Genomic DNA, 72,089 nt, shown 5'->3' on the forward strand with positions numbered 1-72,089 from the left:
CTACCACAACTAAACATCTTTACCGTAGGACATAGTGGAAGGGTAGAATAAGGTGTTCGTTTTCTCTGTGTGAAACAAGACAAAAAGATAAGACAACTCTATTCCACTCTATACCAGTAAGTGTAAGAACATGATTTGTAGATCTCACTTTGTTTTGTTCTGGAGAACACTGGAAGAACATCCAACTCTTCTGTAAGTCTGGATACGTGTTTGTGAGCCTCTAACATGTATCTTGTACCAGGTTATCTGACATACAATATTCACAATTAGTATCCACTATATAAATCCTCAAATGTATGGTAAATGAAGGCAGCACACAGCGCTGTTACCGTGATTCTGGGGATAGGAACTACGAATTCACACCACGCTCTGGTCCACGCAAGAGCCCCAATTGCCAAATATATAACGTAAATGGGGAAGAAGAAGTAGGGAAGTGCACAATGGGAATCAGCTTCTGTAAGATATCCAAAAGCGGAATGTATAAGCAGTGCCCAGCCGGATGGCGGGGAATAGACCTGGCCGCCGGGCGAAGCACCAGGAGATAGAAAGAATGGGCTCGATGCTCACGAATGACCTTAGCGGTGCCCAGCCGGATGGCGGGGAATAGACCCGGCCGCCGGGTGGAGCACAAGGGAAAGGGAAATAGGATCTAAACAAACACGGACTACACTGTGCTTCTGAAGCCAGAGAAGTAGACGCCAAAGGACGGAGTAACAGGATGAACGGCAACGAGGAAGATGCCGAACAAAAACACCCTCACGCTGGAATCAGGAACAAACAGGAAGACGAAACAGACAAACGGCAAACCGGAAGTCAGGCAACACAAGTTGGGACGGAACCCACTGCAGAAAGGGCTAAAAGCAAGAACGCAAAGCGGCGTTCCGATGTTGTGAGCGTCTTAAATAGCCCTGCTGTTAAAGTTACAGCATGAGCGGGACGTCGGGGCATGACACCGGTAACAAGTTCTGATGCTATTCTATTACAAACACATCACACTCGACTGCTGACATGGTGGTTGTCTGAGCTTGCGCAAATGTGATAATAGAGGCATAGACCGCTCACTTTTGGTTTCATGCACTGCGGTCTCTCTCGTAGACTAACGTTGGGTAACTGTGATCTTGGTCGACAAATGGCTATGTGCGTCTACGCTCACGTACGTGTATGTGCCGTACAAGTACACCGCAATTTGAAAAAACACTCACTTGCCTGCAAACACTGCTGCCATTAACCACTTCTTACAATCAGCTGCTGTGTGTTACCTCTGGGAGCAACCATGTCAGGCCAAACCATTGCGAGGACTCCTGCCTTCACAAATGAAGAGCTGGAGACCCTTGTTGGAGAAGTACTACCAAAGTATGGCCAGCTCTATGGCTCCTTCACACTTAGAACAAATGTTCCAGAGGTTTTTGCTTTCCCTAGTCCTCCACATTTCATGCATATTTTCACAAAAAGAAGGGGAAGCATCTATGTGATACTTATTGTATTATATTCATCGAAGACTAAGAGTGAGAAACCCTAGGGGTTTGTTAGTACTGCTCTCATCCACTAAATAGTGGCATGCTTCGTCATAGAGCCGCTTTAACATCCTGCTGCAGACCAACATACAGGGTGGAGCGCCTACATATATATTTAAATTACGCTAGGGATCCACTTTGCAGAGGCAATAATAAGTTGCAACTATCTAGGAGGGCAGCCTCTCAACTTTTTATTCTCATGCCCTTCCTGACAGGATTTGAAAAATCTTTGTTCGGGGTGTACTTGGGGAAGTAACGTCCCTGTCACCATCTCTGCTTTGACCGACATGTTTCAACCAATTCTACCTGCCCCCTAGGGGTCATTGGCATTCTTCAGGATATAGATCCCATTGACTAGCCTACCAAAATATTATATGAATGGAGGTTTTTAAGTCACTATACTTGCCCGTTGTAGTAACAATGCAGGGAATTGCTGAAACACAATGATTGCATTGTTAGTCAAAGTGATTCCATTTGCATATTCACCAAATTTACGGAGTGGCGGTTTTACTGTGGAGGATCTGTAGCAGTAGCTGAGGCCTCAGGGACTGCATTTCCCCACACCACCTGCAGTGCGCACGCCGCTTGATGCCAAGGACAGCGCCGGGAGCCCTTTAAACAGCTGCCAGAGCTCCTGTAGCGCTGGGCTGGGCCCCCCTCTTTGTTTTGCGGCCAGGTCACGACTTGGCAAAACACAAGGATTCATCCCACCAAAGAAAGCTGTGTCATCTCCTGTGTTATAAGCTGCAGTGAGGAGGTAGGATTGTTCCCTGTCTGGCCCTGGTTTTCATTTTGTCCTCTGCCCTGCCCAGATTACTTTCTTTGATATTATCGCTTAAAGCTGATCTTTTATTGAAGAGGGATAGGAGGGCCTGTCGTGCTTTGCTCTCTTCCTGCCACCACTATTTCGATGGTACAGTTTAGTTTATCTTGTGGATAATTCTGTTGACTCTGTTGAATCCTTAAAGTTTTCGATTCCTATCTCCCGATTACTCAGACATGATTCGGCGCAAAGTTACATCGGCTGCTGCCTCGGTGAAGGGAAAAACTGCCCCCACTGCGACAGTTATTACCATGGACTCGTTTTTGCAGCGGGCAGCAGCAGTGCTAGATAAGGAGATCGAGTTGGTTAATAGGCGATTCTCGAGGCCTCCAATTGGCATCTCCCATCATTCTCTTACAGATATTCCTGTACCCCGGTTAGCGGGCGATGATGAACTCTGAAGCCTATCCAGTAATTCTGGGATTATTGACGTCTTGCAGACCGGTGTGAGGGGCAGTTGGTGTCTCACCAGTTTCCATAATGCAAATGCCTACGCCTCTCCTGCCTGTTATTACAGTATGCAATACAGTGGGGATTGACCCTATGTTCCCCCAGAGAAATGGTGGAAAGTAGACCAGTAAACTGACGAATTCAGACCCAGCGTCAAGCCGGGCGGCTATAGGGAATCTGCGGCCCGGCGTTGATTCAAAACGTAAATCTCAATCTCATTCTATCAGGGGTAAAGCAAAGAAACCAAAAACCAACCTGGTCCCTAAACCCCCGATGCCTGACTCAGTTCCCTCTTCTTCCATCTCTATTTTGGATTTTCCAGGGGCACTGGAAGCCTTTCAAGCAGTGATGACTAGCTTACTGGATCTAAAACTGGGCCCCATTGTGGAGAGGTTGACTCGGATTGAGAACACCTTAGTATCCCGGAACACTATTGACTCACCTTCTTTGCAAGAAGGGTTAAAGACTAACCTGAGTCATAGTATTGGAAGGGCCCCCGGTGCACGGACAAATACCATGAATACCAATGTGGACCAGGGACAAACTCATCTTCAGATGCAGTCTGTAGCACAGTCTGTAACACAAGTGAGAGAAGGGATATTCCTGCACTGGCAAAGGTCACACGTGAAAGTCAGTGTCCAAAGCCCCAGTTGTTGGGTAGTAGAGAGGCTCAGCCACCGAGATTTCCAGTTATCGATCTGCCACCCGAATCCACCTTGTATGTTGTAGTGTTGGGGAATGTTCCTACTCTGCCTAATGGGATTAATGAGGATTATGGCCAGTTAAAAATCAAGTTCTGCACTGGCTATCTGACAACACCATCCTGGGTGCACGGGTGGCTAACAACATTGTCATGGTGCATAGGGTCAGCTGGATTGGAAGCTTGTGTAAATTGGGTTCGGGCGATTGTGTTATGATTCATTTTGACAGTCCACATCTTGCTGGTATGATTTTGTCTAGCGATACATACCCTGCTTTATCAAACGTTGGATCGGTTATCAGGGCCTTACCACTGTTTTTTTTTTTAATAAACCTGAATCCCTCTGGGATACTTCTAGGAAAGTTCATCAAGATGGGAGGTTCCAAAGATTTCGGCCAGCATTTGTGCAACTGCCGAAACCTTTAGCTAATGTCACATCGTTACCAGGCTGCCAATATATCGCCCCTCCCTATGTGGAGCTCAGTAATAGATTTGCCTCATTGGCATGGATGGAGGAGTGCAATTGATTTAGGAGCCTCATTCCCTTTAGTAATGAGCTTATTTTCAATGAACAGCACTCCCTAGTGGTAGCCAATGGGTGCCCATGCGTATCTGTTAATGAGTTTGATCCTAACAAAGTGCAATTCCTAGTGGTAGCTGTGTAACAGGCTTCTCTTTTTATATTATATAAGGCACTTTTTAACGAAATCTTGTTTTAATGAAATGTGGATGTTATGTAACTTTTATGGTTTACTTTTGTGAAATCGGATAAAGTTTATTTGATTTGATTTGATTAAAAACCAATCTTTTTAGTCATATACATTTTTCTCCCCAATGCTCCATTCTCAACATCTGTTAAAATCTCCCCATCAACTTTATGAACTCTGTGTGTACTCACTCATTACCCACATGTCATCAACCCTTGGGCAGGAATAGTGATACAGCTCTGTCTTTTATTATGTATGTAGAATAGAAAAACCCATAAATATGAACAAATAGTCTCTTACCCGCGTTTCATATTTTCTGCTCTTAACTTGGAATGAGAGTGGACGTCGACCTATAGTTGCACACTGTGTGAAATTGAACATATTTATTTACATTGTTAATTTTTTATTTATGTTTCTTAATTTCATTATGCCATAATAATTCCCTTTCTATTTTTTAAGGAAATGTCTATTATTTAAGTGCTTAATCATGATGTATCTCTCACTATTATGTTCTTATAACATTTCCTTTTGGTACTATACACTTTTGATCTCCTTTTGATCTTCCACCAATATACTGACAATCACCAGTATCTTTTTTGCTGAATTATTGACATACAATTTATAACTCTATAACAGCTCCAAGGCTCAGCAGTGGAGCAGGTAAGTTCTGCTTATTGTTTTGAGGATTCAGATGTCACTATCCCTAAATTGTAAAATCCAACATTACAACTAGGATGATTACAATCGAAGCACTTGCATACGTCCCTTAAAGCTTCCATCACTATGTTTGACTGATTTGTGTTGGCAAATAATGCCACACACATTGCCTGCAATGACCAACAAATATTAAAACAATTGTACACCAGTACATTTGAGTCCTAAGCCAGGGATAATCAACTGGATGTATGTTGGAATGCGGAATATATTGGCCTAAACATGTGATATCTATTCAATCCTTCTGAAAATGGGCATGTTGCTGTACATCACAAGTGGGTGAAATAGGTTGGGGCTGCATCAGCAAAAAGCTGCTATGTATTTGGACATTCACATGTCTCAAAACATGTCACTCAGCATGAACTACCATGCTAGTATGACAGCATCATCAAAATGTAACCCTGTGAGCAAGAAAACTTGAAATAGGTTGGGGCTGCATCCGCGGAAAGCTGGTATGTATATGGACATTCACATGTCTCAAAACATGTCACTCAGCATGAACTACCATGCTAGTATGACAGCATCATCAAAATGTAACACTGTGAGCAAGAAAACTTTGTTGTACTGTTTTGCAGAGACATTGGATGTTCTTTAATTCATGAAATTTGCAATGAATGCAATGAGTGTTGCGCCTAACTTTCAAAACAGGCAATCCTGCCTATAAAATACTATGCCTGGGTTCACATAGCAGATGCAACTTGTCACTTACCTCCAATAAAAATGTGTCGCACATCATTGTTAACTAACCAACCACAACTACTTTTGTATGATGACAGTAACAGACTTCATGATCACATTTGTCAGATTCTCCACACTCGTGTCTATTTCTGAGCATCAATTACATGATCATAAGCTTCACATGTGTGTGACCTGGTCATAATACCCCAAATTATGAATGGTTTGTCAATGTGATTAAGTCACAGTGCTTTAGTTCCCTAAATGGTGAACCTTAGTAATTAAGACATTGCACATCAAACTATGTTTCGGACCTGTATCACTCTCAAAGTTACACAGATGCAAACCATGTTGGACTATGTGAGTCACTACACATACAAGAATTTCAATATTGTACAAACACATTGGAACATGTCACAGTAGTTACTAACAAACGTTGTGGGCTACATGTACAGACTCAACGTTCTGGTTTGTCATAATCAATTTAAAGTCTGGCAGATTCACCGCACCTGAACTGTACTGGCAAAGGTGATAGAGTGACCTATTGATTAATTCCACAGACCTTGTGTATGTTGATCCTGCCCTTTGTTTCGCAGTCAAGTCTGCCCAACCTTGCAGCAAGAGAAAAGTTTCAAAGCATTTTTTGCAGATATGTGTGATGCAACCTAATGTCAGTGTACATGGCCCTCGATGTTTCAGATAACCTCTGGCCTATAGTTATGTACATCTTGCACATGTCAGATGTCCAAAAAGCATTTATAAGTGTCACTAAAGTCATATGTTTTGAATGTGCAGTTAAATCAAATCAATCAAGCTTTATTCGATTTTTGTATCATAAGAACCATAAAAGAATACATGATTTAACAAGTGCATACATGACATTTCAACTCAGTGTTCAAAATGTGTACATTGAACAATCACCGTTACAGTAGAAACTAAAATCAGTTGGTACTACGTCATCATTTTACAATATATGGTTGAAATTCTAAAACGTTTTTCTACACCTAATAGTACCTTTTAAAAATAAAGCTATATCTCTTATAAAATATTCATTATCTAAAATCTGCAGTGCAATAAAAGCTGGACGGCATTGCTTCAGACCCTATAATTTTAAAATAGGTATAACCCATCTCCTCCTTTTTGCAATGTAGAACTTACAAAATAGTACTACATACATTGTAGTTTGCTGGAACACGTCATCGCACGGACATTTTCAGTGTTTTAAATCAATCGTTTGTTGTTGGAAAGCTAACTAAACGGTGGAAAGTACTCAGTCTAAAGCAAGTCAAAACTAGTCTGTTGTATCCACTTGGTATATTAGTTAAGTATGGCTGAATACCAGGAGTACTTAGCAGCATTTGATTTGAAAGTACTGTTGGGTGTGAAGCCTCCCTGGCAAATCTAATTGCCGCCAGATGAGCCATACAAGACTTTTTAAAGGCTTTTCTGGAGATGGAGCCCATAGAAGGGGAGTTGCCGTAATAGCCCGGTTGCCCTATATCATTTGTGAAGTCAATGAATTTCTAGTACATAATCTTATTTAATGCTGTCTCTTATGATTTCCCGATTGAATGCTGTAATAGCTGTGGACCAAATCCGATGCCAGAGAAGGACCAGTTGTGCTTTTATTATGTCAGCTATGTACAGGACTCCCAATTCTGCATGACCGATGTAAGATGAGGTGCTGCGTGGAACCGCCAACAAAAATCTTAAAAAGGCATTCTCTGGATCTTGAATAGGATTTACGTCACAGTAACGCCATATCCCAGCACCATATATGGATGTACTGACGCATTTCGCTCTATAAATATGGAGCAACTCAACAGTTTTTTTCCCACAGTTTCTTAGAAAAATTACCCAGGGCTGACGTTGCTCGCGTAAAGTGCAGATTTCTGGTTTTAATGGCCTGACACCAAGATTCCTTAGAGTCAAATAAAATTCCTAAGTAAGGACCACTTCCTTCCTCTCTGGCAGAACCCAGAGAGTCCGCCTCCCACCCTACCGAGCCGAAGCAACCGACCTCATCTGCGGCGTACCCCAGGGCTCATCCCTCACCCCGACGCTGTTCAACATCTACATGGCCCCCCTCGCACAAGTGGCCCGCCAACACGACCTAAACATCATCTCCTATGCCGACGACACCTAGCTCATCTTCTCCCTTACCAAGGACCCGCACACCGCCAAAACCAACCTCCATGAGGGTATGAAGGCCGTCGCTGAGTGGATGAGGAACAGCCACCTGAAGCTGAACTCTAACAAGATGGATGTCCTCATCCTTGGCCCTACGCCATCTGCCTGGGACGACTCCTGGTGGCCGACAACACTAGGAACAGCACCGACACCCACGGACCACACTTGCAACTAGGGATTCATCCTCGACTCCTCCCTCTCCATGTCCAAGCAGGTCAACGCCATCTCCTCCTCCTGCTTCAACACCCTCTAAATGCTTCGCAGGATCTACAAGTGGATTCCGATCGAAACCAGAAGAATGGTGACCCAAGCGCTCGACTATGGCAACGCACTCCACGCTGGAATCCCGACCAAACACTTACAGTGACTACAACGCATCCAGAATGCCTCGGCCCGCCTGATCCTCAACCTCCCCATCGCAGCCACATCACCACCCACCTAAGAGACCTGCACTGGCTCCCCGTCGACAAGAGGATCACCTTCAAGCTCCTCACACACGCACACAAAGCACTCCACAACTCCGGACCAGCGTACCTGAACAGCAGACTCAACTTCTACACCCCCGCCCGCCAGCTCCGTTCCGCAATCTCGCCCTCGCCGCCGTCCCTCGAATCCAACGGACCACTTCCGGAGGCAGATCCTTCTCCTTCCTCGCTGCCAAGACCTGGAACACCCTCCCCACCCACCTACGGCAGACCCAGGACCTGCTCACCTTCAGGAGGCTCCTCAAGACCTGGCTCTTTGAGCAGGAGCAGCTGCACACCCCCCCAGCGCCTTGAGACCCTCACAGGTGAGTAGTGAGCTTTATAAATACAGTGATTGATTGATTGATTTGTAGTAGTAGTTTCTTATTTTTTGTTGTCAATATGGATGGCTCTACTCTTCGCATTTCCTTTCCCACAGCTCATTATGTAAGGTTTTAGTGGTATTCACTCTCAGGCCCAGGTTTTTCATATTCTCATTATAGATATAGAGGGCCCTTTGTAGGCCCAGTGGTGTGATGGCCATTATTACGGCGTCATCCGTGTAGAGAAGGGTGGGTAGGGGGCGGCTGGCTATTTGTGGGAAACGGCGGCACTTCTCAACCATTGTCTGCTCAAATCCATTTGTGTATAATGTAAACAGAAAAAGAGCCAAAACACAGCCCTGCCTAACCCCTCTCTCCACTTTGAAGGGCACCGTACTCTCGCTTTTGGACCCGAACCGGACCTGGCAGACGCGTTACTATACAACTGCCTCAAAAATTGAATTAATGATTCCTCCACTCCCATGCTGGCTAAAATGTTCCATAGCTTCTCATGGATGACACAATCAAAAGCAGCTGTGAGGTCTACAAAAGGCAGATATAATTTGCCCTTTTTTGACCTTGTGTATTTGCCCATTAGAATATTTAGGTTAAGGCCTTTTTCCAATGTGCCCAGTCCCTCCCTAAATCCAAACTGCAGGTCAGATAGAAGGTCATTATCCTACGCCCATTCTTGCAACGATTAAGTACTGTATGCCCTGCCACCTTAGCAAAAGAATCAAGCTATGAAATAGGGCAGTAGCAGGCTGGATTCTACCTATCGCCTTTTTTTGCAAACAGGTACCACAATAGATTCTGATTGAGTTTTTATGAGGCCAGTTGCACAGCAAGCTGCTGACACTTGCGTTAGAATTGGGCCCCATAAATCGGTATTAAACTTGAAAAGATCTATGGGTACCCCATCTGGGCCTGAGCCTTGCCTCCCTTACTGACATTTATTGCATGGAGTACCTCCTCCCGAGTGAATGATAGGGCTATGGGAAAGTTTATCAATGGCATTGGAGTGATAAGACAGGACTAAGATCCATACCCTCCTCATCCTCTCCCCGTCTGTACATGCTTGAAAAATACTCCACCCAAAGTCCCTCCTCAACGGCAATTTCTATGGTTGGATTATTGTTGGTTTCAAGAAAGGGGTTTTCACCACCAGCCAGAAGGCTGTGCTATCCTTGTTTTTGCTAGCCTCCTGTAAATCAGCCCAGGTTTTGTCTTTTAATTCACTTTTGTGTAGTGTCAGAGCGTATTTGTATTCCCTCCTAAACTCCCGAATGTGCAGTCATTAGTCATCTCTTTTATCCATCCAGGTCACCACCCAACGCAAGCAAAGGATTTGAAAAGCCATCACCAGGAAAGTGCGGACCCAGAGCGTTTTTGCCAGTGCAGCTTACATTGCCAGAAGAAGTGGGAAGACCTCAGACATTGGAGCAGAAAGATTGCCCAAGTTCAGCTGGGTAAGTCCTCCCCTCTTCGGAGGGGCGAGTGCCGGACCCGGACCAACACCACCAGCCACCAGCACAAACACTACACCTCCACCCACATCACCTTTATAAACAGAAGACACCTTAATTTTAGCCCTGTGGATAACTCCCTCCATCAGCCCAGACCTGCTTTTTCCATCCCTATCCCCTATCCTTTATCATCACGGCCTACCCATCCTAAATTCACACCCAGAAAGAGAAAGAGAGGCAAGAGCCTCTCGTGGGCCATATTCTGGTGGTGGCCAGCCCTGAGCTTGATGGGGAGTTGAGGGCCCAACAGCAGCTAAGAGGGGGTGAGTAAAGACCTGGACTAATTAGACAACAGCTATGCACATTTGTAATTTCATAGGCACCCTAAACGAATTTACCTGTATTGTGACCAATGCTAATTCACATTACATAGTACAAGCCAGCGTAGTGTTGTCAGGCTTTACTTACATATCTGTGTCGTACCACCGTTAATTAACACTGTAGTAATCAACTAAATGTATGACTCTTCATGGCATGGAATCTGTGCTATTCATAAATGGAGTAGGCGGCAAAGGTGTCAGGACGTATGTGTGAGATTCAAACACTGCATCAGATGTTTCAATACAAACAGGGATTTGTGGACATGGGTGGTTTGTCACACATACTCAGTAACATGAGTGTATTGAGAATATCTAAATCTGATATAGTGGCTCAGATAAACTTGGTCTGACGACTGACAATTCTGTCTCACAAAGGGAAGTAAATGTAAATGTAAATGTAAATGTACATGTATTTATATAGCGCAAATCGCCCACATCGCAGGCATCTATGCGCTTGCTTAGGGAACCCGTCCTGGTATTCCCCTGTGAGATAACCCCGGCAGGGTATCCACAAGGTGAAAGCCAGGCATCCCGCCGCGAGGGGCCGTTGTGCAGATTAAGCAAGCTATTGCCCAGAGTCGCAGAGTGTGAACCCGTGAGTCGAGTAGGCACCGGAGCGAGAATTATCGAGTCTGTGGAATTATTGAGCCCAACTCCCGTCGGGGCCATGCAGCTGTGTTGACATTAGATATGAATGGCACTAACAAATGGATTTCATTTGCAAATATGATATTGCCTGCATATGAGTAGCATGTAATGGTAACAACACAAGTTGTATACATATTTGTATGCATGTTAAGAGCAAGACTTTACAAAATATATAAGAGAGAGATGCTTGTGGTGCTATGATGTCTCTTCCCAATGGTCTACAGGTGTAACGTGCTCCACAAGGCCTAAGGGTTAGCTTGAAAACAGCACACTTACCATCTGCAGTCTCAACAAAAAGTCCTTTATGTAAATGGTTGTGAGTTATTCCCAAATTTAAAGTGAAGATGTACAAATGAGTATGTGGTGTCAGGGCATATGTATGTATGCGTATGCATGTCAATTGAACAAGTTAGTCACTTCATTAACAATTCATTCCGTTTGTCAGTCAAATCAGGTATGTACGGGAACTACTCTATAATCAAAATGTTAATATGTATACACAATGAACATATAAGGAATTTCACCACTAATTACAAAAAGTTCTAACTGGATTTTGTGTTTGCTAAAAAACATTATGTAGCAGATATATATATATATATATATATATATATATATATATATATATATATATATATATTACCTACTGGCGATAGCCAGTAGGTATATATAGTTAGGATTTTTTCTCTATGGAACTTTTGAAAATTCTATGCCTAATAACTTTGGCGTTTGTGGACGGAATTGGCTGAAATTTTCAGGAAAATGGCACATTTTGTTTCTGAGCAGCTCCTGGAAATTTGGGGGGGGTTCGTCAAGTGGGGGCCGAGAAAAAAGGGGGGTCCCAAAACGCGTTTTTCCCATGTTAATTTCCATAGGGCGGTTGGCCTCACTTTTAGCCTGAACGGCTGAATGGATTTCCACGAAACTTGGCAAAATTGTAGGGACTGTTAGCCCGATGTGCCTTTGCTAGGTCTCAATATATGTGCTTCAGTGAATTTTGAGAAATTAACATTTAAAACAAGATATATATCTGTAACAGCGCTCCGGGCAGCGCTCCGGTTCGCGAACTTTTCGCGTATCGGAACTTTGCGAAGCGAAGCTGATTGGCTCTCCGGTGTCTGTCAACATTCTAAACAGTCCGGAGCGGCCGCCATCTTGTCTCTCGGTAGGATCGAGAGACAAGAGGAGGCCAAAACAAAGGGGGAAATGAAGGAAAGGGGGCAAGGTAGACCCCTTCTGACCCCCTAGGATTGATGAGGGGGATATTATAGAGCCACGCCGGGCCCAAAAATAAAAAAATAAAAAAAAATTCTGATTTTTTCGCCGTAGAGACGCGTCTTGGTACGCGAACCGGGCAGCTAACCGGGAAGCTAACCGGCAGTGTAACGGGAGTCTGAGGAGTAGCTGATTGGCTGTCAACATTGTAAACAGTCCGGAGCGGCCGCCATCTTGTCTCTCGGTAGGATCGAGAGACAAGAGGAGGCCAAAACAAAGGGGGAAATGAAGGAAAGAGGGCAAGGTAGACCCCTTCTGACCCCCTAGGATTGATGAGGGGGATATTATAAAGCCACGCGGGGCCAAAAAAAAAAAAAAAAAATCCGATTTTTTCGCCGTTGAGACGCGTCTTGGTACGCGAACCGGGCAGCTAACCGGGAAGCTAACCGGCAGTGTAACGGGAGTCTGAGGAGAAGCTGATTGGCTGTTATCATTGTAAACAGTCTGGAGCGGCCGCCATCTTGTCTCTCTGTGGGATCGAGAGACAAGAGGTTGAAAAAAAAAAGGTGTAAATGAATGAAAGGGGTAAGGCAGACCCCTCCTGAACCCCTAGGATTGATGAGGGGGCTACTAAAGTTCCCTGGGGGGTGAAAAAAAAATTGCGATTTTTCGCGGTAAAGGTGCTTCCTGGTACGTTAACCGGGCAGCTAACCGGCAGCGTAACGGGAGTCCGACATATTGTGTTTTTTGAACGTTTGTGATATGTGCACGTGTGGATTTTGTCTAATTAAGGTTAAAAAAATATATATATATCTTTAAGCGTGTTCTGGCGCGCTTACGTTTTGGGTTTGGTTTGCGCTTGCAGAGACGATACGTCACGGTTATGCGATGCATCATGAGGCGTCTCACGGGCTACGTGATACGTCACTTAATAAAGAATATATTTTACAGCTATAGATATTAGCTTTTAAAAAACCAATGAAATTCACAGAAAAAAACATAGGTTATAGACCATATATAGTTAGGAATTTGCATTTACAAAACCTTGAAAATTCACTGAAAAAACCATAGGTTATAGACCATATATAGTTAGGGATTAGCATTTAAAAAACCTTATTTTATTTGCACAAAACCATTGAAATTCCATATATAGTTAGTTGCACTAACTATATATCGCGGACCCGCAATCCACTGCTAATGATGTCACATATTACATCATTCATGACATGGTCAGTGACATCACTGATGACATCACTGATGACAACACCCAGTGACTGTATGTTTCTGTAAAGTTAAAATATGTCTTACATATTGAAGAATGAGTGGATGTATAAGTGTCTGGATGAAGGATTTAGTAGGTGCATGACTGACTGTATGAGAGAATGATTAAATGGTCTATAACCTATGGTTTTTTCTGTGAATATATATATATATATATATATATATATATATATATATATATATATATATATATATATTCAAACCTTGCTACATAAATAAATAAAGAGTTGCCAAAACTTGACTCATTCAATTGTTTGATACCATGTTCAATGCCACCATGTATGGAGAAATGGCTAGCTCATGTTGCAGACATGAATTCGTTCTTTCTAAATCTGTATCACTACTGGCATACCTATTAGGTGGTTTTAAAGTCAACATTGAAAGTTGCTCGATGTGCTATTCTTTATCTCACGTGAGTCTACAATGTTTACTTTAACATAGCTATTGTTTCATTACATCATCTACACAGCCAAGTGGAGTAGACATGGGCCAGGATGTTGGGGAAAGAGCTGGTCAAAGTGGTTCCAATCAGGACACTGTCACTGATGGACCCAGTAGCCAAGAGGGCGAGGGGAGTGCCATTAAAGATCCAGACCTGACTAATACATCAAGAGATTCAGACTCCAGGGGCTCTCCCTTGGTGGTGGCAGCCACGACCAAACCGTATGCAGTGTCATCAGTGTCCACCACCCCCACCATCACCTCCCTGCTGCTCCCCAACTAGTTGCACAAGCCCTCTACCTTCATTGGAGAGCCATCTCCTCTGCTGTAGGCACATCTACCCCTGCCCATGTGTCCCCAGCTGCCCTTGGTGAGGAGGCTATTGACCTCCTGAAAAAGATCTCTGTTGGGAAGACTGCGCTATTGAATGCCCTCTACGGTCTGGGGAGCTAACGTACACAGATGGCTGCCTACATGGTTGGCTTTCACAGTGGCATGTGTGCCCTACAGGTATCAGTTCAGGCTCTGGCAGCTATACACCGACCCCAGCCTTCCATCCAACAACCTTCACCAACCCCAAAGCCATTCCCATCCCCATTCCAAGAACCTAAACCTCTGGCAGCCCCAAATACACACATACCTGTGCATATACCCATCCAAACACACACCTACAGCACACAACCATCAACATTCCCAGCAATTACTACACACACTACACCTGCAGACATGCAGACATCCACATCACCACCACCATCACAAACACTCCACATGAAGATATACAGCTATCAACACTAGCAGCCATCAGCAATCATCATAAATACTATACCTCCATCCACATCACCTTTACAAACAGCAGACACATCAATTTCCTCTACCTCCCAACCTGACCCCATCTCGGATTTACCCACAGCCTCCACCAGTGACCATTTCTTCTTCTCCTTTGGACTTTGCCCTGTGGGACAACTCCCTCCCCTCCATTAGCACAGGCTCACTTTTTCCATCCCTATTGTCATCACGGCCTACCCATCCTAAATCCATCCCAGAAAGAGGATGAAAGGCAGGACCCGATTTACTCCTAAAAAACGCCGTCCCAGGGTAAAGTCCACCCTTCCCAAACCAAAACCCACACCTACTAATCTCAAGACCACCCATTACCAAACCTAGCCCACATGTCACTGATCTATCCCTGAAGTGACCCACCTGATGCACCTCCAGGGGAGTGTGTTCAGACAGTGTTTGTTTGGCAAGTGAGGTGGCATATATTATGTACACCTGCCACCAGGCTCTTTGGCATGCGATAATGTAAGGTCTGACGTGTTCTCGTGTTGAGCTGATGTTTAATAAATAAATAATTAATTTTGTTAGAAACACAAGTGTTATGTCATGGTTTGTAAACAAAATGTAGGACAGTCAGGATCTATGTGGTGTGTTTCGGTTTTTTTAGGGTTCTACATGTGTGTTTCTGGTTATGTGACTGATTGAGTAACTGACACCATTGAAAGCAAACAGTTTGGCAGGGCCAAGTGTCCCATGGCTTGACATCTTGGCATACATGGACTGAGGTTGGCTTGAATTATGGTGGGTATGTGTAATCGTTTTCATGACAATAAAGACCTGTTTGGACTTGCTACTCTGGGTATGGGTAGATCTCGTAAAACATCATAGTTAAATGTTTGAGATACATTGTTATGCCACATATTGATGGAGTACAGCAGTGCATGTGTGCTCACAGGTGTACACTATTTTCATGTGGCTGATCCGCCTGTGTCACCCACTTAATCTCTGCATGCTTTGCTGAGTCATGACTAATGTACACATTCCCATTCTTGCGTGTCAGTTGGAAAAGTGTTGAGCTTTTACCATGTCAATGGTGAGCACAAAGCTACCATACACATTCGTTGTTATAAGGATAAGCAACTGTGTCTGTATACACAGACAGGTACCCACATGGTGGTCTGATTGACAACATGGTTGTTTCAATTAATCAACGACTACCATTTATATTGTCAATCTTTTCTTGTGTCACATATTCCCCTGTACTGTGAAAGTTCCAGACAGTACTAGACAACTTCTACATACTGTGTAATCTTCTCACAAGTGTCAATTACAATTGTCTTGACCTAGAACCCAGTGACTGGTGTGACAGAAACAAGGCAAAATCCTATACTTGTAAGACACCATTTCAGTACTAAAAGTACCAGATTAACACATACATTTAGGTATTGGGACACATTTAACATTGTTTTCATATATCACAATCACATGGCCTTTACATCTGTGCCTTTGTATGTTGATCATCGCATGCAAACTCAAAATGGAACAACCACATCGATGAGTCACATGCTAACCCCTTTTAACGCAATAACTGCTATATTAACTGTGGTTCAACACACAGCTGGTTTGTATAATAAAACATGCAGAAGTTTGTTAGTGGCAGTTTCAGCATTGCACATCCCATTAACAAGCTGTACCACCACTGCATCCATGTTGTGACACGCTTGTACTCGTGCCTTAATTTGGCCAGGGTCCTCCTGGTACTCAGCCCAGCAAGTACTGACATGCTGGTGGTGAGATCGGTCCCTATCGGAATCTGTTTATGGACTCACAAAAGTGCATATGTGACATTGTCAGAAGACTCTTAGGGGCATATTAGCAAGGGCCATATCGCCACTTTAGCTGCACTTTTTGCCACTAAAGCGGCGTTATTTTTATTGCCCTATCAGCAAACTGTCGCTAACAGCAGGTAGCAACAGCTTTTAGGCGATAACGACTGGTTTGGGGCCCGCTTTGCATGTCCGCGATATTTATGGCTGATGACATGCAATGTGGGCGTACACAAACTGTTAGCAACTGAAAGCAGTCGCTAACACAGCTATCGTCTATTAGCAAGGCAGGCTTAGCGATAAAAAAAATCGCGCTAAGAGCGATTATTGCTATAATCTAACGCCTGCTAAAAACATGACTTACCTGTTTATCCATTAGGAGGTGGATTGTCAGGTTAAGTCAAGAAAGATAACACCATGTGAAAAAAATGTATATTTTCTCTTCTTACTTCCTAAATTAAACTTCAGTTATTTTTTTTACTGTGCTTATTTTTGTTTGTGCCTTGACTTATACTTTATCTCCTGGTAACGTCTCCAGAATTCTCTAAACACTCGTATTCCTGAGAGACTGTGAGAAGCGCAAGTGCTCAGACTCAAAACATGAAACACTACTAGTAGCTGATACGCATGCTCCGAGTAGAGACACTTCGCTGAAGACCGACTCACTACCGCAGAAACAAAATGAAGTGAGGACACAACATCTCTACCCTAACTAGCTTCCGCGATGGAGGCACTTGAAGGGCTGCTTCTTCCAGAATTCACTCAGGTAAAGTGCACATTCTTTAGCTAGCACACGCTTCACCTTCCAATCGTAGTTTAGAGGGGAAATAACTAGTGCGTTACAGGAAAAGCTGAGTTGGCAGACATCTTAAGTTTCTTTTTCTTTTGCCTTTTTTCCAGTTCTGCTGGTAACAATACTGGCCAAAATTGAGTTTTTAACATGAATTCCCCTGAAGGTCCTGACAGTAGTCCCTCTCAAGGAGGGTTCCATCAATTGGGTTTTGGTTGGAAACGTTTTGTGAACGGCTTTTACCAAAGGAGGAGCGTGAACATCACTGTGTTTTCCTAAGTTCTCTCAACCAGTCCATATCATTTCCAGTCTATCAAATAATAAAGTTCACCTTTGAATTGTTTGCAAACAAGAATTCTTTATATCTCATGTTCTACTCCTCCTTCCACCATTAATTGTTCAGGGAGAGCAGTGATTCTCAAATCTGGCTGAACCTTTTTTAATAAGGACACATGACAGACTGGGTGATTTTTAGTGTTCTCTGGAAGTGTCAAGCGATATGTTACAGGATTGATGATTTTCTCAATTGGATACAGTCCAAGAAAACATGTTTGGAACTCGCAATTACCCTTTAGTTTTACAATTTTTGTACTGAGCCAAACTTTATCTCCAACTTGGAAAGAGGCATCCTTTTTTCTTCTTAAGTCAGAGAATAACATATAATGTTTTTTTGCTTGTGTTAGATTTTGTAATGCAGATTGATGAACTTCAGCCAAATGTTGAACTATATCCGTCACTGCAGGCATCTCTATATTTCCGAATTGTACCAAAGAGTTAGGGTTTCAACCAAAATTCATATAGAAGGGTGAGTAGCCTATGGAATTTTGTTTTGTATTGTTGTGAGCAAATTCCGCTGTCCACAAATATTCCTGGCAGTCTCGTTCCTGATCTATCAAAATTAGCCTGAGGTTTTGTTCTAACTCTTAGTTAGTTCTCTGTGTTTGCCCATCTGTCCCGGGATGGAAAATAGTTGAGTATTGAGTTTCTATGTGTAGTGAAGGCTCTCTAGAATTTGGATATGAACTGGGTACCTCTGTCAGTGATAATAATTTTGGGTATGCCATGAGTTTGAATTATATGTTTATTGAAATGTTGCATTAATTGCCTTGCCGTTTGAATACTTTTTAGAGCGATAAAACTTGTCATTTTAGTGAAGGTGTCGACACAAACAAGAATAGTTTTATAACCTTGACTGAAAGTTAGATCTATGATGAGATCTAAGGACACTATGTGCCAATGGTATGGGGGAAAAGGTAAGGGTTGCAATAACCCCTTGGTGGCTTGTTTTTCCGACTTTTCCTGAACACAGGTCTCACAGCTAGTTACATACTAGTGAATGTCCTTGTTCATTTGCGGCCACCAAAATCTTTGTTTTACTAGATCTTCAGTTTTTAGGATTCTTTTTTTTTATTTGAGTTTTATATAGCGCTGGCTAGACCCGGAGGTATCAGAGCGCTTTACATGAGATTCCGCATTGTTACAAAGTTACATCAGTTACAAGTTACATCTGTTGCTAGAAACATTTAAGGAGAATAGAAGATGAGATAATGTCCTGCCAAAGGACTGTCATGGCATTCATGCAAGGCTCTAAGCTGCAGTTACTTAGTGGACACATATAAGGCTCCATCATTATAAGGCACTTGGTTTTGAGTTTATCTTCTTGGATCTTGACCTGCCCATGCCTTCATTTCCACTGAATTAATTGACTGTGTGATTGGCTCCTCAAGTCTTTCTTTGGAAACTGCTCCTATAATTTTTTCTTCTGGAATTATCTTTTGATCGTCAATTGAATTTCTTTTTTTTTCTATCTAATCTTGTTAAGGCGTCGGCCTTTCCAGTCTTACTCCTAGGTCTGTAAGTGGTGGTAATATCTTAATCAGCAAAATACAATGGCCATCTGAGTTGCCGTGGTGTCAGAGTTCTGGCAGACTTCAAGAAATTTAAGTTAGTATGATTGGTGAATACCGTCACAGTGTGCTTCGCTCCCATTGAATAATGCCTCCATTCTTTAAAAGCATCTTTAATTGCTAGTCATTCCTTTTCAGTTATTGTACAATTCACCTCCGCTGGATTTAGTTTTCGGGAACGATAAGCCACTGGATAAAAAGTGCCATGTCGTTTTGTATCTTTGAGAAAGGATTCCTCTAATGGCTAAATCAGATACATCAGTCTCAAGATAGAATGGTTCAGAGGGATCAGCATGAAGTAGAAAAGGTGCTGAGGTGAAACTCTTCTTTAGGGAGTTGAAGGCTTCTTTTGCCTCTTCCGACCATTTGAAAGGCACTCCTTTTCTTAACAACCACATGAGAGGAATGATCTTTTGAAAGAATTCATGGATAAATCTTCCGTAGAAATTGGCAAAGCACAACAAAAATTCAGGGGGATATTCACAAGAACGTGTGATAATTATTGCAAAATAAGCTGAACACAACTCTTCACATCGCAGTCTATCACTGGAAAATAACGCAGTGTTAATGTTGTATTCTCAACACGGCACAAAAATTTAGCACAACGCCGCAAAAATGCGAAACACAAACGCAAAAAAAGTTGCGATGAGGGCAATCACGATACAAAACTTCGCGAAAACCAGTGACAGGCCTGCAATTCCCACGCGTCATGCGGGAAAATGCACTAAAAAAGCAACAAAAAAAACACCAAAACTAAATCAAACTGCATTGCACCATGGATGCACCCGGACCAAGTGCAGAGGTCAATGCGAACCCCACAAGCCCCACAGCCCACAAGCAAGGAACCTTGGAGTCGGGGAAGGGCAAGGAGAAGAGGTAGATGGGGTGCAGTCCGCAGGAAAACCAGATCAGCATCACGGAGGTGACAGAACACTACCATCAACTGACCGCCAATTTGACAAACGTGAATGCAGCCAGAGTGTCGAGAAGGTCACTGGAGGAGACCAAGAGGCACTGGCATGATGTGGAAAGCCAAACCAAGCACAAACCCGCTGCCAACAGGAATGCAGCAACGGCGACAGGAGGTGGGAGTCCTGCACCACAGGAGGAGCTCGAGGAAATGGAGGCCAGAGTCATCAGTGTGGAGATGGTGCAAGGAGTTGGGAGTACGGACAGCTCAATAGGACCTGACACAACATCAACAGGTTGAGTAACAACCAGGAACTGGGGGGACGGGGGGAGATGGGCACAATGGAACACATGCAAAACGATGTATAGCACACTGCACACCAACAATGACCCAGGATCATGTTCCTGATCCCCGTGGCATACTGCAGCACACACATATAGCAATCACAGCACATCTGACGACAGCGTGGTACAAAGTGCAACACTGACACTGCAGAACATAGGACACAACTGGGTCCGCTCATGCGTAGAAACAGGCCAATCATATCTAACATAGCAGGAAACTGTGAGATTGCAATGTACGTGTACAACCTCAAATCGGTAATGTAGTCCAAATGTCCACTGTCCCGCATCAAATATTCAGCACATCCCAAACAATCAATCAATCAATCAATCAAAGACATTTATAGAGCGCACTACCTACCCGTAGGGTCTCAAGGCGCTTAGGGGGAGGGGGGTGCCGCTACTGCTCGAACAGCCAGGTCTTGAGCTTCTTCCTGAAGGAGAGGTGGTCTTGGGTCAGGCGCAGGTCGGCCGGGAGGGAGTTCCAGGTCTTGGCGGCCAGGTAGGAGAAGGACCTTCCTCCTGTTGTGGCTCTACGGATGCGTGGAACGGCGGCGAGGGCGTGGCTGGCAGATCGGAGGTGGCGTTTGGGAGCGTAGAAGTTGATTCGGTTGTTGAGGTAGCTCGGGCCTTGATCGTGTAGGGCTTTGTGTGCGTGGGTGAGGAGCCGGAAGGTGATTCTTTTGTTGACGGGGAGCCAGTGCAGGTCTCTCAGGTGTCCGGAGATGTGGCTGTTCCGTGGGATGTCGAGGATGAGTCTGGCTGGGGCGTTCTGGATCCGCTGGAGTCTCTTCTGGAGCTTGGCGGTGGTTCCGGCGTAGAGTGCGTTGCCGTAGTCCAGTCGGCTGGTGACGAGGGCCTGGGTGACGGTCTTCCTGGTCTCCGTGGGGATCCACCAGAATATCTTCCGAAGCATGCGCAGGATGTTGAAGCACGATGAGGAGACGGCGTTGACTTGCCTGGTCATGGAGAGGGAGGAGTCCAGGATGAAGCCCAGGTTGCGTGCGTGGTTCGTCGGTTTGGGTGCGGTGCCCAGGGCGGGGGGCCACCAGGAGTCGTCCCAGGCAGAGGGCGAGGAGCCGAGGATGAGGACCTCCGTCTTGTCTGAGTTCAGTTTCAGGCGGCTCGTCGTCATCCACTCGGCTACCTCTTTCATCCCTTTGTGCAGGTTGGCTGTGGCGGCGGCGGGGTCGTTGGTCAGGGAGAGGATCAGCTGGGTGTCGTCGGCGTAGGAGAATATGTTGAGGTTGTGTTGGCGTGCGATGGCCGCGAGGGGGCTCATGTAGACGTTGAAGAGGGTAGGGCTCAGCGAGGATCCTTGAGGGACGCCGCAGATGACTTCGGTGGCCTCTGACTTGTACGGTGGTAGGCGGACTCTCTGTGTTCTTCCGTCGAGGAAGGAGACAATCAATTCCAGTGCCTTCTCCTGGATTCCGACGTTGCTGAGGCGCTGCACTAGGGTGCGGTGGCAGACCGTGTCGAAAGCCGCGGAGAGGTCTAGGAGGATGAGGGCCGCTGTTTCTCCGTTGTCCACAATGTCCGTTGTCATACAGTCTGCATGTAAACAAGAACAATGCGCCAACATACATGTCAACATAATGTCAACATGCATCTACCCTTCACATTGCAGAGGGACAAACAACACCTCCAGCAGAGCAGACCAGACTACTCATCAGTGATGCTGGAGAGGACCACCACACCTTCGACATCGCTGCCCTACAAGAGCTCATGGACATCTCAGCCAACCCACCCCCAGAAGCAGGGCAGCCAAGCTACATAGAGGATACCCCAGCCCCTGCACAGACCACACAGCAGGAAGCACCCACCACCACAGCTGGCTCCCAACACTTCACCGAGGCACACATCGCATTCCATTGGCAGGTGTTAGAATGCCAAAAGGAGGTGGTCGAACAGGTGCGGGTGGGGTCAGAGCTCATGGAAGCCGAACTAGATCACATACGTGGGTGTCTAAGTCCCATCAGGGACCACCTACACCCACAAAGGAGACCCACACTGCGACAGAGACACATGCATTTGCACATTTCCTGTAATGAACCAGACCCAGAGCCCCGGAATTATCATTCACACACCCACGCTGGACCTCCGTACGATGGCCCAGTCCACTCTTCTTATGTATTGAGTGGGTGACAACAAAGCTACATGTCCAAGGTCTTAACCGTTGCCAGTGGTGACATGGTTGCCTCCACTGTACACAGCACAATGTAATGTTGTAGGTCCCGGGCCCTCATGCATACATTATCACCACACGGACACACACAGATAATTTGTGGAACTGGCTATGGGCACGTGCGCCCAGCCCCTTTATTGGCAGGGTCACTGTCAAGACTACAAGCACTCTTACCTGTGAGTTGCTTGTAGATGGATTTCGCAGAGACGTTATGGACCAACTTCCCCGAATTTCTAGGCAACACCTAGTGATTGATTAGAACACCTAGGTAATCAAATAGAAAATAGGGAGGAAGGCCGGATAATGGACGCTACCGGTTCCTGGGTTGTCGACCTGCGAGGCAACAAAGAAACTCTTGTAACTTTTATCCCTTATTTCCAACACACTTTAACTACAAGTACTTTTACAGATTCCAGTCCTCCCTTTATGCTCTTTAAAGGCCTACCTGCGACAGTAAGTATCTAAGCGTCGCGTCCGTGTTGTCGTCGAGGAGGGTTGAAGCGATGTAGGCTGTTGAGGTGGATGAGTTGAATTCAAGAAGGAGAAAACAAGTTCTCTCTCCTAAGAAAGACAAGTATTTATGAATAAGTTACTTCCTTTTACTGTTTGTTCTTAACCCTAACATTCCACTTCTCTTGTACATATCACTTACTTAGTACACTCTGTCGTGTCTTTCCTCGCCTTCACCACCTAGATAAAAATGACACGAACAAAAAACAGATTGCAAAACTAAAACATCAAGATTATTGTCCAAAATTGCTTAACACTTTGATATTTTCTCAAAGCCTTTTCTTTCTTTCAGTCTGCAAGCTGAGCCTTCAATCAAATGCACCAGAATGTCTTTGAAGAGTTTGCCAGGTAAGTTCTAGTCACTTAAATCTCTTGTTGCTTGCTTGCGTAGGGCGCCTTGCATTAAATTGTAAAAAGTTTTCACTTAGCTTTTGTCTTTTTCTTTTGCAGAGATGCGCGCTGAACAACGTGAAGAAGTTCGAAGTCCTTTGAAGATCTCTGGGCATCGGCTGGCGTTCAGAGTTCCAGGGCGCTCCCAGGTGAGTTGCTCTCGAGGGCGCAGCAGAAGACGAAGCATCGGGAAGCTTTGGGTGTGGCTTTTTATAGCCGGGCCACACCCCAGGAGGAGATGACGCACCGCGCACCATTTGGTAGCGTGCGTGTGCGTCAGGAAGCTTCTACAGTCGGCAGTTCTATCTTGATACTTACAACAAATAGCAGCATCAATCGGCAATGTAACTAGAATCAGGCTGAAACTTACAATAAATGGCAGAATCACTTGGCAATATAATCAGGATATCGGAATGCACAAGTTTACCATTATTGGCAGAATTACACGGCAATTGTAACAAGAAGATTCAAAACGTTCTAAAGTACATTAGTCAAACGTAATCACTACTAAAGCATATTACAACATCTTACACATACACTTGGCGTGCTGGGTGCACGGGACAGGGGTGGGTTTCTTGATGGGATAAAACTGCTCACTGTAGAGCAGGAGGTGTTAGAACTAGCGATTCATGACAGTCACATGTACACTGGTGCCTGTGCTGGATGTGTGTGGGGTGAGTGTAAGCCAGCCCGCAAAGAGTAGTTGGTGCTGGCAACAACTTGAACAGAAAACACTATTAAAACGGAAACAGAAAACACCAGCATTACAGAGACAACTGCTGAGCATCATGGTGGTAGCAGGAGCAAGTACAGAGGTCACCCAATATGCAAATGTCTGTGAGTTGCAGTGCACTGAGGTTGGGGCATTAGAGCTGAGCATGCTCACGTGAATTAAATGTCTAGGATTGTGTCCCTTCTGTATATTCCTGATGCAGCTGCAGTGGGGAGTGTTACACCTGCATCATCTTCCTCATCATCGTCCCAGGTCTCCCACACTGCCTGAGGTGACATTGCTGCATGAGCTCTCCACATTATCAGGATCCCAAGGAAGATCTTTCCATGTCTTTCTCCCTCTTCTCGAAAGCAGACATCTGTTGCCTTGATTTTGTCCAGGATGGATTATTGTAACGCTCTCTTCCTGGACATCTAAAAGGGATCCTGACACAAACTGCAACTTTTACAGAATGCAACAGCAAGACTTGTGATGGATCTTCCTAAATTCCACCCAGTCTCTGCAGCAATCCGTAAATTACATTGGCTTCCTCTAGAAAAGAGAATTCTGTTTAAGGCCCAATGCCTTGTCCATAGGGCTCTTCATATTCTGGTCCTGAAGGTATTAAAAGACTCTTCCAACGGTACGTCCCCACCAAACAGCTGCGGTCTGGCAATAAAAACTGTCTGGTAGTCCCTAGGTTGAGGAGGACCATATGGGGGGGAAGAGCCTTTGCCGTTGACGCTTCTAGGCTCTGGAACACTATCCCTCTAACGATCTCTTGTCAAGAGTCGCATCTACCTTTTGGCAAATCTTTAAAAACATGGGGGCATATTACCAACAACTAGCGATAATTTTTGTCTCTAACTTGTTTAGAGACAAAAATTATCGCCGCACATCGGCGATTTTTATCGCAGATAAACCTTGCTATTAACAAGGTTTATCGCAAATGCGATAAAAAACGGCCGAAACGCATGAATATCGCTGAAAAGTCAGCGATATTCATGCATTATCCAGCAAATGCTCTTAGCCATGTTATCCACCTCCTATTGGATAACATGGCTAAGAACTGCTCAGGGCAGGTGTTAGCTTTTGGAGATATTCCCGCTTAGCGCGAATATCTCCAAAGGTTGGTAATAGGAGATAGCGATGTTAGCGACTGTTTTCAGTCTCTAACATCTTGGCACGCCCACTTTGCATCTCATTAGTGATAAATATCACTGACATGCAAAGTGGGGCCCAAGATGGTCGCTATCTCCTACTAGCTGTCGCTAACTGGTGTTAGCGACAGCTTGGTAATAGGGAGATAATTTTATCTCCGCTTTCTTGGCTTTTAAAGCCAAAAAAGCGGAGATAAACCCCCTTGATAATATGCCCCATGGCTCTTTGCACTTTACCAGCTAAAACCCATCCCTCTGACTTATGACCTCTGGTTCTATCCCTAGCACCTTGACGCCTTTGGGCAAAGTTTACGCTCTACAAGACTATCATTCATTCATTCAGAAGAGTAGGATGGCCTGCAGAATCCGCTGTCTAGGTATTTTTTAATGTTGTACTTCAAATGCTGGTTCTCTTTTTTGGTCAGCGAATAGATCCTATAGCACGTTAAACTCAAACCAGGTTCAAATTAAATTTTGCAGTCATAAGACCTATGCGAGAGGAGTTTCTCTGCTTTCACTTTGTTAAACACATCTGCGTAATCTCTGTTCGCATCTGGTATTTTGTTTGTTTGTATCACAGAAAGTCTCATTGTTGTGGGGTTTGGCCATGTAAGTCATAGCAGAGTACAACACTAAAGGACCTGCCTTACATGTTTTTGACAGGCTGTGTTTGTCAGTGCGTTACACAACAAGGGTCTTGTGTAGTGCAACTTGAATTTACTGATTGTGTCTACAGTTGGAGATGGAGTTTAGATTCTGTGGAGTACCAATGTTGTGTAGTGAGATGTCACATACATGTACTTATAGTTTTATCCATTTTTAAGTTGGCAAGATTGATCTTTGTATTTGTTGTTACAATCTCTTGCTTCATGTCTTGTGTGTGTACAGGTCAATGTCCCTTAGAGGAAGGCTTTGTGAAAAGCCATCGCCCGAAAAATGCTGTCCCTGGGGATCTATCGCCAGTGCAGCGCCCACTGTAAGAAAAGGTGGGACGACCTAAGACGCTGGACACGTACCACCACCCAAGTTCAGGTGGGGAAGTCCTCCCCAGGTCATAGTGGTGGGTGTCGAAAACTGACTCCCATCATGGGCCGTATCCTGGCGGTGCCCTACCCAGAGCTTGATGGGTTGTTGAAGGCCCAATAGCAGCTACAAAGGTGTAAATATTGTGCAGAGTTTGACAGTGTGCTTTATCTTTTTCCTCCTTTCACAAGCAGCACTTTCCTGGCAGATGTAGAGGAGTATAATTGTGAGGATGAATTTAATTCTAGCATGTATGGGTAGTGACGCTGTATCCATGCTGTTTAGATCAAACTTATGGCCCTGATCCAAATATGAGCATAGTCACATGACTAGTTTTGGATTTGTAGGGAGACCTGAATGAGTGACGTACCATATCAAGTACACGTTTGATGTGTGTATGAGCTGTCCCACACCATGTGTCTTGTCAGTTTTGGGAGTGTTGCTCACACAATACTGTGCATGTTGTATATGAAATTTCTTACATTTGAGCTAGCAAGCAGTGCACAAAGGAGTCAAGGAAAGAGACAAGATTAAGATTAGACTGAATAACTCGTGTATATGAGACATTGTGAAATCTAGGCTCAACACAGGTTTCATTGGTAAATCTGCATGCAAGTATACATGTGTATATTGTCAAAAAAACGTACAGCACACTGAGTTGCTATTACACATATGTTATGGCTAATCAAGGTGGAGGATCTTAGTTCTACACATAAGGATTTGTTGTCCTTTGTGTATAGGCACTTTATATTCATGATGGATGACACATGTTGATTTCCACACACAGACAGGCGTGTGTGTGTGAACATAGGTGTGTTATTCTTATGTACATAGTCATAAAGATCTCCGTTAATGGTCACATCATAATGCCATGACTATTTATTTTATGTTTATGTAGTAACCTTTATGTCTCAGACTCTAAACCTATATGTCCTTGGTTTAAATGAGTGAAATATCTGTGGAGTTCATTTGTGTACTGTTGGCTGCACCCTCACTGACTGATGACATTTATCAGTGTTTTCAATGCAGTATTTTGTGGGCTCAGATGTTGACGTATGAACAATGGTCCAGCATCGTACTGTGTGTGCAAATCAGCTTGTGCTGTGTACTATGCACCCTCTCATAATCTTCTTCATCCCAGAGTCTAGACGGTTGTTTCTATTCTAGTGCTTTCTATTTCTTGTTGCAAGGATTTATTTTCCTCCCTGACTGTAACTAACTCCTTTTGAACACAATCCAATATTTCTCCCAAATTGTTTAGGTCTATACCTTGTGCCATTTTGCTCGGGTGCAAGTTAACCACTTGGGCACTTCATTCTGTTAGAAGAGTCTGAATTCTGAGCCTTACTTGACTTACACAGGAGCAAAATGATGGTGGATATACCGTTTCCTCTCACAGAACGATGCAAATATGTTTCAGAATGCCCCAAAGATTTAGGTTTAAATCTCTTATATTTGTTTCAAAGAAATATAAGAATACAAAAATAGACCTCACCTACATCCATTGGCTCTGAAGATGTGTAGACTATTTAAAACAGCACAGTATTGACCCTGACAAAAAAGTGTCCAGGATTATTTTTTGGTTACCGCTAATAAGAGAAATGAAGAAATAAGCATTGGCAAAGTGAACATGTATTCCTTTTCAAAGTGTATGTAGAAATGTCTAAGATATGTGGTCCAACTTATTACATATGGTAGATTTTATCATTGTGATTCCTATAAAATACGTTGATATGCTTGTGCAGACCTGAAGATGGGAGAACTGTAGGATGCATGTATCAACATGCTGAATTACAAAATGTTAAAAAAAAACCATGCATTCCACAATAGGGGGAAATAAAACTTGTAAAATACATGAAGTAGAAGTAACTGAAAGTACGGAGCAACCATGAGATACAAAGTCTTACCAATCTCACATGTTTATTGTTGTATAGAACTGTAGTAGGTCATGTGGAATGATAGAATGATAGGTATGCCACGTGTTGGCGTATGTAATAACGTTTGAAGGGGCTGAGGTAAAGTAGAATGTTGGGGCAGAAACTGGAGTGTGCTGATGGAGGAAGGATTCACTTTCATCTCTTCAGCAGTGGGCCTTTATATTGACACTTTTAATAAACATACATTGTTGTACCACCACCTGCCTCACCTCATCATTTCAATGGTGATGAGTGTTGGTCTCAGTGTCGGCCCACTGTGAGGAAAGTTTAGAGAAGGACAGTCAATGAAGTGATCTTTGTGGGGCATTCTTAATGAAGTTTGTATGGGTGTAGACTGTACACATTTTTGAAGGAAGAACGCAAGAGGAAGATTCCGATCTCAGTGCGACGGTGCCAAGGTACTGTATTATTTTCATCTACCTGGTGTGCTTCCACCGTGAGACGACAATAACCATTGATTCGCCATCCTCTTCACATGGTTACGGAACAGCTGAGTATTTAGGGGCCTATTAGCATATTGGGCGGATCGCCACCATCTGCCCGCCAAATGTCCCTGGTTCCCCCCCGCCATAATAGTATGGCAGGGGCACCACTGCGTTCCGTCCGCCGGTCTGATTGCCGACTGGGAGGAAAAGGGACACAATATGGTGGCGGTGCCTTGGGGGCACCGCCATTCATATTACAATGGCTGCAGTTGGATGCCTTTCCATGGCAGGGACTCCGCCATGGAAAGGCATGCGGAAATTCACTGTTGGGGCCCATTATAGACCCCCGGGGGGATGAGTGGCTGTACTTCGTGGGTACCTACGGTACCCCCCTTCATTGGCATGCACAAGGTGGCAGGCACCACGCGGTGCTTGTCACGTTGTGCAGGCCAATGTACAGCATGCTTATTTGGCATTGTGGTGGGTGCTGCACAAAGCACCACCCACCACAATGTTAAATATGCAGGATGTGACCGCCAGGGTGGCTGTCGCATCCTAATGGGCACAGCGGGACTGCTGCACCTCTGGTGGGCGGTCCCGTTTACCGTTACGGTGGTGGGCGGACTTTGTCGGCCGGCTATCGTAATGGGCCCCTTAGTATTTTGTTGCATACTGTGATGCTCGCACATATTTGAAAGCAGATCATTTTGTCTGTGTTCGCACACTTTTGGAAGTGGTAACGATGTGCAGTAGCATGTCTGGAGAGTATCTTTCGGTGATACGCACACCTTCTTGGGAAAACATTTTAAGTCCATAATATTTATAATGTTTGTATTTACTTGCTGTTTGCTTTAATATGGCTAGCACACACATTTTCAATCAGCCTTCTATTTTTTGGCAAGTGCCTCGGAAACCTGCACTCATTTGGAAAAAATGGTTTAAGACCTATGAAAATTCTATTGCTGCTATTGATGTAGTGGGGTTTAAACCAGAAAGGAAAAGAGTTTAACTATTCAGTTTTTTGGGAACGGCGGCAATTGAAATATTCGAACATTTACAACCAATATCGCCACTAGGTGGTGAAGGAGATAGTTGGGATGTATTTAAGGAGGCAGTGGCATGACTTGAAAAACAATTCATAGGTGAACCAAATCTAATTATTGAGCGGCATAGTTTTTTCAAGAGGAAGCAATTTGGGGACGAGTCAGTTGAGGAATAGGTTGCTCCTTAAGGGTACTTGCTGCTGTGTGAGTTTTGGGCTGATGTAGACATTTCCATCAGGGACCAATTTGTTTTTAACTGTGAATCAAAAGAAATTCAGGAGAGGTAATTGACGTGCTAGAATCCCTCTCTTGACGAGATTCTATACATAGCCAATGGGATTCAAAGATCCATTATATCTTCTAAAGCTTTATCGACTCAGATGGTGAATACTAATAACACTCCTGTTTGTGTTGTTCAACCTGGAGAAAAAAAACGTTAAATCGAGTGAAGTCAAGGGAACTAAACCTAGTTGCTATAGATGTAGATCCACGTTTCACATTGGCAATAGTGCTGAATGTCCCGCAACATGGAGAAGATGTAACAAGTGCTACAAATTTGGATATTTCCAGACTGTGTGTAGGAACATGAAGTCTGAGCCTAGTGTAAGTGTAAGCACAATAGTGATGTTAGTGACAATTTGAGAAATATGGGTCTCAAGTTATATGATCTGTATACATCTTTCGATGTAAACATCATTGTTGTAGGTTTTAAAGCACCATTGAGAGAAGTATACATTTGGGCGGTTGTGCTAGAGATGATGGCAGATCCAGACTCGCCGATCACAATTGTATCTAAAATTACATTAAAAAAAGAGTGTAGAGGTATGGAGTTAAAAAAACAGATGCCAATCTTAAAGCTTTTGGTAATTTTGATATTACCACGTTGGGCTATTTTGAAGACACATTGGAGTTCAAAGGGCGTAGCATTTATACAAGCATTTATGTTGCAGTTGATGGGAAAAAAATTATTGGGTGGTTTGATTTAGGGAAACTGGGTATAATGTTGTGTCCAGGTACTGATTCGCCCATTGTTCTGAGAGACTTAACAGTGAATCAGGTTGTTATCCAGGAGTATAATGTGAAAATGATTTTAGCTAAACATCAAGCTGTGTTTTTGGACAAAGTTGGGCAAGTGAAATGTTTCACTCATCACATTTAAACTAAAAATGTGTACCATACCTGTTCAGCACAAAGTAAGAATGGTACTTTTGGGTGTTCGCCAGCAACTTAAATAGCATCTTGATGCTTTGTGTGCAGTCACTGTTATTGGTTTTTGCGATAGTTATCACTTTTTTTAAAAAATGGCAATTATGCCTGTGTGTTGATTTGAGGTCTCTTAGCTAAAATATTGTCGTTGACAGTCATCTGTTTCTCAGAATTCAAGATTTGCTGCCAGCGGTCACTGGAGCCAAATATTTTGGATTAATTGATCTCAAGTCAGCATATCATCAGATAAAGCTGTATGATACTTCCAAGGATTTAACAGCTTTTATAACTCCATTTGGAGTGTAAAGTTTTTTAAGGATGTTGTTCAGGTTGGCTTCAGTGGCTAGTGTGTTTGAAAAGTTAATTGATGTAATGTTTCAAGGGAAAAAAAGGTGTGCAGGCATTCCAGAACAACATACTCTTTTTAGCCAAAACCGTGGGGGAGCATGATGAGTTAATGGAAAAAGTTCTTAATACACTGGAGCTTAGAGGCATGACTGTTAGCAAGAAAACATGCACGTTTTTTGTGAGGAAGATTCACTACTTGGGTCACAGAATCTCAAGTGAAGGGATGTTTCCCAAGCAGGATCTTTTCAAAGCAATTAATAATGCAACAAAACCATCCGACAAAGACTCTTTGGAATACTTTTTAGGACTTGGAGAGTATTATGCAAGATTTGTATATGGTTATGCTGTTTTTGAGCCATTAAAGAAGTTGTTAAGGAAAGATATTTCTTTTGTATGGACTTAGGAGCACAATAATGCCTTTGAGAAGATTAAAAGTTTAATTGTACAAGCCCCTGCCCTTAACGCTTTTGATCCTGAGGGTAAATCATATGTGACAGTAGATGCAAGTTCCAAAGGTTTGGGGGCGAGGAGGGGAACAGCATTATAGTACCACAGAGAAAGAGGCACTTGCCTGGGTTTGGGCAGTGGAAAAAAGTTAAAACGTTTGTGTTGGAAACCTTTCGTTTTGATCACTGATCATAAAGAATTAGTCTATATTATGGATGGGGTAAGATCAGGAATAGCCTCTTCAAGGCTTATTAGACTCATTACCAGATTGCAGGAGTTTAATTTTGAGATACAACACACATCTGGCGGTAAAGAAATAGTTATAGTTCTTTGAATCCTTCAGGGTTCTAGATTGTGCCACCATGCATGTGGGACAGCTCATGGCTGAGGAGGAACAAGTCTCAGCTGCCTAAGAAACCCCGTTCCCTATGCCCAACCCAAACCGCCCGCAGAGCTGCCCCACTTTCTGAGAACAACCCCCAGCACCCTACACCTGGCTGAAATGGGCATCCAATCACCCACCTCATAACTCCTCGAAAGGTTGGAGGTCTCGTCCAAGTCTGTATCTGTGCTCCTACTCTTGTTGGGAAAAATAGCCAGGCCAATGACATCATCTCAGCTGCAGCTACAGCCATGGCATGTCTGGAGACGAGGGCCTGGTCGAAGCTGATCACAAATGAGTGCGCATAGCTCTACACAGACATGAGCACCAGCGTCTGTTGTTGGCTTTTCTTAGGCAGGCATGGTTCTATGTGGTGCTCAGTCCAAGTTTCATGGCAGGTTTCCTGCTGTCTTATACCCAAAGTGAGGGATCCCAGTTGGGAACCCTAGGAGGGTAGTGAGGTCCTCTGTGGAGAGGATTGAAGGGATACATCCTCCCTGACATAGACTCAAAAACACAAAAGTATCCCCTCTGGAAACAGTATGGCTCTTTCTAAAAAGGTGACAAAATGGGGGGTGGTCAGTACGCCGGGTGGAAACACACCCACAATTGTAGCTGGGAAGGAAAAGAGACCCTTTTCTTTATATAACCCTCATTCACTCTAGTAGTGATATGCTTCAGCCTCGGGTTCACCCCAATTCCTAAAGGTCGGGTGGGCTCACCATATTACAGGGAGCACTTATGAAGATTGGTTGTATGGGATCGTAACTTTAAAGATAAAATTCCTTGCCCACTCCAAAAGTATCCTTTATTCACAGGTGGGAGGAAAGGTTAAAAATAGCATGTAGGGCTAAAGGATGTAATGGTCCTATGACCCTAAAACACCAAAATGTTTCAGGCCTTTCCTAACAGCCTACGTGAGGTCCTGGGTTTTCGTCAGGGTGGGTAGCGAAGAAGTTACTCCCCCGGAGACGTGAATGAAGTGTGCACGCAATATGCATGTGAAGAATTAGAGAAAGGCAGATACCTGCCGCAGCAGTATTACCTGTAGTAAAAAAACATGGTATAGAAGTGCAAGCTGTAATTTATGCTGTAAAGCCAGAAGTTGGCGTACCGTTTCAGTGATACTTCACAGTGCAGTCCTGAAGCAACCAAATGGCAATTGTGACACTTTTATGTATTAACACTAGGATAGCGCTTCGTTCAGTGATCCCAGTGATACCAAACCATATGCATTTAATCATGAAACGTTTGCGTTCAATTACACGTCAAAGTAAGTGAATTGAACGTGAATTCACACGTGTTCTTATCCGCACATAAGAAAACCCTCAATGTAGGGCTTCGCACACTTAGACTAGCATCCAAACTATCTTGTGTAAATCATATTTTAAAGATTTATAGTGTACAGATTCATCTTTTGGGTGATAGAGTCACTCACCCAATTTTAAAAGGGGCACCTGCCCCCACGGAGCCATGAAAGGGAAGTCTTGTAGTCACACACTAGGAACAGAAAAGGGGGAAATGCTGGAATATTGTTAAATAAATCAAAGAAGCAACCTGCTGTATCTTCGGACCCAAAGGGCAAGAAAACTTACTTCGCCAAAGGTTCCTTCCCTGCATAGAACCTACTGTCAGCTCTGCTCCCCAGCTTGCGGTAGCCATAAAGTATCTGGTACTTGGTTCATATATTGTGATGTTATTGAGATCTGTAATGGCGTTTCCGTGTGTGTCCCCGCCTGCCCAGACATGGAAGAAGAAGATTTGTTGTGGTGCGGGGGCTCATCCTGCAGGGCTGCCCCGGGCCCCCAAAGGGGGCCCTCCTAAGAGGGTGGCCCCCCCTTAGTGCCACAGGATGGCACACAAGTCAGCCTCTTAGTGTTTTGGGACCCTCAAGGGTCCCCCATGCCTGTGTCACTTCCGGTCGGGGGAGGTACTTATACCTCTCCCGCCTACTGATCGCCCTCTTTTGATGCTGTCTTGACGCCTTTGAGTTTTGGGGATGGCCCTTGTCCTTCATTTGGGCGTGGACCTCCTGTCGTCCCAGTTGTGTGTATGTCAGGGTAGACTGGGCGTTTGCCCCGTGTCTGGATGCATTCAGCAGCACATGCAGTTTTTTGTCGGGCAGTGCTGCGCGGTGTCTGTCCTTTGGTCCCGGGACGGAGTGTGTATTTGGAGAGGCTATTGTGGGCGCTCACCTACCTCAATTGAGACTAGTCTAGATGTGGTCTGTGACGAGGGGGAGGGGATGTAGATTGGTTGCGTTGTGATTGGGGGTTCCATTGAGTTCTCGGCTTTCCGTGTGAAAGGGGCGGGGACGGTCCTGTACACTAATATCACGTATTTGATTTTGAGCCGCCTCAGGCGAGCTACGTGCTGCTGATGCCTGTCTTTGCTGGAGCCCTTCTTGGCTTTCAGCTTTTTTATGCTCATCTGCCTTTCTGGGCGCTAGTCATGGCGGCACCTTTGGATGTCGCACACATCAATGTCTAGTGTTTAGCAGATGGTGCTGAACCCTGCATATTGTTGCCCCCCAGGTCCACAGAGCACGTTCAGCGCACTGGGGTAGGTACGTGGGATTGCACCCCAATTGGCTAGTCGTGCACGTTGTTTGCAGTGCACACCGGCCCACCTGTGCCCAGAGAGCAGGCCCCAGTTTGGAATGGATTTCTGGCAGCGGGATGGCGAGATGAGGTTGCTCTGGGCTATCCCGCTCACACACGGGTAGGACTGAAGGGGCTGATGCTGGGCGAGGGTGCAGGGTTGCCGAGGAGTGTCATGGATGCACTGTGCACCGCCACTTGCAGTGGGCGGGGCTGGGGAGCCCCGCGGACATCGCTGGGGGGCACCTTTTCTTGGTTTTGGTGTCCTGGTCTGGATGGAGTCCAGTGTGTAGCTTCCCAGCAGTGGTCTGGTGGCGGTGCTATTGTGTTGTGTGGGGGGAAGGATGCACGCATGTTTGTGTGCTTTGGGATTCGCTCCAAGTTGGTGCCATAATTTTTGGTTGCCAGTTTCCTGGGGCAGAGTTGGTAACAACTGTATTTATAATAGTGATAGTGCAAGAAGGTCTTGGGATGTCTAAGGTACACCTGGCATGCACAATACCGAGGGGTAAGCATGTACAACCAGGTGATACTCTAAGTGGGTTGTAGGAGGCTCTGGTAAAATGTAAGAGGTAAGCGCAGGTTAATAGATGGACACCTCTAATGTCACTGATGTCACCAAAGAAGACAGTAAACTGCAAGAAAAGAAGGAGGAGTGCGCTTGGGAAGCACAAAGAGCAGAGATCTGTGGCCTCTCTGTCACTTGGTACACTAGGGTTCCTCCTCAGCAACACGGGCGTTTGATCATAGAGATTAGGCGTCCAAGCCCAGTGGTACATCATTTGCTTGCCTATTATGAGGTCACGGTCCTGATCTGGTGTCAGCTTTTGCGAGTGGGTGACTCAAGTCCCCGACGGGTGCACAGGCTCTCACTTGTGCGGGGTGGCTGCGTGCCTATTTGAAAAGGTATCTTAGTTTGGATCACATGATAGAGGGCTCTTTCGTGGGCGGTGGCAGGTGCAGTCGCATGACTGTCCAGTGGTCCGGAGTACGGATATGTTTCAGTGGGACTAACGATTTCAGCCAGCCACGCAAAACCATTTAAAGTCTTCTCAAAAGTAGCAATATATCTACACTAGATACATCTGCGTAACCCAGATTCTTGAATGCATTATGTGCATCTGCACTCCCCCTATATGACCTGCCCGCTAGCGTCCCTGTTTGTGGCTTGTGTTTTCGGTGGTTGATTAAGCCATTTGTTTGGGATTTGCCCTCCTCCCATGCATTGACATGTCATGGCTTTGTTGCTTGTCTTATAGAGTGGGTGGATATTGCTAGTGAGTTCGACCGGGCTGAATGCTTGGGGGGTGCACGTGTGTGAGCCGGCCACCTTGGGGGCAATGTTGATTAAGTGGTAATGTGAAAACAGCAGCCATCTGCGGGTAGGTGTCCACCGCCATAGCAGACTACCTTGTGGGCACGAGTCGGACAATCACACAGGGTGAGGGGTCCATCTTGGTTGTGTCCGTCAATATATCTTGGCCAGGAAGGAGGTGTGATTTCTCGGTTATCAGCGCCATGTGGTAGGGGTATTATCAGATCTGTGTCTCCCTGGGGGTTGGGCGCTATTAAGAGGGAACCTGTGGTTGCCAGCTAGGGAAAGGCAGCTCTGTGTTCTCATTAGAGGATGTTTCACCCGTCGGCCATAGTGGAGCACCAAAGTGCAAACTCTACACCCTTTCAATGATTTGAATGTTTTGGGGGGGGGGGGGTCGTCCAGATGAATTCAAAGTACTGACGAGACCACAAGGGGTTTGGTTACACTACTTCAAACAGGCCATACTGGTTCCCCTTCTAAAAAAAGCCGGAGCTGACCCTGCTAATCCAGCCAATTATAGGCCTATCTCCCTCTTACCCTATTCTTCTAAACTATTGGAGGCCCATGTCACAACCTGTCTGTCAGCGTTCATTGAGAGCTCTGGCTTCCTGGAACCTAACCAGGCAGGTTTCAGGCCAGCCCATTCTACCGAGGCAGTCATTGTAAAAGTCTTTGATACTCTTCGGGAGAATGCCGATAGAGGGTCCCCCCAGGCACTAATCCTTCTGGACCTCTCGGCGGCGTTCGACACGGTGGATCATGACATCTTACTCCACCGTGTCGGACAAGCTGGCATCCAGGGCCCTGCACAGGATTGGATTAAGTCCTTCCTTGCTGGCAGAGTGCAAACAGTCCACCTAGGCCCCTTCACTGCAACCCAGGTACCCACCACCTGTGGAGTCCCTCAGGGATCCTCCCTTTCACCTCTACTTTTCAATCTGTATCTTCGCCCGCTAATTCAGTCACTTAGCAACTGGAACTGCACTGTCCTCAACTATGCAGATGATATGCAGATCATCTTTCCCTTAGACACCCCGGATGCGACATCCAATTTCCAGGCTGTAATGCTGCATATCCAACAATGGATGATGTCTAATCAACTAAAACTAAATCCGGAAAAAACAGAACTCCTCCTGCCTTGTTCTAGCTCTGCCCACTGGGGACCCCAATTCTGGCCAGCTGAACTGGGCACCGCCCCTACTCCATCGAGTTCAGTAAAAAGTCTGGGTGTCACCATTGATAAAGATCTCTCCCTGAAAACTCATGTTGGAGCCATTATCTCTGCTAGTATGTTCCAGCTCCGCAAAATTCGGAAAATTACTCATCTGCTCTCTCACGAGGCCTTGGTGCAAATTGTCATCTCCCTCGTTCTTTCCCGCCTCGACTTTTCCAACGCCCTTTACTGGGGCCTCTCCAGGTCCCTGCTCCACCGCCTCCAGATGGTGCAGAACCAGGCTGCAAGGCTTATATGTAAAGTCCCTAAATGGCAATCTGCTAGACCTCTTCTGGCCAAGCTGCACTGGCTTCCCATTGAGCAAAGGGCCGCCTTCAAGATCGGATGCATAACCTACAAAGCACAGCATACCAAATGCCCGACCTTCCTGAAATCCCTCATCAATCCCCATCGCCCGACCCGCAATCTCCACTCTGCTCACCTTCATCTTCTCACCTCCCCAGTGTTCAAGCTAAAAAAATTGTGTGGCCGGAGATTCAGCTCCCTGGCACCCAAGCTGTGGAACTCCATCCCCCTACACATTAAAACCTCTGACACCTTGCTGAGCTTCAGAAAAGGCTTAAAGACCTGGCTCTTTTCAAACTCTCACTAGCCCTTTTTTCCTGCCTTATTTTCAATCTCAGCGCCAGGAAACCTCTGGTGTCAGTGCGCTTTATAAATGCAGCCTAACACTACAGAGTGCCCATGGAGAGGTTATTTTTCAACTCAGTGCAGAGACGGAGCGCCTATTCACACTGCGAAAACCCTGACCGGTTGTGTGTGACTAATCACCGCACCCATTCGCTGACAGTTACACAACAAGTTTAATGGGTCCCGGCCAATGAACTAGAGTTGTGACTGAACACCTGCTCGAACTTGGCCGCTGCTGGGGACTTCAAAGGAAAGGGATGCGCTGAAAGCGGGGAAACCCCTACCCCACCCACCAACCTCCGAAGCATCGACGGGGAGCCACAGCGAAGAGCGGAAAGAGTGAAAAGCCTTGCCTTGAGCAGGGAGCGCAGTGGGAGAACAACCATGTCCCCTTTAAGTCCAGGGGTTCAATTAAGGGCATGTTATCAACCTCACTCTAAGGCCATGCCTGCTCTCTGCCCTTAGTGGACCCCTTCCGGGATGGATTGAGGCCACACAGTACCCAGCGATATGCCAATATGAGGCCCCTCCACTCTGAAATATAGGCTGACCTATTGTGTGAGTTCTTTATGTGGCTATAGGGCGCTGCCCTGCAGCCTGTCGGGTCACCAGCCAGGCCCTTGCTGTTTATTTATTTACGGGTTTGTATCGCGCTTGAATCGACTCCTTCCGGAGTATCTCTGCGCCCAAAAAAAACACCAAAAGCATGGTCAAGCAGTCAATGAATAGCAAATTAATTCTGAAACAGGAATGTTTTGAGCTTCTTCCTGAAGCTCAAATGTTCAGGACATTGCCTCAAAGCAAGGGGAAGCTTGTTCCATAGAGTGGGACCGACTACCGATAAGGCCTTGACACCCTGTCTGGCCTTTCTCACAGCTGGCACTCTCAGGAGAAACTGGTTACTGGACCTAAGGGACCAAACCGGATTGTATGGAATGAATTTGTTTCTCCAGTGCGATGGCCCTAATCCATTTAGGCTCTTGTGGATTAGACAACAGGTCTTGAATTTAACCCTGTTACGGACTGAGAGCCAATGCAATTTATCCAAGAGGGGTTTAGACGGTGTCGTAGGGGGGGCATTTAGTACCAGCCTGGCAGCAGTATTTTGAATCATCTGGAGTTTGGCCAATACTCCATTATTGGCCGATAGCAGGAGGCCATTACAATAGACAAAACGTCTAAGTATCAGAGCTTGCACCAGGGTTTTCCTGGTGAAGTCAGGTAGAAAGGGAAAAACCTTGCGCAGCAAGCCAATGACATGGAAATAGGAACCCACAGTGATGTTACAATGCTGTTTAAGGGAGAGTTCCTGATCCAAGCGCACACCCAGATTTTTAACAACCATCTTAGATTCTGGAACCGGGCCAAGATCTTGCGGCCACCAGTCCGGGGTCCATATGATCTTTGCTTCCCCAAAGAGCATAACCTCCGTTTTGCCTATGTTACATTGGAGGCAATTAGATGTCATCCAATTTGCTACCGCCTGCCTTCATGCCATTGGAAAAATATGTTTTCACCTCGTCGGTAAGAGTTTTAAAAGGAAACAGGAGCTGGGTATCATCTGCGCAAGAACCGGGATGAAACCGAACTCTCTCAAGATTCTGGCCAGGGGGGCCACGTAGATGTTGAAAAGAGTTGGGCTCAAACAAGAGCCCTGTGGCACCCCCTTTGTAATCTCAGTCTCCACCGAACGAAATGTACCTATACTAACCGATTGAGTCCGGTAAGATAGGAAACTTCTTAACCAGGCCAGTGCTGTACTCACAAGACCGATCTTAGCAAGCCGTTCGAGCAGAATATTATGGGATATAGTGTTGAACGCAGCAGACAAGTCTAACAGTACCAGGTCTACTGAATGACCCCTGTCCTGGTGCATATGTAGATCATTCGCCACTGACAGTAGCGCCGACTCAGTACTATGCTTCGGCCTAAAGCCAAATTGCGAGTGGTCTAGACTGCCGGTCTGTTCGATATAGCTCGAAAGGTGCCTGTTCGCATGTCTTTCAGTGAGCTTTCCCATGAATGGAAGTAGGGATATCGGTCTGAGATTTGACAAATCCGTCCAAGGGATTGTAGCATTCTTCCTAATAGGTCTTACCGATGCCTTTTTCCATGCCATGGGCACTCGGCCTTCGGTCAATGATAGGTTCACAAGGCGCTCAATCCCTGTGCCCAGTGTCTTAGCCACCACCGGCATCATTCTAGCAAAGGACTGCCACTCACCAGGCACTGCACCTCTTCTAAAGAGATAAGAGGGAATGCACTAAGAGTGGCCGAACATGTTTCTTCTTCAACCAGTGGCGATGGTAATCCTCCTATAAAAGACCGATTGGCATTGGTGATGGTATCATAGATCTTATCTATCTTGCTTGTGAAGAATTGCGATATTTCATCGCATAGCTGTTGTGAGGAAAGTTCAGCACTCTCACAGGCCACTGGTTTCACAAAGGATTGTAGAATTTGGTATAGTGCCCTGGGAGCATTGCCTGCGGCAGAAAGAAGGGACGCAATGTGATTCTTGCGTGCGATCCGGGTGGCCTTGTGATAAAGCGTGAGAGCTGACCAGTAGTGGTTCCTGTCATCCTCTCTATGTGATGTTATCCAGACCTTTTCCAGCTTTCTGGTGACCTGTTTTAAGGAGCGTAAATGTTCCGAAAACCACACTTCCTGTTTGTGTGAAGGACGTGGATTGAACACTTTCATAGGGGCAATAATATCCACCGCTGTGCGAATAACTTGATCATATTTGGCCAACACCGTTTCAACTCCCTCCGTAGGACTAAAGGGGAGCTCAACAAACTTCTCCTGAAAAACTTCAGGGGTCATCTTATGCCACTGCCTCCGTCTATTGGGCAGTGCTACAAGTTGAGGGGGAGGTTTACCTAGATTCTATGTATTGAATTCCATGATAAAATGATCTGTCCATTTTACCTGAGTGGGAGGAAAGCACTTGATATTTGGAGTATTCGGAAGGATAAGGTCCAGGGTGTGCCCTGCCTGATGTGTGGGACCCATATTCCTCTGTGAAAGGCCAAGTAACGCAAGATCGGTCAATAATGACTGTGCATCGCCACATTCCTTCAATTGGCTATGGACGTTAAAATCTCCAAGGAGGAGGAATTCGCTTCCAGGATCGATATGTGCAACCAATACCTCCAACAATGAAATGGAGATGTTTGCGCAGGGGCCAGGGGGGCGATAGACTAATGCCCCTTTATGACCAGCTTTATTAGGCATATTAATCTTAAAAATCATCAGTTCCAACTCAGAGGTACTACATTCTTCTAAAATTGACATGGAAAGGTCGCTCCTATAGACAATGGCTATACCTCCCCCAGTTTTAACTGGGTGGTCTAATCTAAGTATCTTCTAACCATCCGGAATCCCTAGTGTAATTGCTGGGACTGAGTGTGGTTTTAACCAAGTTTTGGTTAGGAAACATAGGTCTGGCTTTTGCGAGGAGATTAGCTCCCAGACTTCGGGGTAATGTTTAGATAACGATCGAATGTTACATAGCAGGTTCTTACAGCCTAGTCGCATGTTTGGTCTTTGCCCTTTAATGGGCACATACTGTGATTCCCCCGATTTCCTATCACATAATGTCTGAAAGTGGCAATTTCTACAAGAGAAGGGGCCCTCCAGAGGAGTTTCCACCTCCCCAGAACATCCCGACTGAGAGGGCGTCCGTAAGCCTAATAGTTCTCGCGAAGTGTAGCTTACCCGAGTAGTAGCATAACAGCCAGGGACAACAGATGGAAATGCCATGGCCCCTAGCCCCGTCCGGTTGCGGACGGGCGCAGACGGGCTTCTCTTTGGCTTGTCTTAGGCTCGTCCTTAGGCGCACCCCTGCGCGTGACCGCTGCGCGCTCAGAGCGACGAGAAGGCTAAGTAGCCCTTCCTTGGGGAAAACTAGACCGCTACCCGCTTCGTGCAAGCGGAAGTGGAGTGTGTGTGTCTGGCTCTTACCTGTCCGCCCTCCGCTCTAGGGCGCTAATTGCTGAGTCGGACCGGGGCGGGCAGGCTATACTATCGAGCGCAGACTTTCCTGTGCGCGAGTGGGTCTCTGTCACCCCCTGTGCACCAAAAGCAGCGTGAGGAATTTAAAAAACGGCGAACAAATGTATGTATTAAAATTAAATCAAGTTGTGCAATTTTAAAAACATCAAAGGATTTCAGGCACCAAAATGCTTAGTCCAATTGTAACTGGGCTTGAGGTAGCTTGCTGGCATCAAAGCGGGTCGGGGAGACCCTGCCACCGTCCTCCCTACCGTGGTCAGCCGGCAGCTCCTCGCTGCCTAAGTAGCCCTTCCTTGGGGAAAACTAGACCGCTACCCGCTTCGTGCAAGCGGAAGTGGAGTGTGTGTGTCTGGCTCTTACCAGTCCGCTCTCCGCTCTACGGCGCTAATTGCATAGTCGGACCGGGGCGGGCAGGCTGTACTATCGAGTACAGACTTCCCTGTGCACGAGTGGGTCTCTGTCACCCCCTGTGGCACCAAAAGCAGTGTGAGGAATTTAAAAAACGGCGAACAAATGTATGTATTAAAATTAAATCAAGGTGTGCAATTTTAAAAACATCAAAGGATTTCAGGCACCAAAATGCTTAGTCCAATTGTAACTGGGCTTGAGGTAGCTTGCTGGCGTCAAAGCGGGTCGGGGAGACTCTGCCACCGTCCTCCCTACCGCGGTCAGCCGGCAGCTCCTCGCTGCCTAAGTAGCCCTTCCTTGGGGAAAACTAGACCCCTACCCGCTTCGTGCAAGCGGAAGTGGAGTGTGTGTGTCTGGCTCTTACCTGTCCACCCTCCGCTCTACGGCGCTAATTGCCGAGTCGGACCGGGGCGGGCAGGCTGTACTATCGAGCGCAGGCTTCCCTGTGCGCGAGTGGGTCTCTGTTGCCCTCTGTGGCACCAAAAGCAGCGTGAGGAATTTAAAAAACGGCGAACAAATGTATGTATTAAAATTAAATCAAGTTGTGCAATTTTAAAAACATCAAAGGATTTCAGGCACCAAAATGCTTAGTCCAATTGAAACTGGGCTTGAGGTAACTTGCTGGCGTCAAAGAGGGTCGGGGAGACTCTGCCACCGTCCTTCCTACCGCGGTCAGCCGGCAGCTCCTCGCTGCCTAAGTAGCCCTTCCTTGGGGAAAACTAGACCGCTACCCGCTTCTTGCAAGCGGAAGTGGAGTGTGTGTGTCTGGCTCTTACCTGTCCGCCCTCCGCTCTACGGCGCTAATTGCTGAGTCGGACCGGACGGGCAGGCTGTACTATCAACCGCAGACTTCCCTGTGCGCGAGTGGGTCTCTGTCACCCCCTGTGGCACCAAAAGCAGCGTGAGGAATTTAAAAACACGGCGAACCAATGTATGTATTAAAATTAAATCAAGTTGTGCAATTTTAAAAACATCAAAGGATTTCAGCCACCAAAATGCTTAGTCCAATTGTAACTGGGCTTGAGGTAGCTTGCTGGCGTCAAAGCAGGTCGGAGAGACTCTGCCACCGTCCTCCCTACCGCGGTCAGCCGGCAGCTCCTCGCTGCCTAAGTAGCCCTTCCTTGGGGAAAACTAGACCGCTACCAGCTTCGTGCAAGCGGAAGTGGAGTGTGTGTGTCTGGCTCTTACCTGTCCGCCCTCCGCTCTACGGCGCTAATTGCATAGTCGGACCGGGGCGGGCAGGCTGTACTATCGAGTACAGACTTCCCTGTGCACGAGTGGGTCTCTGTCACCCCCTGTGGCACCAAAATCAGTGTGAGGAATTTAAAAAACGGCGAACAAATGTATGTATTTAAATTGAATCAAGGTGTGCAATTTTAAAAACATCAAAGGATTTCAGGCACCAAAATGCTTAGTCCAATTGTAACTGGGCTTGAGGTAGCTTGCTGGCGTCAAAGCGGGTCGGGGAGACTCTGCCACCGTCCTCCCTACCGCGGTCAGCCGGCAGCTCCTCGCTGCCTAAGTAGCCCTTCCTTGGGGTAAACTAGACCCCTACCCGCTTCGTGCAAGGGGAAGTGGAGTGTGTGTGTCTGGCTCTTACCTGTCCGACCTCCGCTCTACGGCGCTAATTGCCGAGTCGGACCGGGGCGGGCAGGCTGTACTATCGAGCGCAGGCTTCCCTGTGCGCGAGTGGGTCTCTGTCGCCCTCTGTGGCACCAAAAGCAGCGTGAGGAATTTAAAAAACGGCGAACAAATGTATGTATTAAAATTAAATCAAGTTGTGCAATTTTAAAAACATCAAAGGATTTCAGGCACCAAAATGCTTAGTACAATTGTAACTGGGCTTGAGGTAACTTGCTGGTGTCAAAGAGGGTCGGGGAGACTCTGCCACCGTCCTTCCTACCGCGGTCAGCCGGCAGCTCCTCGCTGCCTAAGTAGCCCTTCCTTGGGGAAAACTAGACCGCTACCCGCTTCTTGCAAGCGGAAGTGGAGTGTTTGTGTCTGGCTCTTACCTGTCCGCCCTCCGCTCTACGGCGCTAATTGCTGAGTCGGACCGGACGGGCAGGCTGTACTATCAACCGCAGACTTCCCTGTGCGCGAGTGGGTCTCTGTCACCCCCTGTGGCACCAAAAGCAGCGTGAGGAATTTAAAGAAACACGGCTAACAAATGTATGTATTAAAATTAAATCAAGTTGTGCAATTTTAAAAACATCAAAGGATTTCAGCCACCAAAATGCTTAGTCCAATTGTAACTGGGCTTGAGGTAGCTTGCTGGCGTCAAAGCAGGTCGGAGAGACTCTGCCACCGTCCTCCCTACCGCGGTCAGCCGGCAGCTCCTCGCTGCCTAAGTAGCCCTTCCTTGGGGAAAACTAGACCGCTACCAGCCTCGTGCAAGCGGAAGTGGAGTGTGTGTGTCTGGCTCTTACCTGTCCGCCCTCCGCTCTACGGCGCTAATTGCGGAGTCGGACCGGGGCGGGCAGGCTGTACTATCGAGTGCAGACTTCCCTGTGTGCGAGTGGGTCTCTGTCACCCCCATGTGGCACCAAAAGCAGCGTGAGGAATTTAAAAAACGGCGAACAAATGTATGTATTAAAATTAAATCAAGTTGTGCAATTTTAAAAACATCAAAGGATTTCAGGCACCAAAATGCTTAGTCCAATTGTAACTGGGCTTGAGGTAGCTTGCTGGCATCAAAGCGGGTCAGGGAGACTCTGCCACCGTCCTCCCTACCGCCCTAAGTTACTTTGTTTAAGGGGCAGGCTGTGCTTCCAGTGCCCGGGTATGTAGTTTGCTTGTTTTCCGACTACTTAGCTGCAATCAGTAATGTCTCGTGGTTCATAGGCCGGATATCACCTGTTTGGTGGCATCTTGGCAACCTCTGTGGAAATCTAAAGAACCCAACACAGATGGAAGCGGTAATTTTAAAGCACAGCCCTCCTTTTCACTGTCACATTAATTTAACTTGTTCATAAGGTGATTGCGTGCATACCTTTCACCTAATTTTTAATATGTCTGCAATATATTTCAGAGCAACATTTGTATATTTACATTCACGCGCCAGCGCTGAGGCCGGTACTGTACAAAATCAGGATGCATATTACCAAGCAATAGCGATAATTATCGCTATTGCTTGGTTAGAGGCAAAAATTTACCGCTGAGCTGCGGCGATTTTTACCGCAAATAAACCTTGGTATTACCAAGGTTTATCGCAAATGCGATAAAAATCGCCGCAATGCATGAATATCGCTGAAAAGTCAGCGACATTCATGCATTACCGAGCTAATGCTCTTAGCCATGTTATCCACCTCCCATTGGATAACATGGCTAAGAACTGCTCAGGGCAGGTGTTAGCTTTTGGAGATATTCGCGCTTAGCGCGAATATCTCCAAAAGTTGGTAATAGGAGATAGCGATGTTAGCGACTGTTTTCAGTCGCTAACATCTTAGCACGCCCACTTTGCATGTCATTAGTGATAAATATCACTGACATGCAAAGTGGGGCCCAAGATGGTCACTATCTCCTACTAGCTGTCGCTAACTGGTGTTAGCGACAGCTAGGTAATAGGGAGATAATTTTATCTCCGCTTTCTTGGCTTTTAAAGCCAAAAAAGCGGAGATAAACCCCCTTGATAATATGCCCCCTTAAGCCTTGGAATTAGCGCTAGGTGGATGCTATTCACTACAGCACAGATAACTTATCACCAGGACTTTAAGCCGGCCCGGTCCTGCCGGTGCTGAGACGGGTCCCTATCAGACTCCCCAATGTTGCCCTCACCCACAAAACAAACTAAAAATGACCTTTGCCTTGGAGGGAACTTGAAAGAGACTCGTTTTAGTTCCTCCAGTCTCATAGTTTCAGAACTGAAGCATTTGGAATATTTATACAAGCCATTAATGTTGCCTATTTACCATATACAACTAACAACCATTGATAAAGCCAATCGGCCCGTTTACACTGCCGCAGGTCCACCCGCTGGACAGGCCAGAGTAATTAGCAGGTTTTCCGTTGGTCGCATCTTACATTGGTGACTGGAGGTCATCGCTCTCTCTGGTACTTGCAGGGGGTTTAGGGACCCCCCCCCCCACTCACATGAGAGGTTGTGCCAGTGTGGTAGAGAGAAGGGCAATTTGTTTGGAGTTGCTTGGTGTGATGGGCGTTTAGCGCCAATTTGGTGGTTCGATGCATACGGTTGCCCAGATTGCAGAAGACTTGGCCATGGGCAGGGTAAGGGCCATTCTGGCGTAATGGGTCCCCCACGGGCAAAGAGCTACATCACAGCCGGGCACGGTAACAGCGGCCGGTACAGTGATTTTGCCCAACACTGCTGTGCCCCCTCTTTCCTCTCGGGGATACTGGTGAGAGGCCTGAAGCTCGCACCACACATTGCCGCTGCCCCAGCCACTGCCACTGAAAGTAACAACACAATTACTCACTCTAATGCTCCCACAAGTGACAATGCGGCCTGTTTCAGCCTCCCTAAGCTATAAGAATGGTGTTGGAGACGGGTAACAGGAATCTAATTAACATAATATTAATGATTAACTGTTGTCGTGGTCATCTATAATTTAGCTGGGCTGCACCACCTCGTGGAGGCCGTTACAAGCTCCGGTGCCGAGCACCTGAATCCACTGATAACGCGCGCACACCTGGTGGCATTGTGCTTAAATGCTGTCCCCTCAATAGGGGCTTGCCAGGGCATAGTCAAGAGTTGGGTGCCACGGATTTTCCACTCTCTGAGGTGCAGTGCGCCAAGTCATCACCAGGTGTTTTTCTGGAAGGTCATGCAAGTGCGTTGAGTGACAAGTATCCAGGTTACTTGCAGTAAGGTAGAGGGGTCTTTGCAAGACCCTCTGTTGGGGGCTGCGTTAGAACATATACTGGAAATCTCAGTCTGACATTGTCAGTGGGCCTCTCACATTGTCATATTTACCCTCCTGGGGAGTGGGAGCAGATCTGTACAGCAATTTACAGTGCGGGAAGGGGTATTTCCACCACAGCCAGGCAATATTCGGAAAACCACCACACAAAGCACCAGCCATAGTTCAAGGAGGGTCACCCAGCATCCCTACCCTGTTTTGTTTGTTACAGGGGCAGTGGTCACACAATTGGATCTAAGGCAACCAACTTAATTTTGACCGGCAAGTTCTAATGTTTCACATCACAGCCTGTAAACTCAACCGCCTGTGCAGCATTTATTCATACACACTGCATTGAAGGGCATATAGAAGATTAAACAGGACTGCCAGGTCCCGCTGGGGTGTCAGCCACATGGCCAGTGCAGAAATTGTTAGCTCAAAAGGGATTAGGAGGGGTTGTGGTATTGGCAGAGCAAACCGGGACCTCTTTATATGCTGGTTTCGACCTTATGGTCTTAGGACTTCATCCATATGTGAACTTGGTTAGTTTCAGGCCAAGGAGTGACCACATGACCCCCGGGTCCCGGGGAGGGTTTTCTGGGTGGCAGCATTCCCAAATATTGCACAGGTTGTTGTTTCAACAGAGTGCACGCAGATCAGCAGGCCTCATCTTGTCAGGATTTGAGGTGTCGGTCGGGTCTTTTAGACTGATTAGGAATAGGCTCTATCCTTTCAGCTTGGGAGTGAGTTTGCCATTCCCAATAGGGTGCTGGTACCCTAATAGTGTTGGAATAGAGGGTTAAGATCACAAAGACGGACTACGATCAGAGCATATTTAGCTTTGATAGTTAAGAGGGTACAGGTACACTGAGATTTACTCCATGTCTTCAGATCCACAGCGGCCTGATACAGGTTGTTTCTTTCAAGCATAACATCCTTGGGAGCGGTCAGCCAACAAGGGGACAAATGTACCAATTTTGGCCTAGGAAGACATGCAGGTGTGGTGCTCTCTTACAAGGGGTAGGGAGAAGGACACATTTCGACCAGGCTTGGCTGAAAGGTATTCTGTTACACCCAGCTGGGAGATAGATGTATGGCCCAGTGGGTCTGGTCGCCTCTTACCTGGCCCCCTGGAGAGGGGTACTCTCTGGTTCATGCTGACAGCACGCCCCTTACCATTTTGGGGTTAAACAAGTATGGAAGGCATGATTAAATGTCAAGCTATGCGGGTCATGGCAGGCAAGTTTGCAAGCACTCTTTTGCAGGGCCAGCAAGCCCAGCATTCTGGGCAGGCTTGTCAGTAGAGCGCATCATGCAGGTGGAACGAGGTGAATTCCAATATGTTAAAAGGTACATCCATCAACAGCCATCCAGGAGAGTGGCTGGATGACAGGTTAAGCGTTTGATGTACAGGCGAATGGGGAATATACCAAAAGCACCCCTTTGAGGCACCTGAGGTTTGTTGGGGTGCAGTGTTATTAGGCAAATATGTGCAAGCTGGATTAGTTGTATAGAATGGGGTGCAGTGCTCAACAATGGGTGTTTTGCAATCTAGCACTTTTCCAAGTTGCCGGGACCAAGGGTCTGGGGGAGGGCCTTCCAGGTGTCCTATGAGTGGGGGTCCCAGGCATGCTGTAGAGGCTGCGACACAGACTGGGGGGTGTCTCCCCTCCCAACAATCTTAGGTATACACATGGGAGGCAATGACTTGACTTTCCTGGGTAGGAGGGCATGGCTGCCAGAAGAGAAACCCCCCTGGTGTAAGAAAACAACCAGTTGGGGGCATGTGTGTTATGATGGCCAGAGAACGCCACTGTTAGTGTGGCAAGGGTCCAGTCAGGATTTGCAGCGGAACATCTCACACGAGTTAACAATGCCAGGCACAGAGTCACTGAACAAGGGATGTGGGTGATCAGGCATGGCCTGCTGCATGTAAAAATCCACAGGGAGTATTTAGAGTTTGGGGTTTCCTTGTCCAGAGGGTCAGCAGGGTGTAGGTAACTAGGCCTATCGTGGTGGGGGGGGCCTGGGGTGATGGTGGCCACACCCAGTGCTGTGGCGGAGTTACAGGGCGATCCAGAGGCTGTAAGGTATAGAAGGGTACCCTCTTAAGGAGCACAGTAAGGTGCTAAAGCCAAATATCCACAGGGAGGTCCTCGCGTTGGACCCTGGAGGAGCGACGGCGCCCCGTTAGTCCTACGGGCGGTTGTGGACCTGAGCAACCGGGGGTTGCCTGCAATGCTACACCCCCTTAGCCGGGGGGCACGAGTAAGGGGGTGGACCGGCAGTCCACTGGTGGGAGGGACTATCCCCTCCCCCAAATCTATCAAACACTGGTTGTCTAGGGACACAGTGTAATTTGGCTCATCAGCCGGGCAGGCAGCGAGGGGCTGTCTGCCCTGGGATCACCTGTAAGATAACCCATCATGTTGGCATCTTTGTTATGCAAATAAACCTGCAGCAATTTCCTCCACTAAGAATGTGTATTGTCTGATTATTTCTCCAGGTTATTGCTGTGGGAGGGATGGGGAACGTTGCTGATATTGGTTCTATGCAGGACTGCCCCAGGCCCACGAAGGGGGCCCTCCTAAGAGGGCGGCCCCCCTTAGGGCCACAGGTTGGCACACAAATCAGCCTCTTAGTGTTTTGGGACCCTAGAGGGTCCCCCATGCCCACGTCACTTCTGGGTAGGAGGGGGCAGGGGCGAGGTACTTATACCTCTCCCGCCCACTGGTCGCCCTCTTCTGATGCTGCCTTGATGACGTTTCCCTCCCCACCGCTGCGTACAGGCAGGGGTGGGGGGTGTTTATTTATCTTATTATTTTGTTTTGCAGACGGAGTTACAGGGTGATCCAGAGGCTGTATGCTACAGAAGGGAACCCGCTGCTGGAGCACAGGAAGGGTGCTGAAGCCAAACATCCCCTGGGAGGTCCTCGCGTTGTACCCTGGAGGAGCGGCGGTGCCCCGTTAGACCTACGGGCGGTTGTGGACCTAAGCAAGTGGGGGTTGCCTGCAACGCTCCACCACCTTAGCTGGGGGTGTGAGTAAGGGGGTCGACTGGTGGTCCACCGGTGGGTGGGGCTATACCCTCCCCCAAATCTAACAAACACTGGTTAGCTAGGGCCCGGTGTAATTTGGCTCATCAGGCGGGCAGGCGGCGAGGGGCTGCCTGCCCTGGATCGCCCGTAAGATAACTCACCATGTTGGCATATTTGCATATTTGTTATGCAAATAAACCTGCAGCAATTTTCTCCACTAAGAATGTGTTTTGTCTGATTATTTCTCTTGGTTGTTGCTGTTGGAGGGATGGGGAGTGTTGCCGATATTGTCACTAAAGACCAGAGTCTGGACGTGCCTCATTCCTCATTGTACATGGAGACACGGAGCTTCTGTGTAAGACCCCGCCCAATGTGAAGAGGAATGAGCATATACTTCATGTGTGGGAGGCTTGTTCACTACGTCGCGTAATCATGGATGGCTGTAGTAACCTGTATAGCAGATTTAACAGACTGGCTGCTCCCTAAAAAGGAAGGGGCGTGAATGTTAGAATGTGTGTGTGTGATTATTAGACGCTCCACGTGAGATCATATTTGTGGATAGAAGTAGATCCCATACAAGATGCATTTTGACGTTTTATTTACCACTACACCATGGGATGCCTAATTAGGCATGTGTAGTCTGAAAAAACGTAAATAGGAAATTATATGTCATTTGCCTCATGTAGGAGGCAGGATCACAAAGCCGGTTTTCTATATTTAAAAACGAAGTGCACATATCTAAAAAAACGTGTGCAAAATCACAGCTTGTGGTGAAGTGGTGCCAGTCATTAAAAATCGGGTATAAGTGGGGTACTAAGTAGAATGAAATGCAGGCAGTTGGTAGAGTGCCAGGTTGTAATGTTTGTATGAGACAGCTGTGGTGGGAAAACCCTCCCTAAGATAAATTGCTAAGCTGGTTTCTAAGGGATATCATCATTGAGCCCTTTTATATGTGTCTGTAGACGATACACCCAGTGTTGTTCCTTGGTGGGGAGTCTCTTGTGTATCCCGATTTGTTGTGGTAATTTTTCAATGATTGTCCATCTGAGGTCAAAATCGGTGTGTTGCATCTCTAGGAAGTTAGCAGTGAGCTTGGTCGTGACTCTTTCGCATCTGATGGTGCTTCTGCGCTCACTGATATGTAGTTTTATCTTCCTGGTGGTCATTCCAATATACTTCAGGTCGTATGGGCAGGTAATCACATGGATGGCGTTATTACTATTGCATTTGGTGGTATACAGTCAAAATATCGAGTAAAAAATATAGAATTGCATTAATATCGAATTCAAAATATAGAATGGACAAAATATCGAATGGACAGAATATAGACAACAAAAATATTGAATGGACAGAATATAGACAACAAAAATATCGAATTTGAGGTAAGTTAATATCGATTTTTTAATAATATCCAATTTTTTAAAGTGTTTTTTATGTTAGTATATGTGTGAAAAGTGTATATTTATTTTATAATTTATTTTAATTAATTAATTTATGGTATTTAATTTTTGCGTAATATAATTCTGTAGCGGGTTGTGGGTTTATAGGGGAATAGGGTGGGAAGTAATTTAATTATAATTAATTAAATATTTTAATTTATTTATTGGTATTTATTTTGAATTAATTGTTGATTTAAGTTTCAATTGGTAATTAATTACAATATAATTGGTAATTAATTTTTATTAATTGATAATTATGTAAATTTTATTAATTTATTTTCTTTAGTGGGTTGTGGGTTTATAGGGGAACAGGGTGGGAAGTAATTTAATTCTAATTAATTAAATGTTTACATTTATTTATTGGTATTTATCTTGAATTAATTGTTAATTAATTTTTAATTGTAATTAATTGAAATATAATTGGTAATTAATTTGTATTAATTGATTAATTGATACTTATGTTCATTTTATTAATTTATTTTCTGTTGCGGGCTGTGGGTTTATAGGGGAATAGGGTGGAAAGTAATTTAATTGTAATTAATTACATTTTTAAATTTATTTTTTTGTTTTTTAAATTTATTTTTTAATTATTTTTTAATTGTTAATTAATTAATTGTTAATTGGTAAATAATTTGTATTAATAGGTAATTATTTTTAATAATTTATTTTTATTTGTATTTTTAACTGATTAATTATTATATTATATTAAATTGTTAATTACTTTTAATTAATTTGTAATTGGTAATAATATTCAATTTCTTTTTATTCATATATGAAGTATTTACTTTCTCTACTGTTGCACTCACTGGAGTGGGAATAGTCATTTTTACCCTCCCGCTATCCACCGTGTTCCCTACTGTTGCACTCACTGGAGTGGGAATAGTAATTTTTACCCCTACGCTATCCAATGCTTTCCCTACTGTTGCACTCACTGGAGTGGGAATCGTAATTTTTACCCTTAAGCTATCCAACACTTTCCCTACTGTTGCACTCTCTGGAGTGGGAATAGTAATTTTTACTCCTACGCTATCCAACACTTTCCCTACTGTTGCACTCTCTGGAGTGGGAATAGTAATTTTTACTCCTACGCTATCGAACACATTCCCTACTGTTGCACTCTCTGGAGTGGGAATAGTAATTTTTACTCTTACGCTATCCAACACTTTCCCTACTGTTGCACTCTCTGGAGTGGGAATAGTAATTTTTACTCCTACGCTACCCAACGCTTTCCCTACTGTTGCACTCTCTGGAGGGGGAATAGTAATTTTTACCCTCCCGCTATCCAATGCTTTCCCTACTGTTGCACTCACTGGAGTGGGAATAGTAATTTTTACCCCTACACTATCCAACGCTTTCCCTACTGTTGCACTCACTGGAGTGGGAATAGTAATTTTTACCTCTACGCTATCCAACGCTTTCCCTACAGTTGCACTCTCTGTAGTGGGAATAGGGATTTTTACCCTTACGGTATCCAACGCTTTCCCTACTGTTGCACTCTCTGGAGTGGGAATAGTAATTTCTACCCTCCCGCTATCCAACGCTTTCCCTACTGTTGCACTCACTGGAGTGGGAATAGTACATTTTATGCCTACGCTATCCAACGCTTTTCCTACTGCTGCACTCTCTGGAGTGGGAATAGTAATTTTTACCCTCCCGCTATCCAACGCTATCCCTACTGTTGCACTCTCTGGAGTGGGAATAGTAATTTTTACCCCTACGCTATCCAACGCTTTCCCTACTGTTGCACTCTCTGGAGTGGGAATAGTCATTATTACCCTCCCGCTATCCAGCGCTTTCCCTACTGTTGCACTCACTGGAGTCAGAATAATAATTTTTACCGCTACGCTATCCAACGCTTTCTCTACTGTTGCACTCACTGAAGTGGTAGTAGTAAATTTAAACCTCCCGCTATCCTACAGTAAAAATATTTTATATTTTTTATTAATATTATGTTCATATATATATGTATTAAAAATGAATTGTATTTTTATTTAACTTACATTAATTATTTATCAATTTTAAGGGTATTTCAGTATTTTAAGTATGTTTAAGTTAATTATATTAATTATTTCATTAATTTTTAATTCCTTTTAAAACATTTTAAACAATTCGATATTTTGACTAACTATATTTTTTACAACGATATTTTTGATTCAATATTTTTGTACTTACCTGCTCGGAGATAGGGATTCGATATTTTTGCATTCTATATTTTTTACCCAATATTTTGGTAAGTCTATATTTGTGTCATCGATATTATTTTAGTGATCCGCATTTGGTGTGTACTTTTTGTTTCCATGGTGAATTCCGTCCCTGGTCAATGGTTTTGGTATGGGTTGTGAGGGGGCAGACCAAACAATTCCCACATGGGATTTGCCAAGTGACAGGTGGTAGTTCCCATAGTGTACTTTGTTGGTTTGTCGCATTTGTTGCACTGTTACTGAGTGTCAGCCTGTCTCTGATGTTGCGGTTCTTTTTGAACGAAAATAACGGAGCTGGTTTGATGTTAAGATGCAATCCAACAACAAGGACCTGGCATTGTGGGGCACTTTTATAAAAAAAATGTTTGTGAATACGTAGGATTACTTATAGTGAGATATATTTATATTTACCCAAGCTCAGTAGTTCTTTTAATGAACTCTGACGTAATCCCCTGTGCCTTGATAATTAATAATTTTAAAATCCCACAATTGTGAGAAATAATACCAGTCAGTTCACTCAACCAGCATCAGTCAACAATGGAGTGTATACGTGTCACAAAAACCGAAAAGTGCAAAAAAAAAGTTATGTTTTAGATTGAGTACGTATGCAGCTTGGTGAAACGCTGGGACGATTGAACGCGTACAGTTGCATTCCAAACGGTTAGAATGTGCGGTTTGACTTGGTGTTCACGATTGGATTTTTGAGTAAACTGGAGTGAATACAAGCTGTGAAGCAAACAGCAGGTCTGGGAGCACCATGCTCACTTATCAGGCAAGGTTCGCCCCTGGCATTCTGGGTAATGCAGTCTATGGTAGTTCGCCTCGTAGAAATGTTGTTGAGTGTTTCGCCAAAGTTGGGGCAGATGGTGCTGATCTCTAGACACCGGTGTTTCTGGTTCATTAACCTTTGTCAGTAGAGATTACAGACTTAATTTTAGGGGTTTGCTGAGTAGGTTGCCAAAATCGCGCAGGTGCTTCGTCCACGAGCTCGTCAGCTCCATGACTCACGGGAGTACTTTTAAATAAACAGCAGGTCTGGGAGCACACCACTCACCTATCAGGCAAGGTTCGCCCCTGGCATTCTGGGTAATGCAGTCTCTGGTAGTTCGCCTCGTAGAAATGATGTCAAGTGTTTCGCCAAAGTTGGCGCAGATGGTGCTGATCTCTAGACACCGGTGTTTCTGGTTCATTAATCTTCGTTAGTAGTGACTGCATTACCCAGAATGCCAGGCGCGAACCTTGCCTGATAGGTTAGCTGTGTGCTCCCAGACCTGCTGTTTATTTAAAAGTACTCCCATGAGTCATGGAGCTGACGAGCTCGTGGACGAAGCACCTGCGCGCCAGTGAGCGGTACCTGACCTGATACGATTTTGGCAACCTATTCAGCAAACCCCTAAAACTAAGTCTGTAATCTCTACTGACGAAGGTTACTGAACCAGAAACACCGGTGTCTATAGATCAGCACCATCTGCGCCAACTTTGGCGAAACACTCAACAACATTTCTACGAGGCGAACTGCCAGAGACTGCATTACCCAGAATGCCAGGGGTGAACCTTGCCTGATAGGTGAGCGGTGTGCTCGCAGACCTGCTGTTTATTTAAAAGTACTCCCGTGAGTCATGGAGCTGACGAGCTCATGGAGGAAGCACCTGCACGCCAGTGAGCGGTACCTGACCTGATACGATTGGGGCAACATACTCAGCAACCCCCTAAAACTAAGTCTGTAATCTCTACTGACGAAGGTTAATGCACCAGAAACACCGGTGTCTAGAGATCAGCACCATCTGTGCCAACTTTGGCGAAACACGCGACAACATTTCTACGAGGCGAACTGCCAGAGGCTGCATTACCCAGAATGCCAGGGGCGAACCTTGCCTGATAGGTGAGCGGTGTGCTCCCAGACCTGCTGTTTATTTAAAAGTACTCCCGTGAGTCATGGAGCTGACGAGCTCGTGGAGGAAGCACCTGCGCGCCAGTGAGCGGTACCTGACCTGATACGATTTTGGCAACCTACTCAGCAAACCCCTAAAACTAAGTCTGTAATCTCTACTGACGAAGGTTAATTTACAAGCTGTGAAGCAGTCCGATGGTACTTGTAAGTGTGTAAAGTGTACCGAGGGAAAATTCACTAATTAGTGATGGCTTTGTATCTATGACGAGCGGGCATTGACTAACTTTGCATTATGACAAAATGTAATGAATATGGATAAGAGAGAAAAAGAGACGGATGAGATTGAGTCAGGCCTCCGGAACAGAAGGGGAAAGGAGAAATATTGTTCTCAGTGCCGGGGCTAGCAGGTCTGATGTAGTTTGTAAAGGTTCAGGGATGGGCAAACATGTTTGGAGATTAATTGTTTTAACTAAATGTGAGTTCATGTTGTGACGTAGTATTAAGCGTGGAAGAAGGGCTGGGGAGGACTGTATGACACAGATTTGCACGAACAGAACCAACACTTTAATCAGTCATGATTAAAGTTTATGTGTTGTGTCTGTTTTCACAGATGAAGGGGTGAACAACAAATGTGCCTCTAGAAGGGGAGAAAAGTGTAAATAATACACACCCCTGCAACTAAGCCGGTATGTGGGTCCTTGGTTCTCACTAGGTAAATATTTATTGAACCCATAGGACTTGTGACTGCTAATGTAGGACAGTCCATGTTTGCATGACTACCTGTGCTGAATTAACAGAAAGAGAGGGGCGGTGTTTCTCATGTTTTACCAGTCATTGTTGTCTCTTTGTTTGTTTTTCAGTCACTTTTCTTTGATGCTCAACGGTCTAGGGAGGTGATCGCTGACTTCGGTTGCCCTGATGAATTTGCTGTTAATTTTGAAAAGGCAATGAAACATGTTAGCCAACCTCAAAGTGGTTAACAACATGCTGTGTTTTTAATATTGATCAAACTCACGCTGTGGAATAAAAAGTTAGAAGTGCGTATGTGAGTTGTACCCAATTTAATTTGAGACTTCTTGTGTCTCATTATCCTTGGGGTCTTGCTTTTCTTTTTCAATTTTTCACACCTTTCCAACACTGGACACATATTTTACTTTATATGAGAAAGTCATCGATGATGATAAGTACGTGGGCAAGCTGGTGAGAACCTGCCAGCAGTTCCTCTGGTGGTGGGCACATGAGATACTTCCTCATTTCTCTACACTTTTTTGCACTTTTCGGTCTTTGTGACCCGTATAGACTCCATTGTTGACTGGTGCTGGTTGAGTGAACTGACTGCTGACCAATATTTCTCACAATTGTAGGATTTTTAAATGATTAATTATCAAGGCACAGGGGATTAAGTCAGAGTTCATGAAAAGAACTACTGATCTTGGGAAAAGATAAGTATAGCGCACTATAAGTAATCCTACATATTCACATATAAAAATTTATAAAAGTGCCTCACAATGCCAGGTCCTTGATGTTGGATTATATGTTGATTGGAGGGTGGCCTGGCATATAGATTCCCTCTGCAGCTCCTTGTTGAATAACATTGATGTTAAGATTCACCAGTGTTTGTTTATGGTGGGTTTTATCACATTCGATGCAGAGTTCTACGTTGTCACGCATATCAAGGCTTTTGATTCGTACCTGTTTTTTAGCTTTATTCATGATGTAAGCCGGGTATCCACGATCTTGGAGTTTTTTACGTAGATTCTTTGCTTTGCTCCTGAAGTCCTCTGTCTTAAAACAATTGCGTCTGATGCATAGGAATTGGCTTATGGGTAGATTCTCCCTCAGCGCTCTTGGTGCGCACTACCAAAATACAGTAGACTGGTGCGGTCTGTAGGTTTCGTATAAAGAGAGGTACTTAGATCCTCGCCCTCTGCGATGATGTTAACATCGAAGGAGGACACCTGTGTGCTGTTATGGGTCATGGTAACCCGTAGAAATGGGTTTCTCTCATTTAGCCAGTTGTTAAAGGACTCAGGTGTGTTGACACTGTTCCGTCAGAGTACCAGGATGTCGTCAATATATCTTATCCAAAGGCACATCTGGTTTCTGTAGGGATTGTTTGTCTAGATGTTTTGATCTTCGAACTAGCTCATGTATAAACAAGCAATCCTGGGGGCAAAGGTACTGCCCATCGAAGTCCCATGGCATTGGAGGTAGATGTGGTTTTTAAAACAGAAGCAATTTTTTCCCGCTAGAGCCTGACTGGCGAGTTCAATGAACCAATTGACAGGGACACTCCACTTCCAGTCTTGGTTATGTAGGAGATTGTAGATGAGTCTTAGGCTCTCTTCCTGGGGGATACTGGTGTTAAAGCACCTCAACGTCGAGGTAGAGCAAGGTTTCATGCAACTCCATCAAGGAGGGCCTAAAAATAGGGAGGGGTCCCAAAAGATAAATTTCTCAATTTTACTCCCATTGGACTCTGCTTCTCAATGCAGTAAAAAGGCTGAAAGGAATTACACCATTCTTGGCAGTTTATTAGAACCTACTTCTATGAAGTGTCTGTACTTGTTGGTGTACATCAGGTGAAATGTTTTTAACAAATTAGTTCATAAAGGTGTACATTTTCAAACATGTTGCGCTGGGTTACTGATACAAAAGTGACGTTAACCAGCACAACATGTTTTTTACCAATTTACTTTCCAGCGCAAAACTTGTTTGGCATTGGAAAGTTCCCTACAAGTAACGCAAAGCAGCGCAAAGCATTGCTTTGCGTTACTTAGTGCCATGGGGCGTTACATGGTGTCGCACGAGGTCCTTCTGACGAGACTGGAGGAAATTGGAATCACAGGGACAGCTTTAGGATGGTTCAGAGACTTTCTTTCCAACAGGTCTTTCAGAGTCTCCACCCCCCCTTACATCTCGAAGGAGCATAACATCGGACAGGGAGTGCCGCAAGGTTCTTCCCTGAGCCCCACCCTGTTCAATGTCTATGTCCGCCCTCTTGCAGAGGTGGATAGAAGGAGCGGACTAGCATTGGTATGCTACGCTGACGATACCCAGTTGGTGGTGGCTCTTAATAACAACAGTGGTCTGGAGGCTCATCACTTCAAACAGACACTCACTGACATCACCAACTGGATGATGGCGAATTTTCTCCAACTTAACGCGGGGAAAACAGAGATACTGCTCCTGGGGAAAAATACCGTGTCCTGGGGAGATAGCTGGTGGCCTGATGTCTTGGGCCAACCTCCTAAGCCTAAGGAATGCGTTAAAAATCTGGGAGTCTGGGTGGACTCGGCACTGAGGTTCACTCACCATACTAAAAAGGTGGCGGCCACCTGCTTCGGCATTTTACGTAACCTCAGACCTATTTTGAGGTTCTTCGACTGCCACACCCGCCAGTTAATTGTTCAGGCGACCATCCTTTCAAGACTGGATTATGCCAGTTCTCTTTTATTGGGGGCGAACCTTGCAGAAACCTCCAGACTACAGAGAGTCCAGAATGCGGCTGCCAGGGCGCTGGTAGGTCTCCCTCGCCACTCCTCGGTGGCCGGAGCCTTGAAAAAATTGCACTGGCTCCCGGTGGGTAAAAGGATCCAGTTTAAGGCACTGTGTTTAGCCTTTAAAATCCTTAAAACCGCCTCTCCCCCAATGCTGTGCCCCCTCTTGTCGGAGTATACTCCTAGGAGGTCGCTTCGCTCAGAGGGACAACATCTCGCGATCATCCCTCGCATCAGACTGGCCAGAGTAGGCGGCCGATCCTTTAGCTTCCTAGCTGCCAAGTTATGGAATAGTCTTCCGGAATCTATCCGTGGCATGCAGGCCCTTTTGGCCTTCAGAAAGGCCATCAAAACTCATCTTTTTCAATAATCGCTTCCATTTCTTTGCGCCTCTTTCTCTCTGCAATTGGTCTTTTCGCAGCGCCGGGACGCCCCTTGGCTGGGGCAGCCGTGCGCTATACAAATCACCATAACATTAACATTAACATTAACATGGGTGGTACATTGGTGTTCCTGTGCAACCACCTATGCCTTTTGATCCAAAAGGCAACTACAAACAAGTGTAGACAGGGATAAGAGGCAAAGGTTAACACCATGTGAAAGGAAGTACTGTGCAGCACACATACAAAGTAGGAAAAGTGTTTGAACTTGTCTAGGTATTGTATTTTGTACAGGAAGAGTACCCTTCCTGTACAAAACCTATGCTAGACTCAGGCACTCACTTTTGCGCTATGGCACTAAGGCATGTGCACGGTGCATAGCAGCCGTAATCATTGCCAGCTATATGGAGAGGGGAGGAGAGAGCCATATCTCTATAGATATGGCGCTCTCCTGCTCCCTCCCAGTGACACAATGCAGTGCATCATTTTTGGCTTCTGCGCAGCTTTGCATGTCTTTTATCGAAAATCTGGCCAAAAGAGTTCTGATCTTGACATGAAGAGGTTACATTTTAGAGCTACCTGGACAGTTAATTTGTAGATTTGAGAACCCATAGAGGACTTGTGAATCCAATTACAATATAAAGGCACATCTCTAGCCAAGGGAATTTTCTCTCCAGTCTTCGATTATGGCTTTTCAATTTGAATGTGCTCTGATTGGCCATCATCACAGAAATATTTCTACTGCAGCTGCCATTGCCTTGCATGGTGCACCAGACATCACGTTGGGTGAAATTAAATGAAAAGGTGTGTAAAGGGACAAAGTGAACCTACCCTAACACCAGGCCTAATTCATGGGTGTCTTAAATGTACCCTCCAACAATATTTTTTTTAATTATTTTTTTGCATGGTTTGGGAATCCTATGCGCATTCTGCCCCTCCCTTTGTCCTGTGCATTGTCCTGGGCCTCAGAAATCCTGTATCCAGCATATGATTCACAAATCCTGTTAAAAAATGAAACGAACATTATTCAGTGCATTACTGATGTATTGTGTCAATTGATGCGAGTGGGGATTGGCTACATGCGGCAGAGTTGGGAGAAAGCCTGGCCGCATCCGGCCCTGAGGCCAACCTCTTTCTTCACGTGGCAAGAGCTGTGTGCAGCTGCGGTTGTCAGCCTACAGTGTGTTGGGCATAGAGTCTGGCCAGGTGATAGGCCCGGAGACCAACCCACACAGCACAGGGCATAGGCGGTGGAAGTAGGGGTGCGGGGGCTGCTGCAGCACCCTCCGAAAAAAACATGCTGGAGTTCAGAAGGTGAAAAGCAATTAAAGATAACTTTGTATTTTATTTTTACCATGTCACATGTCCTGTTAGTTTAAAGACAGAGTTCAAATGAAAGGTTGAATCTTCAGAGAAAGTTTAATATTGAGATTGGTATTTACATTTTCTTCTCTGACTTTAAAGTAATAGCATTTTTGTAAAGTGAATACTGAGGAAATATTGCCGGAGTACAGAAAACGTAAAAGGAAACACTGTAGGTTAATTTTAATTCCTGAGAATGTACTGTACTAAAATTCAAAATACATCATTACTTAAGAATGCAAAAATGAAGAACTCTTGAAATTCTGAAGGGTGATAGAAATAAAAAATATTAATAGGATCAAAACAAACGAAGACACTACTTAGTGAGTGTAATGTGTCTCTAATGCCATGCAATGCAGCACAGCAGGGGCCTCATTTATGAAAAGTGACGCATCGCTGCCTGAAAACAGCGATGTGTCAGTTTTCACTGCGCACTCCTTGCGACACCAATGATGCGTCATATTTAATGTATGACGCATCATGTCGCAAGGACTTACAGATACGTCAGTATTTCTGACGCATCTGTAAGCGCAAAAGTGACGCATTGCTGGAGTGTGTCACAAAAGTGACGCAACTCCAGCAATGCGTCCTTTCACATGGGAAAGCCCCATGTGAAAGGGCTTGCGTCAGTCTTACGCCTGCTGTGAGGCAGGCGCAATATTTTGACGCAACAGCATCCTAAAAGTGACGCAGTGAAATCTCATTCACTGCGTCACTATTACGAGGCTTTTTGCGGGGGAACGCCCCCTCTGCATACATTATCCCTGACGCAGGTATAATGTGGCGCAGGGGTTTAAAAAGTGACACATCTACCTAGATGCGTCACTTTTTAAATATGGCGCAACAAGGCGCATTTTTTACGCCGCTGGTGCGTCACAAAAAGTGACGCACCGGCGGCGCAAAACTGACGCAAGGCCTCATAAATAAGGGCCCCGGTGTCTTGCTGTGTGACTTTTTGATAAATATGCCTCTCGATGAGCACACATTATAGTTTGTTCACTATATTGTTTTATCAGTAAAGCTGCAAGTCTTCGAAAATTTAGAGGCCATTCCAATGGGAAATGTGCTGTTTGTAAATGATGGTGTACTACCATACCATGCTACAGTAACATATTTGCAACATTGTGCTCCAAAATGCACCACCAAATACACCCTTACTACTCTCCTGCTGAATGGCTGTGGGTCATTTGCTACAATTGTGCTTTGTGTGATGCTTCGAATTTTTTACAATTCATATAACTTCAGTGATGTAACATTGATGGCCGCATCCCAGGTCTGAAAAGTGTTCCAGCACCACTGGTGCAAGCTGTAAGCCATGTGCTGCAGGTATTGGCTGCCTGATGACAGCTGAGTACAAGCCTGGCAAGAGGTCAGACACAGAAGCCAGCCTGCAGTGAAGGCCTACCACCTGTGGTGTGTTGGGGCTGGGACTGGCAGGAGGACAGGCCTTGTGGTTAACCCCCTGCTGCTCACATTTGAATGTCATGCTCAGCTGGAGACAGCCACCCGCGGATGGGGTTGTGGCCAACACCCACCCTTTGCAAGGCCAAAGGCTGTGTGCAGTTGGGGTGGCCACCTGTAGAGGGCTGGGCTCAGGCTCTGGCAGGAGGCCATGCTCTGTGACCAATCCTGATACGCATGACTTACGGCCATACCCAACAGTTGTTTGCATCCCATAAAGATTGGGCACATGGAGCTGTTTAAAGTGGTATATGATAGAAAAAATCTTTGGAAAAACAATGGTTTAAGTGAAGTTACTGTTAGGTTTAGTTATTACACTTCATCATGTTTTGAAAAAATTCAGATATTCACCTAAAAAAAACATTTATAGTGCAGTTATAGCTAAGATTCAAAACTGAAAAGCATTGAAATTTGCAAATTATAGGTACCATGCAAATCACAACTCGAACACCAAATGCATAGCTTGTGTCCACACAATGTTTCTTCCAATAAATATCACCTAAAAGTGAAATGTATTTAAACAACAACACATACTCAAACCAATGAATGATAGTACATTCAAAGTCATCTCTTTCAAACTGGTATGGGTAATGTGATATGTAATCTTAAATGAATGATGATGTACAACATTTATTATTTCATCTGTTTAATTAAGGGCGAGTATTATATTTTTTTTGTTGCAATTTTACATAGCGCGAGATGGACCCAAAGGCATTTGGGTGCTTTACATGAGCACCAGATACATTGCACAAGGACACCTTCATTTTTTGGTGAGCACAGGGAGAGCAAGAGATTGCGCCAGAATTAGAGGAAGTTGAGCAGACGCTAAGACTCGAACCTGGTTTCCCAGCTAAAAAGTCAGCAGCTCTGGGTGTTAGGCCACAATTGCTGTGCAAGTTATTGTTTGCATGATTGTTGTGTGAGTTAGGGATTGCGCTCCTAACCATAACTTGCAAATGTCTGTGGGTTTTTGATCCAAGAGCCTCCGTCACCACTGAAGCTGAAAGCTGCCCCTAGGCCCAGAGGCTGCAACAGCAAAAAGTAAGCACCCACTGTTCAGACTTGCTGTTCCTATCACTTCAGAGGCCCAAGTGAGGAGTGAGGCTTCCTCCCTCCACAGACTTTGTATTGAGCCCACAAATATAACCCTGTTGTTAAGATGTTGAGCTTTTCTGTGATATTTAGGAACTTTCTTAGCCCTTTCAAAAATACTATGCCATATATAACTAGATGTATTATTTCCAGTGGTGGCTGGAAGGGACAAAATATTTAAAAAGAAAAAGAAAAACACTTACCACCTCTCACCGCGGCCACCTCTGTCTATTCTCCCTCGTTGATTTAGAGTACAAAACCACACAGGCTCCCCTGAGCCAATCAAAACGTTGCATAAAGCTTTGTGATTGTTCTGATTGCCGGGAGCCTGTGCATGTTCCCCAACCAGGCTGTTATGCAGCCTGGGTGGCAATATGCAAAGTGCGCAGGACTGTTTGGCCTGCCCGAGACGGCTGGCCAAGAAGTCCTGCTCACTTAGTATGCACAGTCCACTCCTCCTCCCTGAGCCACCAGCCCCGCCCTGCCCAAACCAAGCCCAGCAGAAGTGAAAAATAAAATGATAATAACCCTGTTATTATAATTTTCGCTTTTCCACTGCTCTGAAAGTAGTGGGGTGACGCTCCTCCACCTTAGCGGAAGAGCAGCCCCTGATTATTTCACATATTATATTTTTAAGCTGGTTCATATTACCATTAACCTCTCAATGCTTATTTACTTTGGCATGCTTTACATGAAATGATTTAAATGATTTAAATTCCAAAGCTTCTATTCTAGAAACATGGTGCTCAAGAGTGCCTCATAGCTGTCATAAACACTGAATATCAGCACTCTAGTTTTTCATTAGAACTCTGCAAGACACTGCAGATTCAACTGGCAAGAAGCTGCTGCTGTTATATTTACATTTTGCTCACACTGATGAGAAATACATTTGTGAATTTACAGAAAACATGCCCTCATTTTAGCCTTTTGGTTCTGGAACTCCCATCCCAGTCAATAATCATCCGTCAGTGTCATCTTCTTCCAATATTATTGCCTAAACACTATTTTAAAATTTCACTTGGATGCTGCCCCACCAGGATGCCAGTACCATAAAGGATGTCAAAATCCTGGAATAGGGACCAAACAAATGGTAGAAATGTGTTTGAGTGTTTATTCAAACAGATAAATGCAATAGACAGTCATGATCAGCTTGATCTCTTAACTACATTTACTCACCTCCAATTCAGTTGGGTGCCTGATTTGCTTAAGACCCAGCCCTGCCAAGTACCATGCATCAGGGGTTAGACTAAGGGCCTTATTATGAGTTTTTGTAACATTTCCACCTCCACTATCCTTCATGAGTTTGAGAGAATGATTCATTTACTTTTTATCTCTACCCTTAATCCTGCATGAAATTGTTTTGGGTGATGTATTTTCACAATATCGAGGTCGATAATATCAACCTGCACTTGCATCAGTTATACATAATTGACTACCAATATATCATAAAGATATATATATATATATATATATATATATATATATATATATATATATATATATATATATATATATATATATATATATATATATATATATATATATTTGATACCTCCTTTCTTCACCATTCATCGAAGAAATAACGGAACGGACTCCACTTGTCTTGGTGCAGCGTTATTTTATTTTGTGCTGTTTCTGACCGCCATGACGCCTTTCGGACTTCACAGAGCCCTTGATCATATATATATCATATATTATATATCCCATATCCACCTTCATGGCAAGACAAGAAGAAAGGCATGCACTCAAAGTAAGTAAGATCTGCAGCAAGTCTTTATTACCATGGGCCTCCACGAATCTGCACAACCGAGAGACGCATTTCAGCAGGGAACCTGCCTTTGTCAATCTGAGAATAAGGAGGTGAATTTCAGGCAACTCACATGAGGAAACACTGAAGCACTACAGGTTCCAGAAGGCCACGGTGATGGCCACGCCCAGGGGGCGGAGTATGGACACCATATGTATATTGGGACACTGCCTGTTTCACTGTCTGCCGATCCACAAGCCCCCAGATGAAGTGGTGAGACACGAAACGCGTCGGGATTATGGAATTGGTGAGAGCGATTATGGAATTGAGAGTGATGGCACTATGACACTGAGAATGCCTTCTTTTAATAAATGGATGCAACACTACGAAACTTGCCTGTGCGGGTCCTCTTTACTCTCAGGCAACTCAGTGATGAATATGTAGCCGCAGCCTGTGCCGCAAGAGAGACCCACACTGTGCTTTGCACGGTCCTGCCGGGATGCCACAAGACGTTCCAGCACAAGGGCAGGCAAGTGCAATTAAAAGAAGTAACTATGGCGCTCCAGGCGCTCAGAACTGGTTGCACCAACCCACTGGGGTTTTATTCCTTAAGAAACACGGAGGTGAATTTCAGGTGACTTACATGAGAAAACACTGAAGCACTACAGGTTCCAGAAGGCCACGGTGATGGCCACGCCCAGGGGGCGGAGTATGGACACCATATGTATGCTGGGACACTGCCTGTTTCACTGTCCGCCGATCCACAAGCCCCCAGATGAAGTGGTGAGACACGAAACGCGTCAGGACTATGGAATTGGTGAGAGCGATGGCACTATGATGCTGAGAACGCCTTCTTTTAATAAATGGATGCAACACTACGAAACTTGCCTGTGCGGGTCCTCTTTACTGTCAGGCAACTCAGTGATGGATATATATGTTAGGATTTTTTTCATTGTTAAATCTCAAAATTCTATTTGGAATAACTTTGGCGCCGAATGAGGAATCTGCCTGAAAATTTCCTCAAAATGGCCTCGTCGAGCTCCGGTCCTTCCCTGAAAGTTTGGGGGGATGCGTCAAGCGGGGGCCGAGATAAAAGGGGGGTCCCAAAACGCGTATTCCCCATGTTAATTTCCATAGGCCGGTCGACCTCACTTTTAGCCCGAACGGCTGAATGGATTTACACCAAACTTGGCAAAATTGTAGGGACTGGTAGCCCGATGTGCCTTTGCTATGTCTCAAGATATGTGCTCCAGTGGAGTTTGAGTAATTTAGGTTAAAAAAAAATATATATATCTATAGCAGCGCCCCGGTACGCACACCGGGGCGCGTACCGGGCGTGCCACGCGGCTTGCGCGTGGAAAGCTGATTGGCTGTCGGGTGTCTGTAAACATTCGAAACAGTCTGGAGCGGCCGCCATCTTGTGTCTCGGTAGGATTGAGACACAAGAGGTGGCAAAAATCAAAGGGGGAAATGAGCAAAAGGGGACCCCCTAGGTTTGATGTGGGGGCAAAAAAAGGGTCCCGTAGGACAAATAAAAATTTTCGATTTTCGCGGCGGGAGCGCCCGGTACGCGTACCGGGGAGCGTACCATGGAGAAAAAAGAATGACACTTTGAAAAAAAAAATTGCATTTTTTTATAAATTGGAGGTAGTTCTGAAAAGAACTTTTTGTTTTTGTTTTTGTTGTTTTATATTTTTTTTATACTTATTAAAACGATTTTATATTTTTTGTGGATTTTTTTCAGGGGAAAAACAAAAACGGGGATTCAAAAACTGCTCAACAGGAGCAAAAAAATGTGAAAATTTAGAGTCTGGGAGAGCAGCGGTGTTCCTGTCTCTTTATAGCAATGAGTTCAACGCTCTGCTCCCCATAACAGAGCAGTTCGTCACAGTCCACGCATAGAAATTTAATGCCTGCAAAGACCGGCTGTACGTTAGGTACCATTCTTTCACGTGTTGTTCCTGAAGGTGTTGCTCCACCAGTGGAGGTGCTGCCGCCATCTCTTGGTAAATTCCGTGCCAGCTCCCTGACACTCTCCCTGGAATAATTATTTGGGTGTCTTCTTTTGACATGCCTAATTAAATTGGCATTTCCAAAGCTATATTTTTTTTGAAGATTGCCTCTGGATAAAATACTGCCACATATTTTGCAGGTTACTTTACCAGCATTAACTTTTTTTTGTCCTTCAGGGATGTCATAAAATTTCCAGATGAAGTGGGTCTTTTTTTTCTGGAGAGGAGGGTCCTCTGGCAAAAAAGCATCTGAATCACTGCTGGATGACTCCCTTGCAGCCATTGCTGTAGATCAGGAAAAGTATGAGAAAATAAACAGAACACCTCTTGCTCTCTCCAAGTGCAGATCAATAGTGGGAGAAAGGGGTGGGTTTCTCAAAATTTTGAACAAAAAAACCTTCTGAGCCAATAAAAAGTGTTATTTTAAAGTCACATGGCTTGACGCGCTTACGCTACGCGCCCTTGGGCGCGTCCCGAGGCGCATAGCGTAAGCGCGTCGGGGCGCTTACGTTGCACGATCGTATACGCTTGGGCGCTTACGCGGTGCATCATAAGATGCATCTCGCGGCTACGCGATACGTGTCTTATGACGCAAGGCGTGGCGGCTACGCGATACGTCACAATGTGATTTTCGTTCGTGGCAATAGGGCTATCCGGTCGCTCACCGGTACGCGCCCCGGGGCGTGCCGTAACATTGCGCTTACCGGTGCGTTCACCGGTACGCGCCCCGGGAGCGCCTCGGGGTCAAAAATTAAAATTAAAAAAAATTAACATATTTATACAATATAAAAATCGTTTTCAAATTTTACACTTTTTATACCTATAAATATTTGCTATTAAAAAACCATTGAAATTCACTGAAAAAACCATAGGTTTCACACCAGTTATAGTTAGGAATTAGCATTTAAAAAACCTATTAAATTCACTGAAAAAACCATAGGTTTCACACCAGTTATAGTTAGGAATTAGCATTTAAAAAAACCTATTAAATTCACTGAAAAAACCATAGGTTTCACACCAGTTATAGTTACCTGGAAATTTTACTGACATAAAACCATTGAAATGACACGTTATAGTTAGTTTGACTCACAATAACTTGCGCGTGCAATGCACTGCTGATGACGTCACATATTACATCACTCATGACATGGTCAGTGACATCACTCATGACATCACTGATGAGACCATCCTTGTGACAGAGTGACAGACCTCCTTTCACTGTAATGAAATGTAACCCTGAAAACACATATTCCAAAATAGAAACATTTAAAAAAAATGAAGATACCCATACCAGTTACAACAACTTCCACCATCTATATACACATCCACTCATTGACCAACAGTTCTATATAGTCACTCATACATATACTCACTCATCATATGTAGAGATACACCTATACATCCTGTTACACACCGACAGTCACCGACAGTCATCCAAAAGATACTCTCACACATACTCACACATGCAAATAAACTATTGAAGATCCATTTATTTGCATATACAGCTATACACACACTACCACCTTACTTCTAAGGAAACTTACACATACTTACTCTCTTAAACAATCATTTATAGAAAAACATACTTATTTAAACAGGAACTCTTACAATCCCTCACTCTCACATATACTCACTTATATACATCAATATTCACATATAGTAGATTAAGTCATATGTAGTTACTGATAAAGACTCTAGTGAGACAGTCATTCACTCACTAACACACACATATACACACTCATCCACCCATACAGTTCTACACATATGCTGTCTTCAAAACACATACAAGCAGAGAGTCAGTCACTCATGCATCTATGTGCTAAGGAATACCCCCACCAAACCATATAGACACTCATAATGATATTAAAACAAACATCTAATAACCCATATACACACACATGTAGCTAATCACCAACCCATGCAGCCACTTATACACAAAGTGAAACACAAATACATATATTTAAATATTTAAACATTACTTGTTAATAGATGTATTCACTAAGATACACTTAATAAGCCAGTTAACCAATCAATTTTTTTTTTTAAAAACGTCCATGTAAACTCTTATTAAAACATTTATTCTTCAAGCAACTTTTACATATACATATATAACACATATTTATTTTTTAAAAATACACACATTCACTGGATGGTCTCATCAGTGATGTCATGAGTGATGTCACTGACCATGTCATGAGTGATGTAATATGTGACGTAATCAGCAGTGCATTGCACGCGCAAGTTATGGTGAGTCCAACTAACTATAACGTGTCATTTCAATGGTTTTATGTCAGTAAAATTTCCAGGTAACTATAACTGGTGTGAAACCTATGGTTTTTTTCAGTGAATATATAGATTATATATATATATATATATATATATATATATATATATATATATATATATATATATATATATATATATATATATATATATATATATATATATGGCGACTATGAAATAACATTTATTCTTTTTGCACCAACTTTTGGTCCATGTCCGTGTTGGAGAAGACGAAGGAGGAGCTTCAGTAGTCTCACTATATGCGGATTGTTTGATATATATATATATATGTCACAATATGTGGACTAGTCAAAGAGCTACCCCCTTATGTAAGCGATACCAGTGACTTCTTGTATAAGATAAAAGACATTGCATGGCAAAATGACTATTTATTAATAGCTTTGGACGTCTGCTCACTCTATACAAGCATAGTACATGCAGATGGCTTGAGAGCTCTTGACTTTTACCTACAGAAATCTCTATCGAACATGACCAAACACAGATGCATGTTAGTAAATATGGTCTACTTCTGTTTAAACAACAATGTCTTTATGTTTAATAACTTAATGTATAGACAACTACAGTGTGTTGCCATGGGGGCCAGTTTCTCCCCCAGCTACGCGTGTCTCCACATGGGCTAGTGGGAGGAGCTGGTCCTCAAGGCTGAACACGCAGAATCTATGGAATTGCATGTAGTAACTTGGTTACGTTACATAGATGACCTGTTTGTGATTTGGAAGGGAGGTCAGGAGTCAGCAGAAAGATTTGTGCTAGCCATAAACACTAATAACCTGAACCTACAATTTACAGACACCATTAGCAAAACTTCCATCACTTTTCTAGATACAGAAGTCTTCATTGACCACAATAAGATAGAAACCAAGCTTCACTGCAAGTCAACTGCGGGGAACTCTACCCTACATGCGAGCAGCGCACAAAGTTGAAACTTCTCATCAACAGTATCCCCTATGGAGAGATGTTGAGACTTAAGCGCATACATAGCAGGGAAGACGATCTGAGGGAGGCCCAAAAGGAAAGCAAAACAAGATTTATGGAGAGGGGCTACTCAGAATGTGTGGTTAATGCAGCCATATCCAAATCAGGGCAGAAAAATAGATTGTTTCTTTTGACTGGGGATTCAGATGTAACATCACCCACTGAGAACAGCACAGAACCTAAACCAGAATTTAGAATTATTATGCAATACAACACCCAGCATAAAAAGATTGAGTCAATTATTAACAGAAATTGGCCTCTAGTTTTAAGCGACCCTGTAATAGGGAAAAGTCTCCCCAAAAGACCTTCAGTAACATACTGCAGAGGACAATCTATGAAGGACGAATTGGTTAAAACCAGCCCTGAAGTCCTAGAATCCACTAACTGGTTTCAGACCCCTGCTGGGTTCTTTAATTGCAAAGTATGTAAAGCCTGCCAACAAGCGGTAAACAAAACCAGTTACCTCTCACCGTTTGACTTAAAGGACAACCAAATAGACAAAGTACTCACGTGCAAAACGGAGTTTCTCGTGTATGTCTTGTCATGTCCTTGCAATCTGCTCTACGTGGGCAGCACAAAACTCCCCGTACACAAAAGGATTCTTCAACATTTGCGAGCAATTTGTAATCAGGACAATACATATCCTGTGGCAAGACACTTCAAAACAAAAAATAGTTCCAAAAGTCAGGAGTTGAAATACTTTGTAATAGACTGTGTGCCAGCAAGTCGACGAGGGGGCAATAGAGAGGATAAACTGCGCCGCTTAGAGACCCGCTACATACTTGATCTCAATACCAAGCACCCCTTTGGACTTAACATCACAGAGGATTTGTATACATGCTTGTAATGGGTCACCCCCCTCAGGACTTCTACTGACTGAAACTGATTATAAAATGAAAATGACAATAACAATAATACCAACAGTATTATTAACAGTAACACTGAATTTAATACCTTTTTTAGTGGCACTTTTCAGATAAATATTTATTGACTGATATTTAATATGTATTTATTCAAACTTTTAAATTTTACTTGTCCATGCATATTTTTATCATGAGGTGTATGTATTGTAACAATGAATTTCATTCTTTTAGCCTTTATGTAACCATTTTAAGGTTTTAATGGATTGGCGTATTTATGAGGTTCTGTTTGTTGACACATATCTAGATATGCATATTCATAGGTTGTATTGTGATGATGTAAAAGTTTATGACTTCAAATCCACAATGTGGACTTCCGCATATATTCAATAATATACTCCCTAGAACTGGTTTGACTTATGTGTCATGGGAGGACTAATCTTCCTGGTATGTA

The sequence above is a fragment of the Lissotriton vulgaris genome, chromosome 5 (assembly GCF_964263255.1).
Source record: "Lissotriton vulgaris chromosome 5, aLisVul1.2, whole genome shotgun sequence".
Taxonomy (NCBI): domain Eukaryota; kingdom Metazoa; phylum Chordata; class Amphibia; order Caudata; family Salamandridae; genus Lissotriton; species Lissotriton vulgaris.